This window comes from Lissotriton vulgaris, chromosome 2_1 (assembly GCF_964263255.1).
Source record: "Lissotriton vulgaris chromosome 2_1, aLisVul1.2, whole genome shotgun sequence".
NCBI lineage: Eukaryota > Metazoa > Chordata > Amphibia > Caudata > Salamandridae > Lissotriton > Lissotriton vulgaris.
This window is the reverse complement of record NC_141687.1, coordinates 427660094-427732182: the sequence shown is the minus strand read 5'-3', so window position 1 is coordinate 427732182 and position 72089 is coordinate 427660094.

The window sequence follows — 72089 nt, the reverse complement described above, 5'->3', positions numbered from 1 at the left end:
ATCTTGGAACTGGGCTCACTAGCAGCCACCAGTTCTTTTTCCATACTTTCCCAATTTTTCCCCCTTTCTGCCATCTTTTTCCTTCGTGATTTCCCTCTTTTTACCTTCTCTTTTTCACGTTACTGCCACCATGTATATCGCGAGTTGAAGCAATCAGTTATTACAACAACTATCTAAATAGGTTCTGTTACCTGGTTTTCAGAACACACACATAAAGTTTAGAGGAGGAGCTTAGTTAACTTATATCCACACACACATATATGTTTGGAATTAAATATTTCAGAGATGAGAGAAGCGTTTTACGTTTTTTCCTTGCATTTTCTTTTGTTTACTTACTAGGTTGTAATGGTTTTGGCCTTAATATAATCTTGCTCCTTCCAGATGAAAAAGTTGAAAAAGAGTATCCTCTTTTTTAATGATGACATAAAAGATCTGCACATGTGGCTCACAACTGTATTATGACACATCTGTCTTTTTCAGGATCTTGGAGTCATATGTATGAAATTTTGAATTTGCAATTTCCAAATTGCAAATCCTTAGAAATCACTATTTGGGAATTCCAAAACAGTATGTATGTAATTGCTGATGCCACTAACAGCAATTTCTACGGATTTACATTTGCAATTAGGATATCGTAATTTTGGAAATCGCAAAATTGCGATTTCCCAATAGGAAATCACAAATAAGGAAAAGTTGCATGCTTGATGTAGAATGATGATGTCAGACCTGGAAGTTTACCAATACATGGTGTTGCCACTGTAGTGTAGCTCCTATATTCCCAATAGGCTCTGCGCATTGGAATAATATATAATATAGATTTGACGTAGGACTGAGGTCTACTAGGTCTCTATCGAATATATTAGACTTAATTGTGAGTGCCAGCTAGCTCAGAGGTCACTAGAAACTTTCTCGAATTAACAAGAAGGGATTAGTTTCTGACAACCGCATAAACATGACAACTTTGTTTCTCAAGAATAAGAAATGTATCTCTAGAGTCGCAGAAACAATAGATAGTTATTTCACTCAGTCAATCGTGCATGCTTCGTTTCACCAGAGGTGCAGAGAAATAGAGAGACGGGCGTTTTCAATAAAAAGGTATTTATTGAACAGTCTTCTTTCTCATGCAGAGGAAATGAACTGCTACAATCGTAATACTGGTTGCAAAGTGCAATGCGTGCAGTACGAAGAGTATTATAAAATAATACTGTAAAAGCATAATATGGTTTCTAAGCCATAAAATATATATAATACATACATTAATAAATAAAGACTAAAAAGTACTCAACTGGAGCTTCTAAAACACGCCTACCCCAGTGTACCTAACCTAGGTCTAGTACAAGGGAAGAAGTAAGTGAGGTGTAGCTTAGTTTCAGTATTCTTTTGCCAAGAACCTATCCAAGAATTCTCTAAGGGTCTAATCAGCTCCGTACCTTGGTTTTAGAATGAAGGAGGTCTGGTAACTCTCTCTCTCAGGACTCGATTTCCCAACAACCCGCAAGGGTAGTTTGGAAACACTGGAGCTGGATCTCTCTGCAAGAGAAAAGACAGCGTCTCTCTCAGTGCCTCTGCTGGAGGGTCGGCTTCCTTCAGCACTTGCTGCAGAGAGCTGTGTCGTGTAGGTAGATAGTCGATCTGCTCCAAACCACTGGGCAAGTGTGGGCATGTTTATACCTTGAAGGTGCCTAGTTTGACGTAAGGTTGGACATAATAACGTCATCAAAGACTCAGTTCTTTGAAAACTCCATGAGTTCTTGGATAAATCAATATTCAAGCAAGGGGAAGTCCCTGACGGCTGAAGGCGGGGTTTTTCAAGAAATAGTTGTGGATTTTCGGAACTAGTGGAAGTAGCCAAGCCGTATTTGGACTGCATAGGCTAAGTCTAAATATGGTTATGATTTCTATGCCTATATAAGGATAGTGTGATGTATATGAATGAATCTGGAAAATTACTCTAGGGTCCTAAATTCATATACAACACCACAACCGAGAAGACTAGGACGGTGCTGGAAGTAAGGAGTACTCCTGCGTCCCCATTGCTAGTGTATTACACCACTCTTGGAGAACACTATGTCCTAAGAAGATGGGGACAAGAATTCGGGAAGCAAGATTTTCGGAAAAGGAGCTGGAGCTCCTTATGGAAGAATGTGTCTCCCATATGGACCAACTGTTTGGGAAGGCCTCATTCACAGTACCAGAGAGCCAAAAAAGCTCTGGTGCAGCATCCTGGGGATGTTGAACTCTCTAGGGGTTACCTAGAGGACCATTCCATAGATACGCAAACGCTGGTATGACCTATGGTCTCGTACAAAGGAGAAGGTGGCTAGCAAAAAACCCCACTTTCACTCCCATGGATACACCTATGAAGCAGAGCCCTGAACCAGAGAGTGTGGTGGAAGTGTCTGACATTGAAACCTCCGCACCAGCCAGGGTAAGTCATCCTCTCTTTACTTACCTCACATAACATAATGTTAGAACATCCATAAATCATACATCACAGCATAAAGAACTCAATTGAAAGGCTTGACCTACCCTCGCAATGCACCATGGGAGTTGTAGCACACATAAGTTGCTTGGTGTACTGTGTGCTGATGACTACATCAAACATATCTGCACATCATAAACATGTCACAGACATATGAAGCAAAGTTACAACAATATTAGGAACATACATTAACCATTTATATATACACAAATGATATACATGCATTTCCACAGATCATACCTGGGATGTGCCAGAAACAATTAATGCTGAAGGGGCTACTGACACACGTGAAAATGTAGCCCACAACATCACCATCTACTCGGCCCATCAACTGAACTCCATCTGCTAGGACAGCAACCATTTCACCACTACCAGACTCTGTGGATAGTGATAAGAGAGAAATGCAGAGCAGAGGCACCACAACATATGTGCTCAGGACACACAGACAGCACAAATGCCAACTATCAACAGTCCACAATGGTAATGTGCCAGACGACATGTCAGATTTCTCTATGGTGGCTTGGATAAGTCCCTCATCTCTATCCAGCACTTCAAACAGAACAAATAAGGACTGTCAATTGGCATCTGCCATGTATGTTTAGGTTGATCCAGAAATGGGAGAAAGGACATGACTGGTGGATTGCTGCCATGGAGAAGAAGCACCGTGTGCAGAAACAGAGGTACGTACAGGCAGTACCTGGCACGCTTTTATGCCTTTGCCTGTTCCATCAACCGATTGGCAGTAGCCACAGCAACATTAGCAGGCAAACTGTCAACATACAGACTGGTATGGGGCACTGCTGTCTGGATGTTGCACGTGGGCTAGTGCAAGTGACCACAGCCCTTGAAAATATTCAGACCCACAACCTCTGTATCCCCAACATTCTGCCTCCATCTGAGAGTGAAAAGGGCCCTGTCCTCAGTGGCACATCTATTCAGGAGGCATGAAGTTCCAGGCGTTCATGCCAAAACACTTCGGGGAGTGCCATCTCCACAGTTCCACAGCCCAGTGTTGCTGACAAGGAACCCAGCCCCAGAGGCCGGAAGAAGTGAACCACTGAACACTCAGAGGCATGAGTCTACTTTGTTTTGATTGTCATTACATGCTTTATTGCTTAGTTGAAACAATGCTACATCCACCATGGATACAGTTGATTCTTAAGAGAGACAATGTTTTCACTACCTAAATAAAAGGTGGTCTCTCAGTTATGCACCATGCATTGCCATAATGTGTAATGTATATATATTAGACATTTGAGTTACTCTTACCTCACAAATAGTTGTTGATTTTCTCTGTGCATCATGCTTGTCCCTCTGATGCACGTTTACCCTCCTGCTGCCCCTGTAGTGAGGGGAAAATCATCAACAGAGTCGGATTCCGGCTTTATAGGGATGTTGTGTAGACCCTTCCTCATAACAATTTTGTGCAGTATGGCACATGTGGCGATGATTTTGTAGAACGTCGCAGCTTTGTACAGAAGTGCTCCACCAGGCTTCTGGAGGCAGCAAAACTGGGACTTCAGGATCCCAAAGTTCCTCTCTATGATTGAACATGTTGTCCTGTGTGCCCTATTGTACCACCTTTCACTTCTTGTCCTTGGAGTCAGGTGCGGTGTAAGTATTCAGAGATGCAAGACACATGCACTGCCACCTTATGAGCATGAGAAGAAAAACCATTAGATCACACTATTAGAATTAGTAGAACATCAATTTGGTTTGTTCCAATAATTGGGGAATATTGGGTAAATATATATAACAGTTAACTTTACCAACCATGATGTTCAAGAACCTGGAAAAGGTGCTTTGTGACACCCCCTGCCACTGCTATGCCTCATTAGTAACTGCCAGATGCTAAGAGGTGTAGGGAACGCTATACCAGCACATGTGGAGAGATTGCATTACTTCTGAGTGCTGGGGTCTGTAGTTGAGGTTGCAACTCAGCAATTACATCAAGAATTACCTCTCATAAATCTCTTCCCCAGTCTGTTAAAAAGGGACCCTTACCCTAAATATCCTCTCCTGTCTCCTCCTTCTTCTACCAGCCAAAATCATCATCCACCTCACCATAAAAATCCACCATTGGGAAAGAGCCTGATGCATTCTGGATGCCTTTTTATAGTTTTAACCTGGTTATGTTGAATGTCAAGGGAATCCTGCCGCTAAGTGATTCATTCATAAGCCTGGCAAAAGAACCAGGGGGCAGATTTATGTTAACTGGCGCATCCCCAGGGATGCGCCAGTTAACATGCGCCACAGTGCGCCACAGCTCCGCCAGCCATGGTGCGCCGCATTTATAATGCGGCGCACCATGGTGCAAAAACGGCACAGATGCGTGACGCATCTGTGCCGGAAATGTGGCGCATTGCTGGAGTTGCGTCGCAAGCGCGACGCAGCTCCAGCAAGGCTCGGGGGTGCCCCATTTTAACAATGCTGAGTCAAGACCTACGCCTGCTTCAAGCAGGCGCAGGCTTTTGACGCAGCATTGGCTTAGATTTCACTCAGCCACTTTTGCGAGGCGCACCTGCCCCGGAACGCCCACCCTGCGCCGGAACGCCCACAAGCGGCGCAGGGCTTTACAACGTGACGCATCTGCCTAGATGCGTCACGTTGTAAATCGTTCTTAGGGATGCGCCACGTTTACGCCGCCTTGCGTGACGCAACAGCGGCGTATACGTGGCGCAAGGGCCTCATAAATCTGCCCTCAGGTCTTTAAGAGTTTCCTAAATTGAGGGTATGATGTCATCGATCTAATGTCGTGAGGGAGAGAATTCCAAAACTGAAGGGCCTGGACCGCAAATCTTAGTCCCCCAATTTCTTGCGTTTAAAGGGCGAAGTAGCTAGGAGTTTCAAATGGGAGGACCTAAGATCCAGAGTGGGGATATATCTCTGGACCGGAGTAGATACAAACACTGGGCAGTTGCCATGGAGCGCTTTAAAGATGAGGCATTCCAAATTGAATGCACTAAGTTCGACTAATGGGAGACAATGTAACTTTTTCATAAGAGGGGTGACATGCTGCCATCTTGGCTGACGATAGATTAATCTAGCAGCCTGGTTTTGCACCAGTTACACTGTTTTAGATTGATCTGCCAGTATGCCAAAGTAAAGAGAGAAGTGAGAAATCTGCTGATCTTCCGGAGCTGAAAGAAGCAGGAGAGATCACTGTCCCAATCTGGGATTTCATAGACAGATCGCAGTCAATTGTGATGCCAAGGCTTTTAGTTAATCTAGATTTTAGGGCTGGGTTTCCCAAATAAGTCAGACAAAAATTAGAGTTCCAGGGGTTTGAGGGCCCACCAATTAGGATTATTTAATTTTTGTCTGGATTTAATTTCAGGTGGTTACTGTTCATCCAGCTACTTATATGTTGCATGGTAGTTTAGAAGTTGGTGACTGAGGAGGCAGACTTGTCGATGTCAAAGATCACTTGAAGATCATCAGCGTAGTTGAAAGTGCATACCCTCCTTTCACCTAAGTATTGAATTAGAGGGTACAGGTACAGATTAAAAAGGTGCGGTGATAGGGAGGAGGCCTCTGGCACCCCACAAGTCAATTTGACTTTAAAGGTAGACAATTAGGCGAGATGTACAGCTTGAGTGCAATCCTCTAGAAAAGACGTAAGCTACTTGAGGGCCAGGTCCTGTAATCCCTGCATTACTGACTTGGTCCACCAAGAGTTCATGGCTGACCATGGTGAATGCAGCGGAGAGATCAAGAAGCATCTGAGCCTGCGTAGTGCCCTTATCTGCCCCTTTCCTCAGTTTGCCTAGAACCGTCAAGATAACAGCCTCTGTGAAATGAGCGGGTCGGAAGCCCACCTGATGAGGGTCAAGAAAGTAAGACTGTTCAATAAAGGAGCAGAGGCAGTTTGCAACGTGAGCCTCTATGATCTTGGCTCAGAAGGGAAGCAAGGAAATGAGACGATAGTTCGTAAGGGCCTGAGGATAAGCCCCTAATTGCTTCAAGATGGGTCCTATTTCTGCTCCTTTAAATGCTTTGGGAACTGCCTCCTGAGTGAGGGAGTTGTTCAATAGCGAGAGAGGAGGGTCAGCACATGTGAAGAAGGCTTCCCTTAAGATGTGTGGAGGGAGGCAACAGTCCAAAGGAGAGCCAGATCTGACCTTCATTAGAAGGTTCAAAAAGTCTTCACTCCTTATGGTAGGGAACTTCTCCAGGGAATAAAAGTTCCTGAGTGTAGTTGGCTAAGCTATAGGGAGGGAGTTAATGGGTTTACTGGTCATGATGGTAATGATTTTTTCAATGAAAAAAGTGTTGAGTGAGTCACATCATGCTTGGGTAGGGGCTAGTTTTGAATTACACAAGAGGTATCTAGGAGTCAGAGAAGAGAACTCTAATCACAAACAACCATTGACATGACAGAAACCAAGTATTGTGATTATTCAGTAACACCACGTGATTCAATGTAACACAGTGCACGTGATTGCTCTACTGGGAGACACATATCCACGGATAGGTGAGAATTTTCCCATCAGTTGTCGATCTGTTCCGCCACTATTACATCATATGGGTTCTCCTTACCCAGGAGCTAGTGCGATCACAGTCACAAGAGTGTAAAAGGACTATGAGAGTAAGAAGACCCTTTGTTTTTATCTAGTGGGTGGTATCAGTGTAATATGATAGCTGAAAAAAATCAGTGCAAATAAGTGATTAGTGATGGAATAAAATTGGGTAAGACTGAGTAGAAGTGGAAATTTTAATGATTTCTCTCAGCTCCCCAAACATAAAAACAATGGTGAATAAACAGATTTAACAGAATATCTGTTCAGCAAATAGTGGTCAACATGTTTCTGCATAGATGGAAAGTACCAATGCATTCATCAGGACCTAGATGTTGCAACTGCTGTTGAGTTAGTGGAAAAGATAAAATAGAATCATATCACCTGTTTTTCAGGTTCAGAAACTCCGCCACAATCTAAAGTATTGTCACGTCAAAAAAGAGAAGAAAGTGAAAAGAGACACACATTTTTATGAAAAAATACACTCAGTAGTAATTGTATTTCTTTGACGGATATTAATTAATCAGCTTGTAATCATGTCAATATGTATTTATCAACATGTTGTCACTCACCCAATTCGTGTGGGGATCGTGCCTCACCTCACCTGGCTGCAGCTCAGGTAATGAGGAGCACCGCTCTGTTTTGAAAAGACATATATATACATAAGCACTCAACTGTTTATCCCAAATAAAAGTAAAATCAGCCTTACTGATCAAATTCCAAAGAAACTGAGATCGTATACAGTGTCTTATAATACATCATGATATACATGATCTCATCATTTCTCATGGAAAGATAGAGTCTCACCACTGTCTGCCAGGCAAGTTAAACCCTACTGCTTCCACTTCAAAGATCAAACCATGGAGAAGCAGGGAGAAGTAAAGGGGCAGAAAGTGGTTCAAGCGGTATTTCAAACATATATCATTGTTGCAACTCAAAGCGCCTCCGATGCGGAACGTGTCATTGCAGAGCACCACAACCCTATGTGTATGCAAAACTTAGAAGTTAGTATCCGGCGAGTGGTTGTTTTTTAAATAAGTCATTAACCGGACGAGTGTTTTTTAAAAATTTTCTGTTAGTTAAATGTTGAAAAGACACTCATCTTGTTTTGCTCGAGTTTAACACTCAGATTTTCCGCTTGCAACACGTGTGTACGGCAAAAGTACCAAGAAGAAAGAAGAAAGACAAAACCGTTAGTCCCGCTCACCTATCCGTCGGTGTCTCCTGGCGTTCCTCTGCGCTTGAGTGGGGAGGCACAGAGCGGTTGAAAAACTGGACTAATTGTTTGTTTGTCCTTCCGTGCGCTCACGTGATCGTGCAGGGAATGCTGGCCTATGTGGTTTAAAGTTGTATACAATCAGCTACCGAGGGGTTCTGTTATTTCCCTTCCAATTTAACTGTTAGTCGGATATGTTTACAGAGGGATTAACTGGAATTTATCCACAATTCCGAATTATGACAGATACAAACGATTTCGACTATTTTGAATGAGACACAAATTAATCTTTTTTCAGTCCTCACGTGATCGCGTTGGGGATGCTGGACTGTGTAGTCGAAATGGTATAAGAAAAACTCTCGGGAGAAACATGGAAAACTGTTATTACGTTTCAAGTTTGACTGTCAACTTGGAAATCTGTTGTTACGCTTATAGTTTGACTGTCAGTCGGATACTTTTTTACAAAAAGTGAGATTAACTGTGATTAGTCCACTATTCTAGACTATGACAGATGCATACGATTACGAATGTTTTTTTATGCTGTTTTAAATGAGGCACCCATTGATCACAATTTCAGTTCTAATGTTAGATGTTATTATTAGTGGATTTGTGATTTCACTTTCCTAGTGTTATGCCTGCATTAAAGGGCTACCCATTTACAAACGCATGAGTACATACAGCTATACATTGAAATAACCTTATGTATATTGGTGTTGATATTGCCATCAGTATGTGCACGGTATTCTATTACAGCGACATCCAGGGTATTGGTTCATTTAAGCCCTCTTTGTCGTTGTTGAGCTTATAAATGCTGGTCCTCAATAAATCACCTACTTATCCCAGCTTGGTCTAGGATCATCAATGCCTCATTATCTCAAGGTCAAATACCGGCATGCTTAAAAACAGGACAAGTCATCCCACTCCTAAAAAAAACGTCTGAGAACCCCCTAGATCCGAACAACTTTAGACCGGTAACCAATATTCCAATGTTGGCTAAAATTCTGGAAAAATGTGTCCAACAGCAACTGAGCCTACACATCTCGGATTTCAAGCTCCTAAACGACTGCCAATCCGGGTTCCGCCCAGATCACAGTACAGAAACTGCCATCCTGCACATAGTAGATGACGCTTTACTGGCCCTGGACCAGAATGAAACATGCCTCCTAATCTTATTGGACCTGTCGTCAGCTTTTGACACGGTGAACCATGCCTATATACTTGATCGACTGAAAAACAGGATGGGATTGGATGGTACAGTGCTATCCTGGTTCAGCTCCTTTCTGGAGAATAGATCGCAAAAAGTAATGGTCAACCAAACACTCTCAAATGCAACTGATAATACTATAGGAGTGCCTCAAGGATCCACGCTATCTCCATCACTCTTCAATCTATACGTAGAACCCCTTACGGAAATACTCCGAAAAGCCAACATTGCTTATCATATGTATGCTGATGACACTCAGCTGTACATTAAGGTGGCGTCGACGGATGGCTTCAAGACAATGAATCTTGCTCTAACAAGAACACTTCTATGGCTTACCAAGAACCACCTAAAACTAAATCCTCAAAAAACGGAATTCCTCCTGATCACTCCAAAAAAAGCAAAACATTGATTGCTGAATGGTCCAACCTCATCACTGCACTAAAGTGCACGCCAAAGATTGTGGAATCAACTAAATCTCTGGGTATAACTCTGGACAAAAACCTTAATATGTCTGTACATATCAACACAATGGCAAAAAACGCCAGGTTCCACTTAAGCTACTTACAAAAACTAAAACCTTTCCTAAACAAAGCAGACCTCAAAACAGCAGTTCAGGCACTGGTCATCTCAAGGATTGAATACGGTTGCACAACCCTAGCTGGGCTGCCAAAAATCTCAACAGCACCATTGAAAGCATGTCTTAACACCTTCCGTGCGGCGCAGATTCTTTCCCAGTGCTGGACATTCCAGAACAGGGTGTGGTCGTGACGGAACCATTCAGTCATCAGCACAGCTCAACCGTGACTGATGACGGAATGGTTCCGTCACCAGCATCGAAGGGGTTAATGCAGCCACAAGACTCATAGCGGGATCCAGAAAATTTGATCATATCTCTCCACACTTGAAAGCCCTCAACTGGCTACCGTTTGAAGCACGTATCCAGTTCAAGCTAGCATGCATCACCCACAAAGCAATACATAACAAATCTCCAGCATACCTCGCCAAGAAACTCACGCTATCGGGAGGGTCACGTTCCTCTAGGAGCAATGCGGATCTTCTACTGAAACCGGCGCGCTTCTGTAAGAAAAGAACGTATGACCGAGCATTCTCAGGGGCTGCACCGAGAATGTGGAACGCCCTCCCCCATACTTGAGAAGAATTCCAACCATCGAAAAATTTAAAAAGGAAGCAAAATCTTTTTATATGAAGAAATTTCTCCCTTAATCCTTACAACTGTACTTCAAGTATTTCATTATAAAGGGCTGGCAGAATTTTCACACAAGCAGCCATGGTACTAAGTTTGGAATGTTATACTAGTTTTTATCTCAGTTAAGTTCTAAAGACTCTATGGAAATCTATCTGTGAACTTTCAGATGGGTTATCTTTATGTGAACTTTTAATGGTGCTGCCACTACGGAATTGCTTATATCTCATTCACCAATGGCTAGTAATATTTAAAAATGATGTTTTATGTTCTACTGTAAAGCGCTCTGATACCCTATGCAGGGTCATGTTCGCGCTATAGAAAACAATAAAAATAAAATAAATAAATAAATAAACCCATTTTTGTTATTTTTTGAACAAAAATTTGCTCACGTCGAGGCAATACTCTGGGATGGTGGGCTGTTCCAACACAGTCCCTGTGAAATCATTGGGACCTTGTCCCACCTCTAGAAAGTGTGCTGTTAAGTGCGTTGCTTGCTTCCGACACTGGACTGTGCTCTTGTGTTCACATATGCAGGTTCCTATTTTTCTTGCCGTCATGCCCACATACCTTTTTGCATGGACAAGCAATGAGATAGATGGTATTCTCACTGTTGCAATTTGTGAATTTGCGCTGCTGCCAGGGTCGGCCTGTCCCAATATCAACCACGGTGGACTTGGTTGTTTGTGGACAGACAGAACAAGTTCCACAGGGATGATGTCCTTGTACAGGTGGGAGATCCCATAGGGTCACGTGGTGTTACTGAATAATCTAGTTCACAATACTTGGTTTCTGTCATGTCAATGGTTGTTTGTGATTAGAGTTCTCTTCTCTGACTTCTAGATACCTCTTGTGTAATTCATGTCTGTGTTAGTGGCGCGTATCTAGTATTGAGTCTTTAAACTAGCCCTTGGACCCTCTTCTATGTAGTGTGTTTTATAGGGGCTAGTTTTGCCATGACATGACTCTACCTGGGTTGGATACCTCAGCAACAATTGCAAAGATTTCTTTCATTTCCTGAGGAGTAATTTCGTCTCCAGTCATGATCAGCGCGACGTAGGGCACGTTTTATGAGTTTTAGATGTTCTGAGAACCAACATTGGGCGTAGTGGTGTCTAACTGTATTGCCTTTCCTGAAGAGTGCATGACTATCACGGGCAGCCACTAACCAAGATTTAAGGCTTTCTTTGTATCTGTTGATCAAGGACTGTTCAGACGGGCCGTAGTTACTAGCAGATTGCAAAAGGCATCGATGTTGGAGTGGCTCCAAATCCTCACCATGAGACTTACCTTAGCTTGGGATTTGGCTAAAAACAGATTGGTGAGGGAAAATTTGATAAAATAGTGGTCGGACCAGGTACATGGAGAGACCCTCAAATAAGGTACTGTCAGGTTGGACGTCCAAACTCGATCAACAGTGAGGCCTTCGATATGAGTGGGAGCTGTCACATGTTGAATCAGTCAGTAGACTGATATAAGCTTGTGCCACCCATTTCATTGTTAGACCAATATTTACAAAATCCCCAATTAATAGGATTTTGGTGTAGTTGACTACTAGGTGGGATATTTTTTCACCCAGCTGTTGGGGGAAAAGCAGCATATTATAAGGGGGTCTACAGATTAGCACACAAACCACCTAATCCGAATCGAAGGTAACTGCATTTCCTAAATGGCCATTTTGTGACTAGTTGCAATTAGGAAATCCTTTGTACTTGCGGTTAGTGATTCGCAATTTAAAGATCCTTATTTGGGATTTCCTACTTTGTGATATCTAAAATGCAATTTCTAGGTAGAAATTGCGTTATGCACCACTGCAAATGCCCTTCGTTATAACCCTTATTACATTCGCACCGTTAGGAAATCCAAAATACCTTTGTACATATGGCCCAAAATTCTTTCAAAATCAGCTAGGCAGTTGGTAGGCAGGGCTGATTGGTTTTCCCAAGTTCTCCCCTATTGGTTACATTACACTGGCTTCCAGTCAAAGAGTAAATCTGATTCAAAGTAATCTGTACTACTCAGAGCTTTGTACATATCTTTTTTTGCTGTTATTTGGAAACATATTTGTCATTGGTTTCCTAACAGAGTACTTAAATACTTCTTTGTGAATTTACTTGGAGTTCCTAGATTCAGACCTAGCGGATTGTGAGGAAGGAAAGCTTTTCTGATCAAGCTGCCTGTTTTTGGAATCACCTGTCACCCAAGCTATGTGCCATCCACTACTTAGATCTTTTAAACATACCTTAATAACAAGGCTGTTCACCAAAGCTGTTTAAGGTGATAGATTTCATCATCACCCTATCATCAAGAGACCATTGAGGAACACGCTCAAAATAATAGTTATTTATCATAACCAGTGCCTTTGGAATTTAAAAAGAATGCCCATTCAATCCCCCAAGTAAACCCCACAGCCTGTTCCTGAGTTTATTTACCACCACCGCCAAAGAGGCAGCCATTTTGTAGGTAATGGAGTGCACCAGGAGTGGTAGGTCTAATCCACACCATCCTCTATGTGCTGCTGCCATCTGCCTTTTATCACTACCCAATATTGACACCATGTGCAGCTGCCATCTGCCTGATATCACTGCCCAACATTGACACCATGATAATTGACTTAATTTTGCCAGCATCTGTCTCAACAATAGCCCATTTCCAGATATCCTAGCATCCATCTTAACAGGAAATAGCACTACTGCATTTCCCATCCTCCATCTGTACAGGAAGTGGTATCACTTTTTTACTGCCAAAAATATCTTTAAAAGAAAAAACTGTCATTTTCCAGTATCCATCTGTACAGGAAGTGACCACATTGGTTTCCCACTAAGATCATTTTAGTTCAAAACGAAGTTTATTGAGAGAATTAAAAATGACAGTACAAGGGACATTGAAGTAACAAATAATCACATAAGTTGAACTAAAATTCAAGAAAACAAATAATTAGATTTATGATTCAGTTTAACAAAAGTCAAGATAAAAAAAAATTACAAGGGTATGCATGTTGATCGGTGCAGATAAAAGAAGACTATAGTTCATATAAGAAAACATAATACAGATTGCAAAGTAATTAGTTAATATAATAACTAAGACCATTTTGATAGAAGAAGCCACACAAGCAGACTTCCTTTTTCAGCTTCCCTCTAAACAGAATACATCTTCAGATTTTCCAGCACCCCATTACAAAAGGGAGTGATACCACCTTATTTTCCCACTTTCCATATCCTTTAAAGGCATGTCTCCCAGAGCCCTAGCCTATGTTTCCCAAGCAATGGGTGACCAAGGCAAGGGCATCATCTGTTTGAACCTGTTCAGATCTGACAGCCCTAGGGCTAGAACCCCTGCTGACAAGGTAAGGCACCCATCATCACATGTCTCTCAAATGTGTGCCTCTCAAACACACACCATTCTCAGTTAAACAAACATTCCAACACCTTCAACCTCACTACTACCTAGATCCATGGTCCACCCGCACCTCTGGATTTTGGATTTGGTTGCGGATGTTATGAGCTGACCCGCAGGGCTGAGGTCTGCATTCGAGGCAGGAAGTCCCATTTTGGAGCATGGCAGGTTCTTCAGGCTTCTGGGTCTCAGCGCTCTACTGGTACACGGAAGTGTCTGGATTTACTATGTGCCCATTCCTCATTGGGGCATAGTAGTGTTGGGCAGTTGGTGGCTTGCGCAGGTCTTAGTGGTGTCCCATCACTTGAGGACTGTTGACTTCTATCAGGGACCACGTTGGGAGCTAATCAACTTTCTGTCGTGATCCGGCAGCCTGGACTGCCCCCCAGGACTCGCATGAGGCTGCCTCTTGAGGTTTATAGATTTTTGGGCTCTTATTGTTAGGGACACTGTTGAGATTGTTACTGTTCTAACATTCAAGAAAGCTTGCTCTCCGCAAGGACAAGCTAATTTTAGATTTTATTTAGAGGAGAGTATAAATAATACTTGAACGTTGGGAAAGAGAAGGACAAGACGCTATGAACTGAAACAGGTTGGAACAGACGGGCATAGAACACTGGACCTGAAGTGGGTAATGCTTACAAAGACAAAGCTCTACAAATAAAGCATATACTGAACAAGTAATAAGACGGAAATGTGAAGGTACAAACAGAAGAACAATAGACAAACTATCATAAATTATAGTTCCTATGCTTCTTGGAAAACGAGAGGAAACGATCTTATGGAGGAAGAGCAGGGAATGAGCCTCTGAATTTCACTGGCACCATTGGTAATAACAATAGTGAGGATTTCAAAACAGCCACACAAGAGGTCTGCAAAAATAGGAATACTGAAATTTGACAAAGAGAAGCAACAAACAAACAAGGACAGGGCTGTAAAAATGAATACAGAGTAAGAGACAAGGATCTAAGCCTAATAATCTGCACACCAACAAGTATGAGAGAAAGAGTGTACAGGTAGAACTAGAATCACTGGTATGCAAAGGACAATTAATAAACAACATCAAGGAACAGAATCAGGAAACTTCTGTAACAAAACAGGGAGTATGGAGCAATAAATAAAGGGAAAACAAGGAAAAAAGAAACAAAGAGCAATCCTGGAAACAGAGGAGCAAAAAAGCACTCAGAGTGGAGCCTTGCAGAAAAGATAATTGTGAGTTGCTGCACACTGAGCTCCCAGGGTAGAAGTAGCAAGAAGCACAGGGGAGGATCCAAGGTGCTGGAAGGAGAGGCAGATGTGAGTCATCAACTAGGTGCACAGAATTAGGGAACCACCAATGAAGGGAAGGTAAGGCTGTGCAGGAACTTTGAGAAGGAAAGAGTATATGAGCCGCCTGGTACGCAGAAGAGAACAGGCAAGCATGGAACGGAGTGCTTACTTGAGTTGAGAGTGTTTCTAGTCGAGGAAGCAAGTTTGAATGAGTCAGTATATCATATCTATAGGAGTCAGGACCATGATGCTGAAGTGAATACCCCCACCAGGGCATGATTGGGGCACGGTTTGGTAGCAGGAGAAACGACACGGGCCACAATGTAAATGGATGGTAAAGTAGAAACCAAGACTGGTATGTAATGTAGAGTAAGGTGTGGGGCATGATGCAGAGCATTCTAACAAAGTCAGGTCTAAAGGCAGGACCTCACCAGGCCACCATGAGCACTACCTATTGCTGGATGGAAACGTCCTGACACTTCACATTCTGTGAATGTTAGTATTTAGAATTAAAATACCACTTACCTATTACTTTTTCATCATTTTTTAAAATATGTTTACTTTTATATGCAGTTGTTTAGGTCTTTTTTTTAAAGTTTGATTTATTGAGGAGTTGAAAAAAGGAAAGGGGGAGGAGGGAGAAGAGTTACAATAAGCGGATCAAAGAAATAAACAATGTAATAATAATAATAATTTCATAAAAAAGTAAGCATTAAAAGCATGAAAAGTTATGAACACATCATAAGAATGCAATATCATAAGTAAAAACATAGTACATTAAGACTTAATAATTATAGGTAATCAAGTAAAAAGATAAAACAAGTAAATTTACAACTCACGGGGGTTTGCGAACTTCGACTGTTTCAGGTGCAGGAGATGGATAAACAGGGGGAGAGGAAGAGAGGTATGTTACTAAAGGAAGCCAAATCAGGTCACGTTTTATAGCTAGGGAAATAGGGGATACATAATTGGTGTCTAAACGGTGATTGAAACAGACTGCATTCCACCAGGACTGATAAGAAATATTTGAGGCCTGTTTCCAGTTAGAAGTAACAATATGAAAGGTGATAGCAATGAAAAGGTCAAGTAAAGGGTAGTGGTTGGGAGATTGAGGAAGGTCTGAAGAGAGGGAGCCGAGAAAAACTAGTGAGGGTGAAAAGGGGACCTGAAAATGGAAAATCCTCTGAATTTGCCGCCAAACCAACTGCCAGAACTGGGAAGTAGGCGGGCATTCAAACATCATATGTTTAAGATCAGCAGAAGTGCAGGGACAAGACCAACAGGTAGACGGAGTGTCTGGTGAAAAGTGGAGTAAATAAAGTTCTATTATAAATGAAAAATAAAGTTTGGGTGGTGTTAGCAGCTCTAGAGGTCTTATGAAGTTTAGTCCAAATTTTATCCCAAAAAAGTACAGGCCAATTCTTAGAAAGATCTAGCTCCCATGCTAGTTCAATGCGAGATTTCAACCTATCAGTAATAAAACGGAAGGAGTTATATAGAGCAGATGCAGAAGGAGAAGCCTCCAGTAAAAGGGAAGTAGGTCTGCGACCCAAAGGAATATCGTTGGAGGATGAAAGAGATTGGAGATAGGAGAGCAAGACAGGGTGAAGGGAATTATATTGCAATCGGGCAGAAGCAGGTAAAGAGAAAATAGATTGAAGATCTTGGAAGGAGAGAGGCGTATCTTGAGAGAGTAATTGAGAGATCCAACATATTCCTCGAGAGTGCCAAGTTTTCCAATAAATAGTACGATTACGGATTTTAAGATGAAGTTAAGTAAGGAGAAAGAAGAGTTGTTTAATTCTTAATGATAACAAGTAGTGGTCTACTTAGGGCTTGATTACGAGCATAGGTGCTATTTATCACATATGATAAAAAAATGATACCATGGGGTACATTATTTATTGGGTGCGATAAATAGCACCTATTAAAAGTTTTTGGGGAACACAAAATCTGCATGTTACAGTAAATATCGGATGCTTTTCCCTGTTAAATTTCGGCAGGCTTAACCTGCTGCAATATATAATGAAGGTTAAGGTTTTTATCGCATACGATAATGATCAGATCCGTTAGTTAATACTGAACTCGTAAATCTGACCTCTGCACAAATAGGGGTTTACACAGGGGCTGGAAAATAATGATTCACTCATACTCAGCCCTTAGAATTGCATTGGGCTTCTTGTTTTGATGTCATTTACTTCTGTCAAGAATTCTCAAATTAAGGTAGAAAAAGCTCACTTCTGGAATTATACAGTAAGTTCTTCTATGGAATTACTCTTTAAGGCAAGGAGGATTTGCAAGGTGTGTTTCACAATGTATTTTGTAGCCGTGTTGTATTCAATACCCTCTTTCATCTCATTACCTTGTTTGTTTTCTTGTGTTTGTTCTACCTAGCATTTTTCTTTAAGGTATTGACTAACTTTCCGATAATTGTTTGTTTACTCATTTTAGTGAGTTTTTTTTAGCTTGGCTGTTTTCCTCTCAGACATAAAGCCATATGTTTAGTGACACTATTCCCACCTCTTCATCCTATATACACTCGTTGACACTGAGAGCTAGCACAATGGGGTCTAGGGTGGGACCGTCAAGACAAGTAAAGAGCTGAAATTCATTCTTCTCATATTAGTGGAGTTGTAACCCTCTGACCTACCTGGGCACACAAGTTCTTAAGTTCAGAAGGGACCAGAGGTATATGCAGAGCATAGGCATTGCTCGGGCAGATGCTTTGAGGTTGTGACGCCTATGCTACATGAAGCATGCACCAGAACTACATTTCCCAAAATGTAGTGAGACTCTTGTGAGGCTTGAGGAGACAGTGACTATCTTTAACTTTTAGATATAAGTTCTTCATGTCGAATGACACTCCTTGCTAGGCAGTTGATCTTGGAACCCTTGGTGCCAAGATATAGATTTATTTGTGTCTTCATATCAAAGTGATTTAGGAACTTGCACAAAGACTAGTATACCATATGACACTGTAGATATGAACTCTACACCAAAGTCTTCCGGTTGTGTGTTATGAATTCTATACTGGAGTAATGTGGTGTTTTTTTTATGAATTCTATACGGGAGTCATCTGGTTTGGTTTTATGTAGTTATACTGGAGCCATCTTGTTAAATTTTACAAACTCAGAACTGCAATCATTCTTTAGAATAGAAATCCCTAAACTCTATTATAGAGACTTTGTTACATTGTTGGACTCAAATGTAGTAGTGAGGTACTACTAGTTGTGGATCAGGAGTAAAACACATAATACAAAGTTTATGTTCATTATGGCACAGCTGATGGACTATATGAATTTAGCATTATTCAAACCACATATTCCAATGTGCTGAAAGTAGTTATAGAGACTAGAACACATATTGTAGTCCAGGTTATTCATCTGGTGTTTTCAAAGATTAAATCTTACTCTTAGCTCTAGAACGTCATAGAGTTATCAGCAACTATATAGAGTGGGAGATACAGAGATTATTACTAGGTATATCATGTACCACAGTAGAATCATTGAATTTTGCTAACTAAGATTGTTAAAGTAATTTTCCTGTTGTCGATATCCATACCTCCAGAGAGAAGGTTGATAATGGCGGGAAGATCAGGCAAGATGAAGATCTCTGGTGTCTCTCTCTGTTTCTCCCTTACTTATCCCATTTGCTTCTCCTGATCTACTGCTGATCGGCAAGCTCATCTTTTGCATGGTCCTGAGTGGGTCCAGGGAAATGTGGGTAGTAGCATTGCTCCTGTTGGATCCAAATGACCAGGTCAGTGCAACTGTGACAAATACGCACATCACACCATCTTCCACTTATGCTTATCAGTGCCTATTCAGCAATAAGTCACATCCCCACCACCATCTATATCATCAGTCACCACAACCAAAACCCTAACTTTAGTACTCCTAAATGCCTTTTGTGAATACCGAAAGTCGTAAAGTTAGGATTAGTACTCCTAAATGCCTTTTGTGAATACCGATAGTCGTAAAGTTAGGATTTTGTCTCAGATTACTTTTGTGAACCGGGCCCTGGCTCACATCCTCCTCCACATACATTCTCAATGTCTTCCTCGACTCTGGGCATAAATATATACACATATGTTACTTGACATGCTATAATTTTCTTTGGAGAACAACAACTTTGTATTTAATGATGAGTGGTATAAACATTTGACAAGGACTGGACATCTGCTTTGCCAGTCTCTATACAAACATCTTCATGGGCCTGTGGGAGGTCTCTGCACTACTGACAACTCAAAAATAGGACACAACCAAGCATATAGTGCTTCGGACCCATAACGCCGATGATGTGTTTCTTCATTATGGGTTGGAACCAGGGAAGTAGCCCAGTGGTTCATTGGGCATATCAAAACTAACACTCTTACTTAGAATAAGCATGAAGTAAATTGATTTCCTTGATGTTGGCTTACAATTGAAGGGCAATACCTTAAACATTACCCTGTACTTCAAACTTACATCAGACAATAGTGTTTTGCATGTGAAAATCCAGGACCTAAGTAAGCTCTAATGCAGTATCCCGTATGGCGAACTCCTCAGGGCCAAATCGATAGAAGCAGCAGGCCCCTCTAACTGAAGGAATAGAAAGTAATTGTAGATTATTCACATAAAGAGGCTGTCCATGGAAAACCTTGAATTAGGCCAACAACTAAGGAAAGACACTTAGAAGGGAAAGCCTACTATACAAACAAAACAAAGGAAGAAAACAGGCTAATACAGTAAGAGTGACTTTTAATGCTGAGACTCTATCAGTAAATCGCAAACCATCACATGTCATCAAAGCCACACAGTGATAGAGAAATTTGTAAGGCCACAACCCACTATTACGTACAGAAAATCCAAATCACAAAGGAATATGTTAGTCCATGGCCATTTATCCAAACACACAGACGCGGTGTAGTGTAGTTCCTATATTCCCAATAGGCTCTGCGCATTGGAATAATATATCCTATAGATTTGACTGGGTAGGACTAAGGTCGACTAGGTCTCTATCGAATATATTAAACTTAATAGTGAGTGCCAGCTAGCTCAGAGATCACTAGAAACTTTCTCGAATTCACAAGAAGGGATTCATTTTTGACAACCTCAAAAACATGACAACTTTGGTTCCCAAGAATAAGAAATGTATCTCTAGAGTCATGGAAGCAATAGATAAGTATTTCGCTCAGTCACTCGTGCATGCTTAGTTTCTACAGAGGTGCAGAGAAATAGAGAGACGGGGGTTTTCAATAAAATGTTTTATTGAACAGTCTTTCTTCTCATGCAAATAAAGTGAACTGCTACAATCGCAATACAGACTGCAAAGTATAATGCGTACAGCGAGGACAATATTATAAAATAATACTGTAAGAGCATTGTATGGTTTCTAAAGCATATATAAATACATACATAAATAACAATGGCTAACAATACTCAACTGGTGCTTCTAAAATATGCCTACCCCAATGTACCTAACCTAAGTCTAGTACGCGGGAAGAAGTAAGTATTGTGTAGCATAGGTTTTAGTTTTCTTTGCCAAGAATCTATCTAAGATTTCTCTAGTTTCTAATCAGCTCCATACCTTAGTTAGAATGAATGAGGTCTGGTATCTCAATCTCAGGACTCTAATTCCTAACACTCTGAAAGGGGAGCTTGGAAACACTGGAGCTGGATTATCGCTGAGAGAAATGCAGTCTCTCGATCAGTGCGTCAGCTGGAGGGTCAGCTTCCTTCAGCACTTTCTGTAGCGAGCTGCGTCGGGCAAGTAGATGGCCGAACTGCACCGAACCACCGTGTCTTGCTAGAGCTAGTGAAGGCAAATTTATACCTTGAAGGTGTCTAGTTTGACGTAAAGTCGGACATAATAACGTCAGGAAAAAACTCCTAGGGAATAGTAGTTCTTTGCAAAGTACATAAGTTCTTGGACAAATCAATATTCAAGCAAAGGAAGGTCCGTGACTGCTTATGCCGATTTTCCAAGAAATCGCTGTGACGTTTGGTACGAGTGGAAGTAGCCATGCCTGTATTTGGTCTGCATGGGCTATGTCTAAATAAGGGATTGATTTCCATGCCTATTTTAGGGCAATGTGAATTGTACCTATATAAGGGCATGAATCGGGAAAATTCACTCGGAGCCTAAAACGCCACACAACAGCCGGGTGGCTAGGGAGACATAAAGCTTTCCCCCATTGCGGGAATCTTAAAGCATGTCAGAACGGTGGTAACAAGAACATTTGCAAACTACCAATAGTTACAGAGGTGACAATAACACGATATCTAACATCTACTTCAGATCACTGCATATACATACTGAGATGCCCATGTGGATTGCAGTACATAGGTAGGATGATCTTTCCAATCCAATAGAGAGTGTTGTAGCATCTCAGTGTCATTAGAGGATGGGACCAAACGTACCCTATGGCAAGATATTGGCAGATGAAACATGAACATAATCCTGATACACTATTGTTTTTGCAGTTGACCGCATAAGACCTAATCTAAATGGGGGAAATAGAGAGAAAAAACACTGGCAACATGAATGTAAATGCATTGTTTTCCTGAACACAAAATTCCCTCATGGATTTAATACTGAAGAGGAACAGTATGAACATATCAGAACATAAAGAAGACAAGAGGCCCTAGAAAGTCAATGGAGACTGTGGGCTTGGCGTAGTCTAACCCAGGACTTCTTTACTTTGTGTACAGGGTCTTTTCGGGATCTGTGATGCACACTCAGGGGGTCTGTGACTTCTTGTGGTAGCAGAGCACATGTATCAAACAAAATATAGTATGGACAATGTGTGGCCTCAATTCAATTTTAAAAAACTCCAACCTTCAATTTTTTTTGTGTGAATTAAATAAAATATTTGATCATTTATGTATTTGTTTCATGAATGCTTGTTTCAGTTTTTTGTGTATACTGTTGCGGTTCAAAACATCAACATGGCTTTGGCCGTGGCAGGATCCCGGATTCCAATAATGACTCTATGTGGGTCCCCAGATTTCAATAATTATTCATTTGAGGTCCCTGAATTCCATTATTCCTATTTTGAAAAAGCACAGCAGGCAATTCAACACTTCATGGACACAGTATCCAACCTCCTAATTTCTGTTCTAGCATACCATACAGTGAATTCATAAGGGCAAAACAAAATTGTATCTCCCAGGAACATTACACTAAGATATGGGATAAAATAATTTAAATGTTTAAAAATGGAGGATATCACAACAAAATGTTAAAATAGTCTTTCAACCAAGTAAACAATGTAAATAAGGAAGCTCTACTCAATAAGATCAGACCTTATACAACCAATTTAATGTATACAAAGGAACCAATACGGTTTATCAGCACATATGTACCCAGGAAAACTTGTTAAGAGGAATTCCACAAAAAAACAGTGGGAATCCACGGAAACGATGAAATGCTGAATGAAATTGGAACAAACCATGCTATAACTTACAGGAAAAGTGTGTCCTTAAAGGACAGACTAATAATACATAGCTATCTGTCTCCAATTTCTACAACTTTGCTCAACTTTCCACCTCGGGTATCTACTTTTGCACCATTGAAAGGCCTGAAAGTTTAGCTTAGTTTAAAATATATCATACAAGCCACAAAACAAAAATGATCTCTCCTGAAATACAACACATATAAAATGGACTTTGTGATCTATGTCATCACTTGCCCTTGCATAAAATGGTACATTGGAAGCATTATCTTACCAGTAAAAAAGAGATTGTAGAACATATGAGGGTGATTAAAAATGGAGACAATAACTACAGCACTGCATGTTATTTTAATGAGGCACATGGTGGAGACTGAAGGTTTCTCAAATACTTTGGTATAGACTATATTCCATGCAAATTGTTGTCTTTAAAGCTGTCAATTCTGATGTCATAATGGATGTTATCAGTGCAGTCATTGTACAGGTCATCAGTGATGTAATATGTGATGGGAAAAGCAGGGCATGCTGAGGGCGCAAGCTTTGATTGCTTTATGGATCGAGTTATAGTTACTTAAGATATCCAAAACTTGTGACATTCAATGGATTTGTTAGTTGAAATGTTATTTTTAACAGCCATTGTCATACAAACTATAACGTCCCTTTAACCTTTGTTATTTTTCAGTTAATTACTATGTTTTTTTTAACATCAAATGATATGTCCATCACTGAGTGTGGCGTGTGGTTGGCCGCAGGGAGCCCAAACCTTCGCAGGCGCACAACTGCCCACATGAATGGCCTTCCACCATATACAGTGCAATGCTGGGCACCCACATAGTAGGGACACCCTCGTTTTCTTGCCCCCCCCCAATTCACAGGCAACCCTGAAACTTTCCAGGAAGGAGATGAGGATGATGAAACTTTTTTTTGGAAAGGTTTGTAAAGATTCATCAGACGGAGCCAAATTTATTAACCACATCCGCGCTAGTTGAATTCTCCTTCTATGCTGTGATTTTAAAAAACCCATGTTACATGACGAGCTGGGCTCGTCATCAGTGTGCGAGGAGGCTACACCATGACGAGCCCAGCTCGTCATGAGCCTGGAAGGGGTTAAGGTACTAAAGTAACTATAACTCGCGCCCATTACATACACAGTTTTGTCACCAATTACGTAATTTCAGATATTGCAGTGATGTTATTAACCCTTTCCATGCTGATGACGAGCTCAGCTCGTCATGATGCACGGTTGAGCTGGGCTGATGACGAGCTGAGCTCGTCATGAAAGGTGCAAAATCACTCTTTCCAGCACAGGAGGGGAAAACACCTAGCAGCGAAGGTGTTAATGATGTCATAGTAAATCATGAGTGGTGTAATATGGGAAGTAATTAGGAGTGCATAGCAGGGCGTGATTTATAGTTACTTTAGAGCTTGAGTTATAGTTGCTTGAGATAACTATAAGTGATGAATTTCAGTGGTTTTGTTAATTTAAAATGGTATGTTTTAAATGGCATTTTCACCTACCATGTCCCTTTAAATTCTGCTTTTTCCAGTTAATTTCTACGTTTTTTTCATTAATGTAAAGTAACCTATCACAATTCCTAACTATACTATCATTAAACGTTTGATTGTGTCATTTTTTTTCAAATATAGAGTAAGATGTCCATTGCTGTGCATGGCATGGTGTTGGGTGCAGAGCCTGGCATGCGACCAGAGCCTGTGCCAAACCTCCCCCACTGGTACCAAAAGACCCACTGGTGCCCGGCCCCTATTGCGTATAGCCTTTGGGCGTGAACAACATGAGGTTTGAAACAGGGCCTGGCTTGGGCCAGGCCCTGTGCTCAAGCTACAACAGGTACCCTACTTCCGCATGGGATTAGGCGTATGGCCACTCGGCCAGTCCCAGCACCCAAACCCCGTGGGCGTGTAAGGCTCACAATGTGATGTAACAATATGAAATGTGTAATTTTAAAAAAGGCAGACCTACTGACTTTGTGAAAGGGTCAGAACACCACAACATATAAAAAGTGGGCCTCTTGGCTTGGTCAAGGGATCAGCACATCAACATATAATATGACCAATAATTGTAATTAAATGTATCTTTTTCAAATTCACACATTGTAATATTCAATGAAGGTGGTTGTCATTAAACATTTGTAGTAAAGCTTTATTAAAAAACATTAACATGACTTTGAGTCTTTCTTTTAATATTGAGTCCCCGAGTCCTAAGACTGCTGCTAATACGTCTTTGTTGATGTTGTGGCAGCCAGTCAGATCATATTTCCTATGAATGGGGAAGTTTCATGAAGATTTGTCAATTGAGGACAAAGATATAAGCAAACCAAAAAATGCCTTTCTAAGGAAACATGGTCTTAACTGTAACTACCCAGTGACAATTGCCACTGGATAATAAATTATGTATGTATACATACACACACGTACATATCTATATGAATGTGTGTATATATATATATATATATATATATATATATATATATATATATATATATATATATATATATATATATATATATATATATATATATATGGAAAACTCGAATTTGTTTCTGCTATCAACCAGAAAAAACGAGCGTGGACCCAGCGATACGTGCAAATTCTTTTTACTTTATTGCCACCAACTTGCCTGTCATGAGGCGTTTCGGCCGGAAAACGGCCTTGATCACATGACATGTCCTCAGACAGTGCTGCAGCGTTTAAAGTGCTAGTGCAATTGATTAAATCTTAGACATAGAAGACATTTTGTATACAGAGATTTAAAGCATAAATGCTGATTGACACTTATACATTCATAGGACTATATTTATAATTTCTTAAGACCATATTTATAATAACATCCATTGCTTAAATCCAAATTCATATAAAAGGTCCTTAAAATCATATCATATTAGACCATGATTCTAAAATAAAAACATCCTTAATAATCATGTCTTTGAATAATGAAATTACATGGTAACTACCCATGAATATCCCTATCATGAATCACCATATTTACTGTGTGTTCCGTAAATTTCAAATTTAGTTGTCACAGATTAAAATGCTTCAACTGGATAACTGGTTTCCAAATATACACTCATTGGTCAATACATGGGTGACTATGCTACCCCTATGTTGATACCACATATCATACCATCTCATCTATGATAGTATTGTGCAAAAAACACATGTATATTTTTCCTAAAGTGACGGTGTGCTTACCAAAGTGCCTAAAGTGAAAATTAAAGTGCATATACTGAAGTGATATTGTTCTATTGGTTGCTCACTATTTTGAACATAAAAGTAAATATAGCAGCAAATTCCTTTAGAAAGTTTATAAAGTTATCTATTGTTGATAACATCATCCTCAATCATTACTTAACCCTCAAGTATCTGACTTTATAATTTACAGGATTCATCCAGGTTAAAGGAAATGAGTTGCTAAAGATTAACAAGTGCATATTGATGAAGGACATACTATACATTATTGTCTAATCCACAGTTGATCCCGTAATAGATTCATAAATAATTCATATATACAATTTTTTTTTGTTAAAGTAATTTTTATTGCAGGTTTACAGTACATCTGATATTTCAATATAACTATTGCTTCTCCAGTTCCCCTTCATCCTCTCTGCTGCTTTGTTCTATACACAGCCATTAAGCCCACAACCCGGAGGTCGGGCGGCGTCTAGCAGGAGGGTAGTTCAAATGCCTGTATTCTCAGCAATCATGTTCCTTTTACCTAAACGTGTGTACTCCTGCTTTTATAACTGTTCCCCCCCTTGTCTCCTGTCGGAGTACCTTTAACTAAACACACCCCCTTCCCTCGTCCCTCCCCCCTCTGATCCCACCACCCACATAGGAATGCTCTTGTATGACTGCTTTTATGGGTATTTCCAGGAGGTAATGCTTGTCTAGGTGTGTGATGTACCTGGTGTGCCTTGGGAGCTGTCATTGTTTGAATTCGGGGCCTCTTCGTCCTCTTGCAGTGTACTATCCCTCAGTGCCTGCACCATCATTTCCCATGCTGCCGCTGTGTCCATTGCCCTGACATCTGGTTTCCTACGAGCTACTTGGTATCGGATCGTGCTTTCGCAAGCAGCCCATTTCAGTAACTCGTTGACCCACCTTCTGTGTGTAGGGCCCACTCTCGCTTTCCATAATCTTGTAATTTCCCTCTTGGCCAGTATCAATCCCATATCTATAAATTTGCTAGTGGTTTTATTTTTAGGCGTGTGTGGGAACCAGTGCAGTATGCAGACCGCCATATCAAAGTGTACCGTTCTGTCCGTGACCTCGTTGAGCATTTCTCCAATCGTCTGCCAATAGTCCCGTAGGTCTGGGCACAAACATAACATATGGTCCAGCTCCGCTCCCTCTAGGGTGCATCGCGGGCACCCCGCCTCGGGCACCCCGCCTCGGGCACCCCAAAGTATTTCTTAATTTTGCCAGGTGTCATGTAGGCTCTATGTAGGATGTAAAAGTGAATCTGTTGGAATCGCGCATTCCTCGTACTCTTACGAGCCCGTCGCACTAATTGGGCCCAAGTTGTTTCTGGGATTTCCTTGCCTAGGTCTGCCTCCCATTTGGTTGTTAGCCCCGTGAATGGGGGCAGATTCTGGAGTATAAGCATGTTACAGCCTTATAGGTCCCGGCCGCCATCATTGTATATTGACAGGCCATGGTTGTAACCGGCTCTGCTAAGCCCCCCTCCAGTGTGCCTGTATGGCCCCCGTCACCGCTGCGTGTAAAAGGTAGCCTCCTCGCGAAAGATCATATCGCTCCTGCAGATCCTGGTAAGGTATGAGTGCCCCCTCCTCGTAGAGGTCACCAATCACTTGTAACCCCGAAACCTCCCATAGCTGTAATTGCGACCAATCTCCCCCATGGGGGAGTGCGGTCACCATCCCGAGCGGGATCTCTGGGGCATGCCCGCTCGGCGCTGGGAGCGGTTCCAGCAGAGTCGGAACGTTTGCTCTTAGAGTGTTAAGTCATTCAGGGCAATCCTCTGTTGCAAGGTTATATACGCTAGTACATGTCGCGGCGTCCCCCTGTCTCTTTCTTGTTCTGGGCCTCGGAATACTCTCGCCATTTCTTGTGTGAAGAGTTGCAGTTGAGCTGCGAGATAGTAGAACTCGAAGACCGGGACTGCTAATCCGCCCTCGTCCTTTGGGCGTCGATAGTGCTACTCTGCATCTTCCCGAGTTCCATATAAATGAGGTTAGCTGCGATCGTAATCTACGAAACACGGAGCTGGGCACCCACACAGGCAGGGTGCGAAAATAATATAGAAGTTGCAGCAGGGTGATCATTTTTAGTAAGGAAATGCGACCTGTCGCCGAAAGTGGGAGTGTGGCCAAGAAATCCATGTTTCCCCTCAACGTCCATATACATCTGCCCACGTTGCCCTCTAGCATATCTGCTGCCGTATGGTATATGTAGACACCCAGATATTTCAAACAGGTGGGTACCCACTGAAGCTGTGGTCGGTGGTCGGGCCGTGTCGTACCCCGGCGCAATGGGAATAAGCACGTCTTGGACCAATTAACTTTCAATCCTGGCAGCTCGCCAAACCGCGTGAGTAGCCTCTCCGCCCCTTCCAGTGCTTCCTTCGCGTTCTCTAAAAATAACAGTAAGTCATCCGCATATAGAGAGATGTGTTGTAAGCCCCTGCTGCTGTCCAGGCCCTTGAAATGGTTCCCAGTCCTTGCCTCTGCTGCCAGGGGTTCAATCGCCAGGGCGAACAATAGGGGGGATAGGGAGCACCCCTGTCTGGTACCCCGCTCCACCGGATATTGGTGGGATACAAGGGGGCCCACTCGTACCCTAGCCACCGCTGCGGTGTACAACACTTTTGTCCATCTGATGTATCCCTCCCCTAGTCCGAATCTTTCCATGGTTTTGTACAGGTATTCCCATTCCAGGCTGTCAAATGCTTTCTCTATATCTATTGAAAGTACCAGGGGTGTCTGGGCATCTGTATACGTGTCTTCCAACAGCCGTATAAGTCTTCTAATATTTATGGTCGTGTTGCGCGCAGGTATAAACCCGGATTGATCCGAATGGATTAGGTTAGGCATATGTTGTAAGAGTCTGGTTGCGAGTATGGCACTCAGAATTTTGTAGTCTGCGGTCAACATGGAGAGCGGCCTATAGGAAGCCGGATTGCTGCTCTCTCTCCCCGGCTTTAATAATGGGATCACTAGCGCCTCCCACATGGACTGTGGGAGGTAGCCAGCGGTTTTGGCCTCATTATACACCACTTGGAGGCGGGGTGCCAGTATGCCTAGGTATTTGCTGTAGAATTCTACGGGTAACCCATCCAGCCCTGGTGTTTTGTTGCAGGCCATGTGTTTTACCGCCACCTAGATCTCACTAATGTCTATCAGCCTGATTCATGAACGGGCCGTTTTGCGAGGCTCAAATAGCGAATCATAAGGAATCGCTATTTGAGACTCGCAAAACGGTATTCATGTAGGAATCGCAATAGTAATTGCGATTCCCACTGATTCCTTATTTGCGATTAGCTAATTGCTAATCGCAAATAAGGAATAACTCCCCATGCATTCCTATGGGCCAAAAGGCCCATAGGAATGCATGGGGAGTCATTCCTCATTTGCGATTAGCAATTAGCTAATCGCAAATGAGATTGCGAGTACAAGGGTGCCAGGGGTGTCCAAAGGACACCCTGTAGCACCCCTGCATGGAAATGAACACAGGTGTTGCACACACACATGTCCAAAGGACATGTGTGTGTGTAACGTGCAACTCAGAAAAATGCATTTAAATGCATTTTTCTGAGTTTTCGCAATTTACCGCGAGGTTTGACCTCGCGGTAAATTGCGGCCCGAAATTGCGATTTCGCAAATGTAAAATGGATGATGAATTACATTTAAGGAATCTCAAATAGAGATTCCTTAAATGTAAATCCTCGCAAATATGCGAATTAGCAAATAGCGATTTTTGCATTTGGGATGTTGAATCCCAAATGCAAAAATCACACTCGCAAAGGGCCAGATTCTCAGAATCTGGCCCTTTGCGAGCCGATTCGGCCTTGATGAATAAGGCTGTATGTCCCTGCTCAAGTCATCTGCCTGTTCTTGTTCCAGTCGTGGCAGTTGTAAGCCCTCGAGAAACGCATTGATGTCATTTCCACGCCCCACTAGTGTACTCTTATAGAGGACCCCATAAAACTTCTGAAAGATATCTAGTATCTCGGTCTGGGTGTTTCTCATTTGTCTCCCCTCTCCTTCTTCGGCCAGTATCGGGGAGCTTCTTTTAGCGGGGTTAGCTAGCCATGCTAGCAGCGTCCCTGATTTGTCCCCCTCCACATGTGCTCTCAGCATGTATGCTTTGTGATCTAAACTGCGGAGGCGCTCCACCTCTACCGCCACTGCCTCACTAGCTAGGTTGACCTCCTCCTGTAGTTCAGGGTGCCCCGGCCGTGCCATTTCCGCCTTTCGCAGGATGTCATCAGCCTTGGTCAAAACATCCTGTAATACCTTACGCAAGCCCGCGTGTTGTCCTTTACATTGGCCCCTTATTACCACCTGAAAGGCGTTCCATTCCAGTGCTCTAGAGGCAGTAGACCCCTCATTTTCTACAAAGTATTGTGTCATCCCTTCCTTCAATGTCTCGTGAAACAGCGGGTCGTCCAGTGTCTATGGTCGTAACTTCCATGTGGGGACGCATGGTGTCTCTGTCATCCAATTTAGGGAGAGCAACAGAGGGTTGTGGTCTGAAATCGTCCTGGTAAGGTACTCAGTCCTTGCTACAGTCGGCATCACGAGCAGAGAGCATAATATTGCATCAATCCGAACGTGTAGGTCATGCAATCCCGAGAAATGTGAGTAATCTCTTTCAGTCGGGTGCTGCGTACGCCAGGCATCTAACAGTCCCCATCTCTTCTGCCAGTCCAATCTACCTTTCGTGAGACGGTGCACAGGGGAATCCCTAAGGGGTGGGTGTGATCTATCTAACGTTACATCTGTTATCGAGTTAAAATCCCCTCCAAGTATAACTGGGCCCGCCAAATAATGCGCCAGTGTACCGGAGAGGCTCGTCAGGAAGGGTAGCTGCTCAATGTTCGGTGCATATACGCTACATAGCATTATGTCCCTACCCCTGAGTTTACCCTCTACTGCCACATACCTGCCCTCAGTGTCGACAACGTGTTTCGTGACCTGAAAAGGGATACCCGCTCTTATCCAGATTAAGGCACCTCTAGCATATGCAGTGTAAGTAGTATTAAATACCTGTCCCCTCCATCTCCTCTGTAGTGCAATACCCTCCTGTTTTGTGAGGTGTGTTTCCTGCAGGAAAGCGATATGTACCCCCCTACGAACCAAATAGGCATGTACTTTGTGTCTTCTTGTCATTGTGTGTAACCCCCGCACATTCCAGGTTATACATCTTAACATACCCACATTAGCCATTGTCCCATAGTAAGTGCATTAACATTTCACATTGTCCTGTTCCTACATGAGTGGTGGATTTCCCCCAATAGTTCTTCAAAACTTTGCAACTCTCGTTTCTCCTGTGCTAAAAATTAACCATTTGCCAACTAAAGAATTCCCCAACAGTTCCCATACCCTCCCTCCCCAGAACAGGCCCCAATATCAAGCTATCAGTTCCCATCCAAACTCAGGTGTTTCTCTAAACTCCCCAATTATATCACAGTTGCGACCGTGATTGCCTTAAGGGCTAGTGGAGTGTGGCTCAGGTCGGAAAGCAGCTATGCTCGCCCACCGCGCCCTCCGATCCCCCATTCTTAGGGACTGTTTGACAACCCAGTGAAACCCCCCCCCCCTGCATTACCTTTGATCTCTCAGGTACCCCTACCTCAGATAGTGTTCACCGCCTGTCTGCTCCATGTCATAAGCTCAGGATCTCTTCAGAGGTCTGTGGCATTACCAGCGGGCCTTTGGCGTTGAGTATGTCCGATTGGTCTGTCTCCGTGCCCGAGACGTGGCCCTCCGATTCCGTGTCCTGCTTAGTGGGGGAGGCTTCGCCTCTCGGCAGTGTTTCCACCGCTTTCAGCGCTGCTCTCCTCTCTTCATCCGTTTGGGACGCAGTGGGTTTTCGAGAGCCTTGCCGTCTTCTGCGTATCCTCTGCGATTTCCATACCTGTGTCGTCGCCAGTTCTCTTTCTTCCCAGATTCTAGCACCGTCCGTGCCCGCTTTATATGTGTCCCACCATGTCCACGCATCTGCCGATGTAAGGAAGAAGAGCGCCTTATCATCTATTACCACTCGAAGTTTCGCCAGGAAGAGCAAGGAGTATGGGATGCCCTCTGTTCTTAGTTCTCGTTTAATGGACAGGAAGGAGGCTCGCATCCTCTGCGTCTCAAATGTGTAGTCGGGGAATAATGTCACCTTGCTGTTCGCTATCTGGAACGGACCTGCATCACGAGCTCGCTGGAGCAGCACGTCCCTGTCCTTATAGTGTAATAGTTTGGCTATAACCGGTCTTGGCGGTTGTCCCAGCCTAGGTGGTCTTGCCGGGACGCGATGGGCTCGTTCCAATGTGAAGAAAGGGGAGAGGCCTTCTGGCGCCACCTCTGATTTAAGCCAGTTGTCCAGGTATTCGATCATATCTCCCCCTTTTGTTTTTTTCGGAATACCCACTATTCGGACGTTACTGCGTCTACTCCTATTTTCTGAGTCCTCAGCTCTCTTCTCTAGCGTTTGTATACGGTCTAGGACTTCCGCCAGTTTCCCCTCCACAGATTTGTGGGCTGGGACCAATTCTTGCAGGGTGGTCTCCGTGTCCTTCACTCTATCTTTGAGTTTGTCGTGTTCAGCACGGAGAAGGCCTAAGCCTGTGGCTACTTGCGCAATGTCTTGTTGTAATATGTCTCTGGTCGCCGCGATGGCTTCCAGTATCTGATCTTGCAGCTGCTGCAAATCTGCAGGCCCCCGCCGAGCTCCCCTCCGGCATCTCGGTTGATGCTGCTCCCTCCGTTTTCCCTTTGGTCTCCCCCATGTTCGCAGTTAGTTTGTGCGCCGGCTCTCCTGGTGCGTTTTATGGCTCTCCTGGTGTCCCCGTCGGCTCCTTCCAGCAGTGGGTCAATATCAGGCTCCCCGTCTGTTCCACAGCTGCCAGAGTTAGTGCTCGCCGGCCAGTGCTAGCACCAGTCAATCCTCAAGGGCGTAGGCCCTTCCCTGGTACGTTCAGTTCTCCGTTCCCGAGATATGTCTTCTGTTTTCTTTCACCCGGGGCACCGCCACTTAGTATTTTGGTTCTTAATGCTAGCTCTCTGAAGTCTGTACTCCCGCGTCGACATTAAAGTACTCCTTGCGGTTCTCTGGGGTCAGGGCCGTGGTGCGTGAAATGCCTTGGGTGTCGTTCGTCCTGGTCCCTCCCTCCGGCCCGCTCTCCAAGTCTGGCTACTTACAGTGCACAATTTTCCTCTCGTTTGATCACCCCTGGCGGTGTATATCCATGTCATTTACCAACCATCTGTTTGCAAATTTACTCTTCCTTTGCTTTATACCAGTAGTGGCTTAGTGTCTTCGGTCTTCCCAGCCCTCTGGTGGTCTTTGCCTAAGATAGGTGCACCGTTTACGACCCACGGGACTCTAGCGCAGTCCTCGGTCTTGAAGACAAAGGGCCACAGGCCCCCCCATTCCTGTCCAGTCTTTCGTATCGCCGGAGTACCTTTGCTTTTGGCAGGTTGATCTGTGGTGTTGCTCGCTAGCTCCTTCTGCCCCCACTCCGATATCTCGTTGGAGTTTTAGGCATGTCCCGTGGATTCCCTGGGCTCTAGGCTTCCCTTGAGTGTTCGGCCTGCACTCAGGCCTCTTTTCCAGCTCGCCGTTCCGGTGCCTTTCCCCGGCACGCCGCCGCCGGTGCTCCTCGTCTCCGCATCGCTGCCCGCCAGCCGCTGCCGGGGAAAGATCTGGGGGGGACAAAGTCAGTCTCTCTGCCGCTGCCCCCGCCGGCCCCAGTGTTATTCCTTCTCCACTGCCCCTCGTCTTCCCGCTTCAGGGGCCTGAAGTGTCGGCTGCTTAGGGCTCCTCTCTATTGCCGTTTGCGGTGCATTTCCTCCTCTGCCGCCGCCGGGCGCCCACACATCGGTCGCCGTCCCCTTCCGGAGATATAGGGGCCCCCTCCTTCTCCGCCGTCAAGCCGGGGCGACTTCCCAGCTCCCATCGGGCTTCCAGACGCCGTCTCAGCCACTCCCACTCTCCTCAGCAGCTTATGGCGCCCGGCAACCCGTTTGCGCTGCCTCTGAGTCCGATCTTCCTCGCGGCTCCGATTCCAACAGAGATCAAGGTATGGCGATCTTCGTCCACCTTTCACGCCACCATTTTGTGAATGCTCGTCCCGATGAGTTATACCCGCATCCCGGTCAGGGCTTCAGATCCGGGTTTCAGGGTTCGCCGCTCTTGCGCTCATTTTCCCCTCTCAGGGCCATCGCTCATTCCAGGGCGGTCGCCCCTCAGCGGCATATCCCTCTCGCCCAGCTCGGCCTTTATTCCTCTGCGGCCTCGGCCGCGTCCACCATATTGGGGTCCTGTGCTCGCCAGCCGTCGGTCGGCGTCCGCGGGTGTCTCCCGCTCGGCTGGCACCTTACTTAGACTCGAGGGGGGACCTCTGCACTTCCACTTGCCTGTAGTGTGCCAGGGAGGGTAATCGCCTGGTTTCAGGATAATCTCGGGGGATCGGGCGCGGAGCTCCCAGCTCATGCAGCCATTCCCTCCAGTGTCCAAGCCACGCCCCATAATTCATATATATTATAAAATACAAAATATTACAACAATTAAATATGATCCATAAAAACAACTGTCAAATAGCAATAAATCTCAATAAAATATCCTAAAATCAATAAAACTGATACAAGCAATAAATTAACATGAGGAACATTTAAGATATTTTACAAACTGTGCTCCATAGATGCCATATACAATATTGGTTTAGACCTTATTGGTGATTGATGAGAACATACTTAAAACTAATATATATTACATTGTACATTTTTCATTCTCACTATAACAGTGCATTATTTGTGACATCCTACCCTTATATGTCTTAACCTTGATTATGCTCTATCAAATACTTTGTGCAGTACTGAATGAGGATAGTATAACTCTATCTCATAAAAAGGTATATAGGTCCACGCTCGTATTGAAACCTCCCGGATATTTGCAATAGAACTGAAATATATAATTAGTTTATAAGCGTCTCAACTTCGACGCACTATCCCCTCCTGTTTTCTGTGGTGGTATTGAATCTATAACATAATATTTCAAATGTTTTAGATTACTATTGTGGCAGGATTTGAAATGTCTTGCAACAGGATAGTTAGCATCATTGTTAGAGATGGTCCTGATATGCTGGAGAATTATCTTATGTACAGGTAACTTAGTGTTTCCTATATACAAATGGCAACTGCAATCTAAAATATATACTGCATACTCAGTTTTGCAGTTCAGATAATTTCCTGTACTTTATTATTAAAAGCAGTTATGTATGTAGAAGTATTCATGCCATACTGGCAAGCCTGGCATGTCGAGCACTTAAAAAATCCTTTCTCCAAATGTATTTTCCATTTCCATCGGTTCTGAACAATTACGTTTCATGCGTAAAAATTCCCCATATGGTACATTTTGCTTCAGTGACACTGGGTGGAACCTAGTTCAGTGGAGGATGCTATTGGTGGAGGTCTTTTTTCGGAAAAGAACAAAACTTGGCACAATGTAAAATACTCAGGAATTGCAATGGTGCCGGAAAACGAGAGGGGAGGAAATCGCCTACAAAAATTAAGACGCTTGGAGTCGAAGCTTATTATCAGATTTAAAACAAAGGTCCCGATTGGTCTGAACAGGGACGAGGAACTGTATGTACATTTATAAAGAGACTATCATATGCCTAATATCAAAAGTATAAACTGTGAATCTTATATTGCCTTCCACTTATGTTTCCATTTTCAATTTCTTTGTTGCTATATTCCATTATTTTGCCAAGCAGATCAGTTAAAATAAAAAAAAGTTTATAAGTACATGCATTATGAAAGCCTCGAAAATAGGCAATTGAACAATTCTATAAAAATCAAAAATGACAATGAATTGTACAAAAAATGCTAAAAATAGGAGAAGAACACTCTTTGCTTGAACAATGTAGATTTGCACACAACTCGTAATACATTTTGGACTGAATTCATTAATATTGTACTGTCAGAGTAAAAAATAGAATTGAAGATAAATGTCTGTTGCACAAGCTGCATAAATTTTGAATCATGAATGTCAACATCGACTTCCCACATAAACGTATAAGCCATACAACTGAGCATTATTGACTAGCACTCAGCTATTAAATTACTAGCACAGGAGACTTCATATCCCTGTTCTATAACACGAAAAAAAGGGGGCACTTAGCCCGCAAAATTGTAAAGCCTAACTGGCTTTCAAACGTAATCACCAGAAACACATAAAACTTGGCTCAACGCTTATGATGGGAATTCGTTAATGGCTTTAATTAAGCCAAGAGTGAACTACCCTTCCCACAATGCCTCCTAATTGTCTGCGTGGTGATGAGGGTATAAATAACAGAAACTAAAAACGGACTTGTAACTACCGTGATCAGGAACATTTACTGTTCGAAACGCGTAGGTGAAGGAAGTTTTTTCTGAGCTGGAATAAATCGCTTGAAAACAGATCCGAGAAGAGTGCGGCGTATTTATTTTTTTGCTTAAGTAATAAATCACGAGTCCAGTCCTTGACTCGTCGCCTGCACCAGCTGACTGGTCGCTCCTCCTAAACAAGGGACGTTTGCTGTTCATATATATATATATATATATATATATACATATATATATATATATATATATATATGTGTATATATATATATATGTATGTATGTATGTATATATATAGGGAATTAAGCCAATTCCAGGGTGACCAATAATTTTGGCTATTGCCAGTGTTGGAGAGAACCTAGGTCAATATGTTGATTATTTTTTACAAGGTTTGGTTAGATCTCTCCCTAGCTTCATCAAAGATACAGGCGATTTCCTAAAGAAAATTAATGAGGTAATTTGGACAGATGATCTATACCTAATTACGCTTGATATAGAAGCACTACACACAAGCATAGATCACACACAAGGACTTAAGGCCATCGAACACTATTTGGCCAACAGATCAATTGAATATTATGGCCACAGCAAATTGATTGTTGAGCTTATCAGATGGTGTCTTAACAACAATTTTTTCCTGTGTAAAAATGTACTCCACAAACAACAGAGAGGAGTAGCCTTGGGGGCCTGTTATGTTATGTTATGTTAAACAGGGTTTTGTAGAGCGCTCAGCTACTCAAACAGAGTGTCCCGGCGCTATCAGACCCAACCAGACACAGAACGAGAAAACAGATGAAATTATTGGCAGAACAGCCAGGTTTTGAGCTCTTTTCTAAATGACAGCAAGTTGTCGATCTTCCTTAGCGATAATGGCAATGCATTCCAATCCTTGGGCGCAAGATATTTAAAGGAGCGGCCTCCGATGCAGGCACGCCTGATAGCCGGGATCGTGTCCAGCGACAATGATGCTGAGCATAAGGCTCTGGCCGGAAGGTGAAAGCTGATCCTGTTCCTGAGGTAATGGGCGCCCTTGCCATGCAAGGCCTTGAATGCGATTGTCAGGGTCTTAAAAGCAATGCTTTTTCGAATTAGCAGCCAATGAAGAGATTTCAGAAGCCCCGCGGCGTGGGATCTCCGGCTAAGATCAAAAATTGTTTCTCCCCCAGTTATGCATGCTTGCATGTAGGCTGGTGGGAGGTAAAGGTCCTTAGGCACACACATAAGGCAGCCTTTGACAAACACGTCGCGACTTACTTCAGATATATTGATGATGTGTTTCTATTATGGCGGGGTACTCAATCAGAAGCTGAATAATTCATAGAGGAGATCAATATCAACTCTATGAATTTGAAGTTTACCTCACACATTCATAAAACAGAGATTGAATTTCTTGACGTGAGGATTCACGTCAGGAATGGTAGACTCGAAAGCACATTATTCAGGAAACTCACGGCGGGGAACATCACGCTACATGCTGCGAGTTCTCACCCGCAGCATTTACTGATGAGTATTAAGGTTGAAGCGAATTTGTAGTAATTAGGTAGACTTTTTAAGGTGCAAAAAAAAGATGTGTGCACGTTTGAGATCGAGAGGTTACAGTGATAAGATTGTTCAGGATGCCATCAAAAAATCCAATGACCGCCCTAGAGACACTCTGTTTCATGACAAAATCATTGAGAAAGTTAGTGATGATAAAGTGCATGACAATCCCAGGTTCATCACTACTTTCTCAAGACAAGAAAGAAAAATTAGATCTATTGTACGAAAACATTGGCCTATATTGTTGTAGGACAGTATTTTGCAGGGAAGTTTGGCCATGTCGCCCACAATCACCTTCAGAAAGGGTAGATCGATGGGGACAGATTTAGACAAAAATAGTCCTGAAACTAGAAAACCAACTTCATGGTTACAAACTAGCAATGGTTTTAGAAGATATACATCATGCCGGGCATGTGAATTTGGCTGTAGTAAAACATCGTACTACATCCCTTTTCAATCATCTCCTGTCCTTATCAAAGGGTATTACACCTGTAAAACGGAGTATGCTGTTTATGTTCTGATGTGCACCTGTGGTCTTAGTTACGTTGGGAGTACTAAGCTGCAGGTGCACGTCAGAATATTGCAGCATATTAGAGCTATTTTACATAATGACCCAGCGTACCCTGTGGCGCGTCACTTTTCTAGATGTCATGATAAAGACATCAACTGCCTTTCATATTATGTAATTAGTGCCAGACCCAAATCTACAAGGGGAGGCAATAGGGAAAGGCAGTAAAGACAGTTAGAAACAAAATGTATCCTTGACTTAGACAGTAAATGGCCACAGGGATTGAACAACACTGAGGATATGCACACTTTTTTATGAATAGGCTGTAATCATTGAAATTGCAGCATAAATGTAAATAGTTGGTTGCTTGCTGATATAGTGATGAAATGTGGATATATTGTATTTGTAATAATTGCTCATTATTTATTCTCTCTATGACTTAATGTTAATATTGACTGATGATTTTTAGCGAACTGTTTTTTTAAAATCAGTTTTTTAACATATTTTTACAGTGGTATTCTTCCCGGCTGGAGAATTTTACCTTTAAGAAGATGGATTGCATGTTTGCTAGAGTATATAATGATATTAACTTGTGGTCTTAATATATTTATTACTGCACCTTACATTTTTTTTCTATTTTATATAAAAGGGATTTTTGCTGAAATTTGCACATGATTATATTGCACTTTAGAATAGTATTTGCACTTTAAAAATTGTTTACACTTTGGCACTTTAGTTTTAATAAGCATTCAGGATTTATCCAGGAATAATTGTACTATTATAATACATATCGTGTAATAACATCGATAGGCATAATCAAAAAATCATGCAATTTTATTAATGGATTTATCCAGTTAATATTAAATAATTGAAAAATATTTTTCTTTTTTAAACAAAAAAATGTATTTATACATGGAAATGTGTTTTTTTTGTTAAAAATGCACTGTGATTTTTATAAAAATGTAAACATGCATTATATAAGACAAACTACTTTTGTCTTTTAATATACAGCAATGCCCTCGCACACAACAATCAAGGTGTAGATATGTCATGAATAACATTCTATGCATAGAGCCACTCTACTGTTCTCCATACTGCCATTCGCAGTGATTTGTTTCCCACGCAACAAAACATGTTTCGGCTGGTTGTGGAACTAATAAACTGTTATCTATCTTCCAAGAAACGGAACTGAATTGCAATTGTCTGAATGAGTGGCTCTATGCATAGAATGTTATTCATGACATAACTACTGTTTTCTACACCTTGATTGTTGTGTGCGAGGGCATTGCTGTATATAATTGTCTCGAAGGTCTGGTGACAGATCTACTTTTGAACGGTTAAGGGGTCTTATCCTTTCGCCTGTCCGCACCACGCCATACCATAGTTACTTCACATACATTAACGTTCACACTAGGTAGTGCGCTCACTCTTATCGTAAATACTAAAAACCCCATCTGTTGTACTGTACTTTTGTCTTTTAAATAGAAATAGTAATGAAGTTTTTCTTTTATGCCTATGATCACGTGATTGTAACAAAAGCAATGGGGGTGTACACTCATTATGCATATAAAAGTAAAAATGGCGCAGTAAATAGCTGTATGTGATCAAGGGCTTGGTTTTCCTGAAACGCGTCGTCGCAGGCTGTGATTTATTGATTAAAAGAAAACTCGCCTGAAAAGCTGTGTGGTTCGAGTCTCCTTCTTCGCCAGCGTATGTTGGAAGTGGTCGGAGTTTCTGTATGCTATATATATTACCTACGCCAGTAGGTAGTTATAGTTAGGATTGGCTACCATAGGAAATTCCGAACATTCTATTGGGAATAACTTTGGCGCCAATTGAGGGCTCTACCTGTAATTTTCCTTAAAATTGTCTCGCTGCGCTCCGCTCCTTCCCTGAAAGTTTCGGGGGGATTCGTGAAGTGGGGGCTGAGAAAAAAGGGGGGTCCCAAAACGTGTTTTTTCCATGTAATTTCCATAGGACGGTTTGACAAGTCTACTGCCTGAACCGCTGAATGGAATTACGCCAAACTTGGCAAAATTGTAGGGACTGGTACGTAGATGTGCCTTTGCTATGTTTGGTGAAAATTGCTCCAGTGGTTTTTATGAAAATTTACTTCAAAAACACATATATATCTATAGGCGCGCTCCGAGCGCTCACTGGTGCGCGTACCGGGGAGCACACCCGGCGCGCTACGGGTGAGCGGAAGGCTGATTGGCTGTCGGGTGTCTGTCAACATTCTATACAGTCCGGAGAGTCCGCCATCTTGTGTCTCGGTAGAATCGAGACACAAGAGGTGAAAAAAGAAAGGGGGATATAATTAAAAGGGGGCAGAGTAGACCCCCCTGACCCCCTAGGTTTCCTGAGAGGGGCCTAGAAGGACCCTGAAGGGCAAAAAAACTTGTTGTTTCTTAAAAAACAATTCGCAGGGTAAGCGCTGGGTGCGTTCCCAGGTGCACGCTCCGGTACGCGCACCTTGAGCGCACCACGGGGAAAACAGAATTGTAAAATATGTAAAGAATACAGCTCTTTTTTGAGAATTTGAGGTAGTTCTGAAAAGAAATTTTGTTTTCTTCTTTTTTCCTTTTTTAGAACATAAACAAAAACAGGGAATGGAAACTGCTCAACAGGAGCAAAAAACCAAAAACAAATTTAGGGCTGGGAACGGCAGCGATGGTTCTCCAATGCACGCACCATGAGCCGAACACTTTGTTCCCCATAGCAAAGTAGCTGATCATAGTCTCTGCTTTTAAGAACGCCTTTATTAAAAGCAGGCTGAATGTTAGGAATCAGCTCTTGCGAACGCCCCCTCACTGAAGTAGTTGCTCCTCCGGTTGAAGTAGGGGCTCCATCACTGGGAACCTCTTGTGCCAGAGCCCTGACACTCTCCTGGGCAAAATTCTGGGGGTGCCTCCTCTCCACATGGCGAATTCTTGGTGGGGTCACCCCGTGACAGGACAGTGTGACAAATCCTGCACTCCACTTTTGGAGCATTTACTTTTTTCTGGTCATTAGGAATTGAAAAAAACTTCAATATGAAGTGTTCTTTTACTTTCGGCTGAGGAACCTCTTCATCAAGAAATTAATTGGAGTCATCTTCACTGCTGGATGGTCTGGCAGCCATGGCAATCCAAGATATTATTCCAACAAAGATCCGACAGCAAAAAGGCAGGTCTTGCAGTCACAAAAGTGAAAGAAGAATTGAAGAAAATGGGTGGGGATTTCATTCTTTGTAATAAAAAATTTTAGCAACCAATGAAAAGAGTTATTTTAAGGTCACATGACTTGACGCGCTTACGCTGCGCGCACCGAAGCGCTTCCGGGGCGCTTACGCGGCACGAACGTAGGCGCTTCCGGGGGTGCTTACGTGGCGCGAACATAGGCGATTCCGGGGGCGCCTACGCGGCGTGCCTAAGTGACGTTTCACATCTTAGCCTGCAGCTTGGGTACAATTTTCCAGATTTAGTCGCCGGCTGGTGACTATTGTAATTTTTGAGTAATGTAGAAAGAATATTACAATACATTGATTTGTCTTGTCATTTCTACATTCTATTTTGAAAGCATCGATTAAGGCTGTCATTAACGTGTCATCATGTTTTGCTGTGCACTTTTTAAAATGTTCTCATTATTTTTTGTGTTTTGGGTCAGAGCCTTAATTTCTTTGTCCTTCTTTATGTATGATTTATCATTGCACTTTTTTCTAGGTTATTGTTTGTGTAGACAGCATATTTCTTTATTTAACGCAATCACATATGAATTTTGAAATCATTGATCCATTTGGGGAATTTTTTTTCCAACTTTATCTGGTGGCTTTTATTACAGAGGTAGTCTATTAATTATGCGGTACATATTTCATGAATTTGATTTCAACAATAATCTGGAATTTTAGCCTATGATATGTGTTTTTTACTTATATACTATCTACTGATTATTTAGGCACTATGTCGCAACATTCGGAATGTGTTTTTCAATTAATTATTATGAAAACCCTTCTATTATCTGGCACTATGTTGTTACTCTTTGAAAGTTTCTTTTGTTTTTTAATCATTTAAAAATGTATTTGAAAAACTATGTCTTAATTTGATTGCCACATTTATTGATTAATTGCAAGCCTACTTTGTAAATATCAGTCTGTTTGCGTTTTTATGCACTTGCATGTGAGTTAGTCTGTCTACTACTTCTATTACTAATGCAGAGAGGGCGTGCACTTTATTGTATTGTCCCACTTTTATTTTTACTATAATTGTTCCTAAGTTTCAGAGCGCGTTATGTGAACAAGCTCTCAAGGGGAGTGAAATGCGTCGTCTTTCCATTGAATAAATCGTCATCCTGCAACTCACTGGAGGAGTGATTCTTTTCTGGTCTATGCTCGCTACATTGAAAGAGACTTTTGGAGGTCCATACCTGTTTGGTTCCGCCGATTATTGTCGGAACAGGAGTGTTTCTTCATATATATATATATATATATATATATATATATATATATATTCACTGAAAAAACCATAGGTTTCACACCAGTTATAGTTAGGAATTAGCATTTAAAAAACCTATTAAATTCACTGACAAAACCAGTTATAGTTAGCTGGAAATTTTACTGATATAAAACCAATGAAATTCCACGTTATAGTTAGTTGGACTCACTATAACTTGCGCGTGCAATGCACTGCTGATGACGTCACATATTACATCACTCATGACATGGTCAGTGACATCACTCATGACATCACTGATGACACCATCCAGTGAATATGTGTCTTTCTGAAAAATAAATATTAGTGAGTAATGTTTAAATATTTAAATATATATATTATTGTTTCACTTTGTGTATAAGTGGCTACATGTGTTGGTAAGTAGCTACATGCGTATGTATATGGGTTATTAGATGTTTCTCTTAGTATCAGTATGAGTGTCTATATGGTTTGGTGGGGGTATTACTTAGCACATAGATGCATGAGTGACTGACTCGCTGTTTGTATGTGTTTTGAAGACAGCATATGTGCAGGACTGTATGGATGGATGAGTGTGTATATGTGTTTGTTAGTGAGTGAATGACTGTCTCACTAGTGTCTTTATCAGTAACTACATATGTTTTAATCTAGTATATGTGAATATTGATGTATATAAGTGAGTATATGTGAGAGTAAGAGATTGTAAGAGTTCCTGTTTAAATAAGTATGTGTTTCTATAAGTGATTGTTTAAGAGAATAAATATGTGTAATTTTCAATACAAGTAAGGTGGAAGTGTGTGTATAACTCTATATTCAAATAAATGGATGTTCAATAGTTTATTTGCACGTGTGAGTATGTGTGTGAGTAACTTTTGGATGACTGTCGGTGTGTAACAGGATGTATAGGTGTATCACTTCATATGATAAGTGAGTATATGTATGAGTGACTATATAGAACTGTTGGTGAATGACTGGATGTGCATATAGATGGTGGAATTACTGAATTGCTTGTTGTAACTGATATGGGTATCTCCATTTTTTTTAAAATTTCAGTTTCTATTTTTGAATATGTGTTTCAAGGGTTACATTACAGTGAAAGGAGGTCTGTCACTATGTCACAAGGATGGTGTCATCAGTGATGTCATGAGTGATGTCACTGACCATGTCATGAGTGATGTAATATGTGACGTCATCAGCAGTGCATTGCACGCGCAAGTTATAGTGAGTCCAACTAACTATAACGTGGAATTTCATTGGTTTTATATCAGTAAAATTTCCAGCTAACTATAACTGGTTTTGTCAGTGAATTTAATAGGTTTTTTAAATGCTAATTCCTAACTATAACTGGTGTGAAACCTATGGTTTTTTCAGTGAATTTCAAAGGTTTTTTAAATGCTAATTCCTAACTATAACTGGTGTGAAACCTGTGGTTTTTTCAGTGAATTTCAAAGGTTTTTTTAATGCTAATTCCTAACTATATAAGACCTGAAAGCCCACCAGGAATCTCCAGTATGCGCCAGGGGACTGCATTGCAGAGAGGTGTAATGAAGCCACAACCCTTTTTACACCTCTCTGCAACGCAGCCCCCGTGCATGTTTGAAGAGGGGAAACTAATTCCCCTTGCATACTGGGGGCCCCTGGGGGCCTATTAGCCCACCTGGAACCTCCAGTATGCGCCTGGGGCTGCATTGCAGAGGTGTAATGAGACTATGCCCCTTGTTACACCTCTCTGCAACGCAGCCCACTGCCGCGTTTGCAGAGGGGGAACTAATTCCCCTTGCATACTGGGGGTCCCTGGGGTCAACTAGTCCACCAGGAGCCTCCAGTATGCACGAGGGAGCTGCATTGCAGAGAAGTGTAATGAGGCCACACCCTTGTTACACCTCTCTGCAATGCAGGCCACTGGCGCCTTTGCAGAGGGGGGACTAATTCCCCTTGCATACTGGGGGTCCCTGGATCATATCTGCCCAAACACCGATATTCCGAACGATTGTAAATGACTTTTCTTGAGAAACATTTGGATTTGGATTATCATGTCCTATACTTTGGAATTTTTGAAAGACTGACTTTGAGGATGCTATAAATTACTCAAGTCTGCCCGAATTGTGTGGGTAAAATTGATACCTAGTCACTTTGAATAGGAATATACTTATGTCTCGTCTAACATTTGGAAGAAATATCTAGTTATATGACAACGGGATACCGACATAACTTGAAGGAAATAAGAACGCCCTGAAGAAGTTCTGTTGTACAGAACGAAACGTTTCGGCTGGCTGTGGTACATAAACTTAAGGAAAATAAAAGCATTTGAATATACACCAAGATTCAGCGCTTCAATAAGTACTCTAAGTGATATGATTTGATTGGACTCATTGTGAAAGTGGTGCTGTGCCAAACTTTGGAATATTCTCCACTACTCTCTACTACTTACTCTCTCCCACTCTCTACTACTCACTCTCTACTGCTCTCTACTACTCACTCTACTACTTACTCTCTACTACTCTCTACTACTCAGTCTCTACTACTCACTCTCTACTACTCTCTACTACTCACTCTACTATTCACTCTACTACTCTCTACTACTCACTCTGCTACTCTCTCTACTGCTCTCTACTACTCTCTACTACTCACTCTCTACTCTCTATTACTCACTCTCTACTCTCTACCTCTCTACCTCTCTACCTCTACACCTCTACCTCTCTACCTCTCTCTACACGCACACATATAGACATATATGCATATATATATGTGCATATGCATTTATATATATGTATGTGTATATATAAAAAAAACAACTAAACATTTTTTTTTCTAATCAGCTACTTTTAAAACTGTCATTCTTTTTCCCCATGGTACACTCCCCGGTACGCTTACCGGTGCGCGTACCGGGCGCTCACCCCGCGAAAATCAAAAAATTTTTTTATTTTTTTTTTGCCCCGTGGGGCCCTTTTATGGCCCCCACATCAAACCTAGGGGGTCAAGGGGGGTCTACTCTGCCCCCTTATGGTCATTTCCCCCTTTGTTTTGGCCACCTCTTGTGTCTCGATCCTACCGAGACACAAGATGGCGGCCGCTCCGGACTGTTTAGAATGTTTACAGACCCCCCAGAGCCAATCAGCTTTCTCCGCGCAAGTCGCGGTAAGCGCCCGGTGCGCGTACCGGTGCGCGTACCGGAGCGCGGCTATAGATATATATATTTTTTTGAACCTTAATTACTCAAAATCCACTGGAGCACATATCTTGAGACATAGCAAAGGCACATCGGGCTACCAGTCCCTACAATTTTGCCAAGTTTGGTGGAAATCCATTCAGCCGTTCGGGCTAAAAGTGAAATCGACCGCCCTATGGAAATTAACATGGGGAAAACGCGTTTTGGGACCCCCCTTTTATCTCGGCCCCCGCTTGATGAATCCCCCCCAAACTTTCAGGGAAGGACCGGACCGCCATGAGACCATTTTCCTGAAAATTTCAGGCAGATTCGTCAACCGGCGCCAAAGTTATTCAAAATAGAATGTTGAGATTTAACATTGAAAATTATCCTAACTATAACTACCTACTGGCGACCGCCAGTAGGTAATATATATATATATATATATATATATATATATATATATATATATATATATATATATATATATATATATATATACATTGTCCCTTCGACCCCTGTCCGGTGAACTTTTGGTTTTTGGGGGCTGAAACGTTAGGGGACTGGAGGAAGCACTGAGATTTTAATTCACAGGATATTGACTTTCAATTACACCGATTTTGCCTGCACTTTACCGATCCACATGGTAACACCCCATGCAGCACTTACCTGGACTAAGGGTGGGCGTAAAATCCGTTTCACGGGCGAATTTGCAGATTTTCCGCGATTTCGCGATCCGCGAATCTCGCGAAATCGCTGTAAAATTCGCGAATCAGCGGGGACAAATTTTCAGCCAAGCAAGGGTTACAGCAGCAGGTGCAAAAGTTGAACCTAATTTCTTTGTAACCTTTTACAAAAGAGTTACAAACAAATTAACTTCAACTTGGACACCTGCTGCTAATTGCTTCCTGGCGCCTCGTTGCCTACTTGCAACTATTCTCTGACCCTGCTCTGACCCTTGAAGCAGGGTCAGAGAATAGTTACAAGTAGGCAACGAGGCACCTGTCCAAGGAATTAAACCTCATCAGGAAGCACTTACAGATATAAAAAACAGGAAGAAGGGAGAGGATGGCAAATACACCCATTTTGAGTTGTCATGAGGGGTTAAACTAAAAGAGACCTTTACAGCACAATTTTCATATGCATTTTGCTAAAAATAAAAAGCTGTATGTTCTGTAGGGGCAACTCAGGAATCTGGCCCTTCAGAGATCTGGCCTCTCTTTCTTTCTCTCGTTCTCTCCCTCCCTCTCTCTTTCCCTCTCTTTCTCTCTCTTTCTATCTATCTATCTATCTATCTATCTATCTATCTATCTATCTATCTATCTATCTATCTATCTATCTATCTATCTCTCTCTCCCTCTCCCATAAACGACTGCAAGGGTAACTTCGCTATGCAAGCGGCTCGCGAAGACGCAAAAAGCCCAGCGAACATGCAAAAAACCCTGCGAACACGCAAAAAATCCAGCGAACACGCAAAAAAACAAAAATCCGCAAATTCGCCAATTGTGCAGATCGCAAATTCGCAAATCCGCAAATTGGCAGATCGCGAATTTGCTAAATTCGCCCATGCTTAACCTGGACACTGAATTCTGGGATTTGCAGTTCCTACGAGCAGCAAATAATGAGCAGACATCTAAGGAGGGGGTGTGGTAGTCTTCATCCAATGGGACAGTGGCAGGTCTATTAAAAAACGGGTGAATTGGTCTCCTGAAACACCTGATGGCATCTGAAGAAGGCTAATCTCTGGCCGAAATGCATTATGCCTTACATCATTAAGGGGCTTCCAACAGTTTCCCCGTGTGTGGCTTCTGCTTCTTCGTGGGTGGAGGAGTTGCTGTGGATATATACATATATATATATAATTTTTTTTTGGGCCTCACCGTCATTCCCCACTCCAAAAAAGAAGTCACACCCATGGAATCTTGCCTTAAAAGAATCAAGCTCTTTAATCAATGACTGTACATTTGACCCTTTACTTGTGCCCACTTCTAAATGTATTAACCTCTGAGCTGGGAAAGCTGTCTTGTTCTCTAGCCACTTCTTCTCCTGTTCTGTTCTTCTTGGATAGCTTTTGTCTACTTTCCTGGTCGGCTTCTTGATTAATGGCAGTTTGGAGATTCTCTATTTCTTCCTCAAAAAGTTTCCTATCAGTGTCAGCGTATTTAATTAGTGTTCACAGCATCCGTCTTGACCAGGAAAGGCATTTGGTCTGCTAAGGGTCCTCCGACTCACTGGCTACCATTATCCCTAATCCAGTGCTGTGCTGATTTTGTCCGTATACGTGGGGGTTCAACGGCAAAATATTTTATCCTGCATCTTGATGTCTTCCGTCATGCACCAAACTGAAAGGTTTGCTGGCTGATGACGGAGTTGCTATATTTCACATAACTTTTTTTGGCTTCACTTTTCACCATTTCAGAAAGGAAGTAGACGCTCATGTCAAAGAACAACATTCATGAGATATTGATAAAAATTGAAATATTAATTGCATGCCACCGAAGACATGACACATTTTGGCAGTCTCACAGCCTTGCTCACTAATTGTGAGGCACCATACAAAACACGTATTTACAAAAGATGGCATAGGACATCATCATGATAGACAGAGTGAAAAGACTTTCTGACCATTTCAGTTTAACTAATTCATGCATAAATAATACTTCTTTTTCAATTGTAAATTCATCACACATAATAAACTTTGAAGGAAATACAATGTAACGTTAATTGACTGGTCCACAATCGCTATCCTTTATTCGTGTTAGTACACTGGTATGGGTCATGCTGTTTTATAGCATGAAGTGTAAGTACTGCTTTTACATTAACGGCAATGAGCTTCCTATGGTGGGACCACTTTATCCTTCACCAGTGGCGCTGTGTGAGTTATCATTTTTGTAAGACATTGCATTATTCACTCACAAGTGGGTAATTCATTGGAATAAAAAAAGGCACTACTTTGAACAATGTCAAGCATCACTATATGTGTTATCATTTTCGCCATATATATCATTCTTCACTCCTAAGTGGGTAATTCATTGGAATGAAAAGCCACTACATTGCTCAATTAAAATAATTGTGTCTTTATAACCCTTCATGCATCAAGACTATATTGTTGCCCATGTGGGCTTGAGGCACAAAAAACGTAATGCTTACAAGTTTTTCAACCACTTGAATTGCTAGATTACAGTTGATTTCAATTAAATTGTGTATATTACTGTGCATTTCCTCCCTGAATTTAACCTACCTAAATGCCATTTAAACATCCCCGTGCAATTAAAATTCTATACTGAACTTTAAGGTCATTAGTGGAGACTGAGCACTAAAAGTGTGTATGGAGATCCTCTTCCATATTATCCAGAGTTTTAGAATTTATTTTGATTATATATCGAAACTCCAGACTTCTCAAAGCTTACTCACGGTCATCTCCTCTGAAACTGATTGGAATTGAATCTACCACAAAGCCTCTGGGGTCACTCTGATGTTGCTCACTATAATGCCTTGCAACAGGATATGCCTTGTCGTTATGTTTGATTGCCCTCAAATGTTGTAGGATCTTTCTGTGGACTGATAGTATTTTTCTTCTTATGTTGAATTGGCACCCTAAGAATATTCTATTTTGCAGTGATAGCTTCCCTGAATGTTCTTTTCTCAATTTGGAAAAGTTTGTCCTGTACGCTTTAGTTTTTAGGCCATATTGGCAGACCTTGCAGTGCCCACATTTTATAAAAACCTGTCCCATGGCTTAACCAGGTGGGTGCAGAAGGGGTGGGTTCATTTTAGGACTGATTTGAACTACTTCCTGTCTCATTGCTTTGGCTTATACGCCTGATCTATGTGGCGCAACCTTCCATAGAACAGGGTCATTTTGATAAGATACCAATGTTTTTGCAAGATTGATCTTATTGCCCCCTCTTGTTTATTGAATGTGGTGATCAGTCTAAGATGAGTGTCTATATGAGTATATGTTTTCATTTTAGCTCTAGACTTGTCAAATAGGAGCTGTTCTCTGGGTTTGGACTTTGCTTTTTCTTTAGCTTGTTCTATGATTCACTTGGCTTACCCTCTCTCAGTGAACCTACTACTTGCAAGGTCATTCAATGCCTTCTCCTCTTCACTTGTCTTACTGCAGTTCCACTTTATCCTTATGCTTTCACCATTTTGTATGCTGTTAACTAAACAGTGAGGGTAAACGCTAGAGGCATGGAGCAGCATGTTGCCAGCAGTGTGCTTTTGAAATAACTTTGTCTTGAGATTGCTGTTTTTAATATAGACAGTTAAGTTGAGAAAGTTGTCCTCTGAGTTGCTGATGATGTGTGATTTGAAAATAGTGGTTGTTCTTCTCAATTTTACTAGGGAATTCTATGGCACTGGGGTCTGAACCTTTCCAAACCAGGAGCAGGTAATCTATATACCTGCTCCACTGTGTTACATGGTTGTCCCAGTCATTTTGGTATTCGGTATGCTTCACCTGCTCCTTCCACCAGCCCACATTCAGATTTGCATAGCTGGGAGTGAAGCAGATGCCCATGGCCATGCCGCGAACTTGATGAAATAACTTTGTTAAAGTGAAAGAGCTCACATTCCAGGCACGTCTGGATCATACACAGTTGCATTTCTGTATGTTTCCTAAGGGAAATGGGCCTAACTCCCAGGAGTATCTTACTACCTTCAACCCATCTGTACACTGTATAATAGTATATAATGTGGTTACATCAATAGTAATGAGGAGGTTATCTTCCTCCCATGGTAAGTCATGGTTTATGTGGAGAAAATCACCTGTATATGAAGGTAGGTTCTTTCCAAAGTAATTCAAAAAGGAATAAACATTTTTTAGGTGTTTTCCCAGGCACTGCCCAGCACAGAAATTATTGGATGTCCTTGGGGGTTGTTCTTGTCTTTATGAACTTTGGGGATCAATTGTAAGATAGGTGTTCTTAGATGATCAACCATCATAAATTGATGTCCTGCCAGTTCATCCGTTCTATGTTGTTATCACTTTAGGTCTGTTTAATTCCTGCAGTTGATCTGCTTATATAGGATTGGCTGTTGTTCAACTGTTTATATGCCTCAGTCATTTATTTCTCTATGCACGAAAGGACTGACTTTCCTGATAATACAATCAGCACTTGATTCACTAAAAAAAACTAAGTTGACTGGGACGTTATTGTTAGAAAATAGCATTAAAAAATTGTAGAAATTCCCTGAACAAACTAAAGGTTACAGGAACTTTATAGACAGGAAATATAATTTTTTTTAAAACCTTAGAAATTCACTGAAAAAAGCCAAGGTCACAGGGACGTTATAACTAGGTTCAGATTTTACACACACTAAACCATAGAAATTCAGCAGTCATAGTTACAGTATATTGCAAGTAACTATAATTCATGCCCTAAGGTAACTATACCACGCGCCGCTGCCATACACACTTCTCTCATCAATAATTTGACAGCAAATGTTACAGTGATATTATCAATGATGTCATAGACGATGTCATGACTGATGTAATCTATGGGGTAATCAGCAGTGCACGGCAAGGGTGCAAATTATAGTACCTTAGGACAGGAGTTATAGTTGCTTGTGATAATTGTAACTGCTGAATTTCTATGTTTTTGATTGTGGAAAATCCGAACCTAACTATTACTTTTTGTTCAGTTAATTTTTACATTTATTAATGCTATATCCTTACTATAATGTCCCTGCAACCTTTGGTTTCATAGTAAATTTCACAGTTTAAAAAAATATATAAATTGTAGTACGATTTACTCATAAGTTCAATTTACATTTTCACAAGTTCATAAATACATTTTATTCACACATTCATTATTATATATATTTTAAAAGTAAAAATTAACTTAAGGAAATGTGTAATCTTTCTAAAAATGCAATGCACCAAATCTTTCCGACAAATAAGGGGTCTGCCGGCTATATTGCACACATTCAATACTAAAACAACAACACATTTAATACAAACATATGCTATTGCAATTTCTATAAGTATATCAGTGCAAGTGTGTGGGTGTGTGAGTGTGAGTGGCTGTGTGAGTCTGTGATTGATTTTGTGGGTCTGTGAGTAGGTGTGTGACTGCTCTATGGGTGTGTGAGTGGCTGTGTGGGTCTGTGAGTGGGTCTGAGTGGTTGTGTGGGTCTGTGACTGGGCGCATCAGTGGCTGTGTGAGTGGGTGTATGAGTGGTTGTGTGGGTTTGTATGTAGTTGCCTGAGTGTGTGAGTGAGTAGGTGTGTGGATTGTAAGTGGGTGTATGTGTTTTATTAATTGGGGGTCTGGAACCACCTGAATCAGCCTGAATCCATGAGGATGGATCCATGAATCCTCAGTATTTTTTCGACAATTCCCTGCTCATAAGGAGTCTCTCAAAGACCCCTCTATCAGTCACATGGGGTCAGTGTACCTCTACCCTAACACCTTCTATCACTTTTACATTATATTTTCTACTGTGCGAACCATGTCTCGATGCTCAAAATGGAGTCTGCATCTCTCCTCTCAGGTGGCAGCCAGACAATCACGGCATTGCAATTGGCATGTGGTCCACGTATATGCCTGGATCCGAGGAGAATCCACAGTGGATCCAAGTCTCTAGAAATACATACATATTTTTGCTTTAATAACTCCAAAACTCCTGAACAGATTTACACCAAAGTACAAATATCGCTCTTTCCGGGCCAAGATCAAGCTTTTTACCAAATTTGGTTGAATTCCATTCAGTGGTTTGGGCTGTAGTCATGTCTAAAATACCTATGGGACATTGCATGGGTAAAATATGTTTTGAGGCCCCCTTTTTCTTAACTCCAGCTTGACGGATCACCCCAAAACTTTCCAGACATTAGCTTAAGTGTCAGGCTCACTAGTTTTGAAATGTTCGTGAAGATTCATCAGACGGCGCCCACGCTATTACCAAAACAAAAAACCCTCTTCCTATGCAACCTAGGTCTGAACTATATCTACCTACTGGTGACCACCAGTAGGCAATATACACGCACACACACACACACACACACATATGAATATATATATATATATATATATATATACTTGCTGCCCGTCCCGACGTCGTCCGGGTAGGCTTTGCGACGCAACTTGAGGGGAATCAGCAGAGCAGTGCGGAACAGCATCGCGCACCCCGGACAAGGGCACTCCACGCCGCCTAAGGTCCGGTAACTTTTCCAGCACAAAGTAGTATCCGTTGCGCGTCTGGCTTTTGTTGGGCATGGCAGACTCCCCAGGGTGTAAAGCTTTTCGAGGAGGACAGAGGAGGCACCTTCGGGAAATGGGTGCAGCACCAGCTATATCGGAAGCGAATCTGACACAGCGCACGTGAAGTGCAGCCAATCACAGCAGAAAAACCACGCAGACGGTTCCGCGCTCCTGGCCGGCCAAGCGCGCTGGACATTTTACTCATACAAAACCATTGAAATTCCCACGTTATAGTTAGTTGGACTCACTATAACTCGCGCGCCCGCAATCCACTGCTGATGATGTCACATATTACATCATTCATGACATGGTCAGTGACATCACTGAAGACATCACTGATGGCTTCTCAATTGACACCTTTAATTTCAATACATATATATATACATGTCAATTGACATCACTGATCTCATCACTGATTACATCATCCATGTGATAATATGATGCATCTCCTCACACTCTAATATAACCTTTGATACACCCAGTGTTAAATACAGACTACCATTCTTGAAACCATGGACACACCATTACCAGTTACTACATATGCACTCACTGATTCCTAGGTCTACACACACATCCACTCATTCACCCATACAATCACTCATACATACAGTGACTCATCAATACAACACTATCATATGCACTCATACACCTATACTGAGACTCACACACTGCCACTCATCCATGGAGTTACTTATACACCTAGTCAGTCATGCAAACAATCAATCACACTCCCATTTCCTCATCTATACAGTTATACAAACAACACCTTACTTATTCAAACACTGGCTCTTATGTATAGTTATTTATATATGCCAACTCTCACATGCACTGTGTTTTACATATGTACTTACTTGGACATGTAGCACTGAGATATCCATTCACTCACCAACACACCCATGCACACAGTCAACAGCTAATACAGCTGTTTCCACATGCACTCTTAAACCCATACACCTAGTGAATCAACTGCTCATAGATCTATGCACAGAGTCACACACCTCTCAGCCATCCACACATACAATCAGTCTCCCATACAAATACTTGGTCAACCAATAAATAACCTATATTGCCACTTATGTAGCTACTGATCAACACATGCAGCAGCTTACACAATAACAGACATACTTATGCACACATTCAGACAGTTTAGTCACTAACCCATGCATTCAGTAAGACACATTTAATCACTCACTCATACAATCAGTCACGTACCTACTAAATCCTTCATCCAGATACTTATACATCCACTCATTCTTCAATATGTAACACAAATTTAAACTTTACAGAAACACACAGTCACTGGATGATGTCATCAGTGATAAGATCAGTGATGTCATTTGAGATGTCATCAGTGATGTCATCAGTGATGTCACTGACCATGTCATGAATGATGTAATATGTGACATCATCAGCAGTGGATTGCGGGCGCGCGAGTTATAGTGAGTCCAACTAACTATAACGTGGGAATTTCAATGGTTTTGTATGAGTGAAATGTCCAGCTAACTATATCTGGTGTTAAACCTATGGTTTTTTCAGTGAATTTCAAAGGTTTTTTAAATGCTAATTCCTAACTATAACGATTGTGAAACCTCTGGTTTTTCACTGAATTTCAAAGGTTTTTTAAAAGCTAATTCCTTTCTATATCGAGTTTGTAACCTACGATTTTTTATTTTTTTATTTGCTGTTTTGTGTAAGTATTAATTATTAATAATTTTTTTTAAAAGAATATTTTTTAAATGTTTTTTTTTTTTAATCATTTTTTCCTGGGGCGCTTTGGGTGCGCGCACCGGTAAGCTCTCCGGAGAGCGCACCCAGAGCGCTATTTCTGCGTTCGTGTAAAAAAATATGTATGAAAAGTAAATAATAACGCAAGACATTTAGTACCATACTTATAAAAGCAGTATTTTTGATTTACGAAATTAAAATGATTTTGCATTTCCGTGAAACTATCGAAACGTCACTTAGGTGCGCCGCGTAAGCGCCCCCGGAAGTGCCTATGTTCGCGCCGCGTATGCGCCCCCGGAAGCGCCTACGTTCGCGCCGCACACTCTAGCAATGCATCACTTTTGCACTTACAGATACGCCTGAAATACTGACGTATCTGTAAGTACTTGCAACATAATGCTTCATAAATTAAATATGACTCATGATGAGAAGACTGAAGGCCTCATTTATGAGGCCATGTGTCACTTTTACGCACTTTTTGTGACGCACCAGTGCTGTAAAAAATGCACCTTATTCAGTCATATTTACAAAGTGACGCATCTAGGTAGATGCGTCACTTTGTAAACCCCTGCGCCACATTATACCTACGTCAGGTGTAATATATGCAAAAGGGGCGTATTGATGCAAGAAAGGGTCGTAGAGGTGACGCAGTGAAATCTATGAGATTTCACTGCGTCACTTTTAGGACGCCGTTGTGTCAAAATCTTGCGCCTGTATCACAACAGGCGTAAGACTGATGCAGGCCCTTTCACATGTGCCTGGCCTCATGTGAAAGGATGCATTGCTGGAGTTGTGTCACTTTTGTGACACACTCCAGCAATGCATCACTTTTGCGCTTACAGATACATCAGAAATACTGACGTATCTGTAAGTACTTGCGACATACTGCGTCATATATTTAATATGACGCATGAGTAGAAGACTGAAGGCCTCATTTATGAGGCCATGCGTCACTTTTACTCCACCGGTACGTCACTTTTTGTGACGCACCAGTGCTGTAAAAAATGCACCTTCTTGAGTCATATTTACAAAGTGACGCATCTAGGTAGATGCGTCACTTTGTAAACCCCTGCGCCACATTATACCTACGTCAGGTGTAATGTATGCAAAAGGGGTGTATTGACGCAAGAAAGGGTCGTAGAGGTGACGCAGTGAAATCTATGAGATTTCACTGCGTCACTTTTAGGACGCCATTGTGTCAAAATCTTGCGCCTGTATCACAACAGGCGTAAGACTGATGCAGGCCCTTTCACATGGGCCTGGCCCCATGTGAAAGGATGCATTGCTGGAGTTGTGTCACTTTTGTGTCACACTCCAGCAATGCATCACTTTTGCGCTTACAGATACATCTGAAATACTGACGTATCAGTAAGTACTTGCGACATAATGCGTCATATATTTAATATGACGCATGAGTAGAAGACTGAAGGCCTTATTTATGAGGCCATGTGTCACTTTTACGCCACCGGTACGTCACTCTTTGTGACGCACCAGTGCTGTAAAAAATGCACCTTGTTGAGTCATATTTACAAAGTGACGCATCTAGGTAGATGCGTCACTTTGTAAACCCCTGCGCCACATTATACCTACGTCAGGTGTAATGTATGCAAAAGGGGTGTATTGTCGCAAGAAAGGGTCGTAGAGGTGACGCAGTGAAATCTATGAGATTTCACTGCGTCACTTTTAGGACGCCGTTGTGTCAAAATCTTGCGCCTGTATCACAGCAGGCGTAAGACTGATGCAGGCCCTTTCACATGGGCCTGCCCCATGTGAAATGATGCATTGCTGGAGTTGTGTCACTTATGTGACACACTCCAGCAGTGCATCACTTTTGCGCTTACAGATACGTCAGAAATACTGACGTATCTGTAAGTACTTGCGACGTAATGCGTCATAAATGAAATATGATGCATGAGTAGAACACTGAGTCCTCATTTATGAGGCCATGCTTCACTTTTACGCCACCAGAGCGTCACTTTATGTGACGCACTTGTGCTGTATAAAATGCACCTTGTTGAGTCATATTTACAATGAGACACATCTAGATAGATGCGTCATTTTGTAAACCCCTGCGCCACATTATACCTACCTCAGCTGTAATGTATGCAAAAGGGGTGTATTGACGCAAGAAAGGGTTGTAGAGGTGACGCAGTGAAATCTAAAAGATATCACTGGGTCACTTTCATGACGCTGTTGCGTCCAAATCTTGCGCCTGCTTAACAGCAGAAGTAAGATTGACGCAGGCCCTTTCACATGGGACTTTCCCCCATGTGAAAGGATGCATTGCTGGAGTTGCGTCACTTTTGTGACACACTCCAGCAATGCATCACTTTCCTCTAAACACTCAACATTATTTTTTTACTCTATTTTTTTACACTGTTTTTCCCCGTGGTGCACTCAGGGTGCGCGTACCGGAGAGCGTACCGAGGAGCGCCGCCAGCGCTTACCCCGCAAAATTTTTTGTTAAAAAAAAAATGTTTTTTCGCCCTTCAAGATCCTTCTAGGCCCCCCTCAGAAAACATAGGGGGTCCGGGGTGTCTTCTCTGCCCCCTTTTAATTATATCCCCCTTTCTTTTTTCACCTCTTGTGTCTCGATTCTACATAGACACAAGATGGCGGACTCTCCGGACTGTTTAGAATGTTGACAGACACCCGACAGCCAATCAGCTTTCCGCACGCGCACTCCCGTAGCGCGCCGGATGCGCTCCCCGGTACGCGCACCTGTGAACGCTCGGAGAGCGCCTATAGATATACATGTGTTTTTGAAGTTAATTTTCATAAAAACCACTGGAGCAATTTTCACCAAACATAGCAACGGCACATCTGCGTACCAGTCCCTACAATTTTGCCAAGTTTGGCGTTATTCCGTTCAGCGGTTCGGGCTGTAGACTTGTCAGACCGTCCTATAGAAATTAACATGGAGAAAACACGTTTTGGGACCCCCCTTTTTTCTCAGCCCCCACTTCACGAATCCCCGTGAAACTTTCAGGGAAGGAGCGGAGCACAGTGAGACCATTTTAAGGAAAATTACAGGCAGATCCCTCAATCGGCGTCAAAGTTATTCCCAATAGAATGTTCAGAATTTCCTATGGTAGCCAATATATATATATATATTACCTACTGGCGGTCGCCAGTAGGTAGTTATAGTTAGGACCTATTTTCCTTTTTTAAATTTTTTTTATTTTATTTAATTTTTTAATTTTTTTTATTGTTAACAGGCTGACAAGGAAGAAATAAATTAAAGCATGATACATACATACATTTTTTTCATATAAAGCATATACCAAAGCTAGTAGATCATGAGGTATTGTTAAAAAGAAAAAAAGAAAAGAAAATAAAAGCAAAAGGGTAGAGGCAGTTTCTTTTTGGCAGTCATATAAGTTTTAGTATCCAACAGATAACAAATATCGATATCCTTTCCTTCTCTAAATCCAAAAGAAAATAGGGTATGGCATCATTCATTCTACAAACGTTCCCCAATTTTTTTCATGCTTTTTCAATGCTCGTATACCCCTGATGTTTGCCAAAGCTAATTCCATAGAATGTATTTCGGTTACCTTCTACAAGACCTGGCTGCTCTTAACATCACTCTACATAATTCTGGCCCTACGCATAAAGCAGGAAACCTTCTGGACCCTATTCTCTCTAATTTAGAATTCATCGAATGTGAGGCCTCCTTACCTATTGTGTGGTCTGACCACTTTTTGGTGACGTTCACTATTACCATTGGTCGTCAATCTAACACCCCCTCTAACCCTATTGAATCTAGACCATCCAGAAACTGGAATAAACTCGACATTAATGAACTCACCTCCCACCTTGAGAATACTAGACCTCTCATAGAAGTCACCAGTACCGAAGCAACTGAGGCTATAAATGTTTGGCTAACACAGGCTGCCGATACATGTCTACCCCAACGCATGCAAAGGCACAATCCCCACCACCCGCCTGCACCGTGGTTCACAGATGCCTTAAAAACAGAAAAAACTACCTGCAAAAACCTTGAACGCAAATGGCGCATCAAATACGACCTATGCTCCAAGCAAATTTACAAAGCGGCTTTAATTAAATACCATTCCTTATGTAAAATTGCCAAAGCCGAACATGTCAACACAACTATTCTGGAAGCTCAAAACCGCCCCAAAGCACTTTTTAAGGTTGTACAGAAGCTGTCAGGTGCACTGTGTCAGCCCAAACCACCATGTCTCGATTCTGCTCAATGTAATTCATTGGGTATATTTTTTATCGCCAAAATCGACACCATTTACTCTAATTTTGAGAAATCTTCTTCCCCTCCACCACATCCTCCTGCCCTAATCCCCCCTTCAGACTGCATGATTCCAGTGGATACTTCTGCCCTGCCGACCCCCCCTACATCTTCCAAATTTACGATCTCATGTGAGTCCTCGTTCCCACGGGAAACCTATTCTACTTCTTCACAGTTGATCGACACATGGGTTCCGTTTAACATCACGACTCTTTCTGATATTATCAGCAAAATTAAATCCGGTTCCCCGTTGGACCCTCTCCCCCCCCAAATACTAAAAAGGCTTGACAACTCTTCCCTTGCACTCATTATGGATCTTCTCAATGCCTCCTTAAGAGACGCTACAGTACCCTCTGCATGGAAACATGCTATGATAGTGCCTCTGCTAAAAAAGGCTAACGCCGACCCTAACATCCCATCTAATTTTCGCCCTATTTCTCTTCTCCCTGTTTTCTCTAAAATCTTGGAAAGGCACATCAATTCTCAACTGTCTACCCATATTGAAGCAAGTGGAATTCTTCACCCTTCTCAATCCGGTTTTAGATCTGGTTTCTCTACAGAAACCACTCTATTAGGGGTCTCTGAAAACATCAGATCCCGAGTAGACAGGGGGGAAACCGTGGCACTCATTTTGCTTGATTTGAGTGCCGCATTTGATACGGTTTCCCACCCTATTCTCATCAACGCCCTTAGATCCTCTGGCATTACCGGCACAGCTCTCAACTGGTTTATTAGTTTTCTTTCAAATCGCACCTTTCAGGTCTTCTCTTTCTCTTCTACCTCTCAAACCTTCACATCGGCGTACGGTGTTCCGCAGGGTTCCATCCTGAGCCCCTTGCTCTTCAATTTGTATGTCAGACCTTTGGCGTCTATTGCGGAGCAAGCTGGGCTCACTATTTACTCGTACGCCGATGACACCCAGATCATCTATTCTCTTTCCTCTGACTCTCATTCTTCTTCCTCTTCCCTCTGTACTGGACTGAGCAACATCGCAGCTTGGATGTTGGACAATAAATTGCAACTCAACGGGGGCAAAACAGAACTTCTTCTGTTCGGTCATAACACCACCCTTTGGGGACCCCAACATTGGCCCTCTCAAATGGGCATTTTACCCACCCCGTCAAAAACAGCACGCAATCTAGGCGTCAATTTTGACGACCAACTATCCATGAAGAACCATGTGATCAAAACTTCCTCCACTTGTATCACTATCATCAAGTGGTTGCGTAAAATCATATGGATGCTTCCCCTTGACACTCAGAAAACCGTGGTCCAGGCCTTAATCACATCTAGACTGGACTACGGGAACATTCTTCTCCTGGGAGCCTCTAAAGAGGTGATACGTAAGCTTCAGACTGTCCAGAATATGGCAGCGCGACTACTGTGTAAATCACCTGCTTCATCCTCTACTTCCAACTCCCTACGTACTTTGCACTGGCTTCGCATTGAAAACCGGTCAAAATTCAAGGCCCTATGCATTATGTACAGAATAAATTCCGGCCTAGCTCCACCCTATCTTAACTCCTTGATTCAACAATACTGTCCCCCTCGCAATCTGCGATCTTCTAGCCAACACCTACTCTCAGTCCCTAGGATTAAAAAAGCCAGAATGGGTGGCCGCTCTTTCATCCGGCTAGGCCCTGCTCTCTGGAATTCACTTCCCCTTCAGTTGCGAACCGAACCCAACTATCTTAGGTTTCGCAGACAGGTGAAAACTTGGTTATTTAATATCTAAACAGTCTCCTCAGCCTCCCCTCATCCTTTTGGTTTTAGCGCCGGGAAACCTACGGGTAGCTGAGCGCTCTACAAATTTAATTATAATAATAATAATAATGCCCACCAGTCCCAAACCTTAGGTGTTTCTGAGCAGGTCCAGGCTCTAGCCAAAATTAGCTTGGCACAAGACATAAGTACCGTGGCCAGATCAGCCTGTTCTATTGAAGCAGCCGATTTGGTACACATGTTGTTCTCGTGTCCTAGTCTTAAGACTTTCTGGTGCGACATTGAAAATGTTTTGAAAATGAAACAGATTCAGCTACCTACGCTCACGGCTACCTCTGTCCTGTTAGACACTTATCCAGTTTCATTTTCACAGGACCTATTTTCCATAGGAAATCCGCAACATTCTATTCAAATTAACTTTGGCACCAATTGACGAATCTTTGCAAAATGTTCAAAACTTATGGCCACCTTGGGTCCGCTCCTATCCTGAAAGTTTCATGGTGGTCCGTCAAGCGGGGGCCGAGAAAAAAAGGGGGTCCCAAAACATGTTTTCTCCATGCAATTTCCCATAGGAACCTTTAATCGCAGCTACAGCCCGAACTGCTGAACGGAATTACACCTAATTTGGCAAAAAGTTAGCCCTTGGTTCAGAGTCGTGCCTTTTTGTTAAATGGTGTAAATTCATTTGGTAGTTCCTGAGAAAATCAAAAGTTAAATCATATATATATCTAGGGCTGCAGATCCTCGCGAGCACGAACTGTATGCTAATTGGCTGTCAACACTTCAGACCAGGAAGTGTTGGTAGCCATCTTGTGCCGCAGTAGACCCGAGGCACAAGAAAGCAGTGAAACAAATGCTCAAAACGCAAAAAGGGGGTAGGGTAGAAACACCCTGACCTCCTTGGCCTGCTTAGGGGGTCCCACAAGGACCTCCAGGGCCCAAACAATTCTTTAAAAATAAATAAATCATGGAATGTGCTGGATCCGCTCATCCCACCACGAAAAAAACTAAACAGAATGGCCTGGCATTAACCATGCATGCGATCATAGGGTGAGGTCGCAGCACTACAATTGTAGTTCAGGCTAAACCTGTATAAGCAGAAATATGACCCCTCACCTTGCACAGGTCGGAGACTGAAGCATCAGTGATAGCCCAGGCTCAGTCTAAATTAAAAGTAATATCTGAACCTGAGCCAACTATTTGTACCCCGGACAGAGGCAGTTATTGCCCTCACACTGCACATGGCGCCCGAGCCTGTACCAACTATGAGCTCATATTGAACCTATTATGCTGAGCCACAGTCTGAGCCTGCCCCGGGCCTGGAAGCTCAGTCTGCGGCTGTTCCGGCATAGCTGCAGTTCAGTTCAGTCCCAACTGTGAGATGTCACGCTGAGTTTGTTTCATAATAACTTCACATGAAATAGGGCAGGCTGTGAATTTCACCATAAGGTTAGAGCCCAGCCCGTACAGCGGTGACAGGACGGGCAGTAAGCAGGGCACAAGCCGAGCCTGTAAGAACAGTAATAGGGCAGACTGAGAGCATTTCAGGGTAACTCTGGATAGACAGAGCACGTGCAGCGGTGACAGGTTGGGCAGGAAGCAGGGCTATAGGCCGAGCCTGCAAGAACAGTAATAGGGCAGACTGAGAGCATTTCAGGATAACGTTGGAAAGAGCACGTGCAACGGTGACAGACAGGTCAGGCAGGAAGCAGGGCTACAGGCTGAGCCTGTAAGAACAGTAATAGGGCAGACCGAGAGCATTTCAGGGTAACGTTGTTTGAAGCCTCCTGAACATTGGGTGTTTTTCGTTGAAAATTAGTTTAGGAGAGGGTTTCGTTTTTCCTCATATCTATCTTTAAGAGGGGTTTTTTGTAGGTTTTTTTCCATAGTGTTTTTCCCCATGCTATCCATATAGATCTGCTATCATCTTCGTTAGTTTGGAAGTTATCAAGTGCTTCCTATTACATGAGAATTACAGTCTCCAAGAGTTCCCATGATTGGTAAGAAGACCTATTAATTTGCGCATTGATACTCTGTTTCATGCTGGTCCAGGGGTTTTCTATCAGGGAGGGATATTTCTCACTTTCCTGTTCTTTTTTCTGTTTGCATTAGGAATTGAAGCCCTCTGGTTGACAATAGAAGCCTTCCAGAGAAGTACACATAGAGCTGGTCTAGACGTGGAATTCTTCTCTTCGTTCCCACCCTCTCCCTTTGCTTTTGGTGGTTGTTTTCTGTATTACCTATTTCAGGAATAGCTGCCAATCCGAAGGGAGAAGATTAGGCTTATCTTCACTTCTGCAGTCTGGGTTATTCCTTGGTGGTACCTGGACAAATATAAGTATACAGTTATCCATACATTCACTCATTCAATCACTGATTTATATACAACAACTGTCACATACATTGCCTTTTATTTTTCTAGTTTGTTGGACACGTACCATTGAGAGATTTATTTGCTCATCACCACACCCATAAAGATATTCAATCACCCAAACAACTTTTATAGCATGTAGTCTTAACATTATGTACCTACTGAATCAACTATTCACATATCTTTGGGCAGTACACCCCCCCACCGAACCACACACACATTCAATCTCCCATACAAATACTCAGTTAACTAATCAAAACCTAATATAGACTTTCACATAGCTAGAAACCAACTGGTGCAGCAGTTTACACAACAACTGACAAAGTGATACAGATATTCACACAGTTTAGTCACTATCCAATATATTTAGTAAGACACTATAAATTAGTCAAGTAAAAAGTCAATCACACTGCTACTAAATCCTCCATCCAGATATTTATATTTATATATCCACTCATTCTTCAATGCAATATTTAAATAACGAACCAAACCACATTGACTGGATGTTGTCATCAGTGATGTCATCAGTGATGTTATTTGAGATGTCATCAGTGATGTCACTGACCATGTCATGAATGATGTAATATGTGACATCATCAGCAGTGGATAGCGGGCGCGCGAGTTATAGTTAGCAGAACTAACTATAACGGAGGAATTTTAATGGTTTTGTACGAGTGAAATGTCCAGTTAACTATAACAGTCCTGAAACCTATGGTTTTTTCAGTGAATATATATATCATTATTACAGTCCACTTGTGACGCATCAACCTATCCACCTGTGATAAGAAAAGGATGTGGCCACTCAATTGTAGTAATTTATTACAGTTGAATTCTGACATTACAGTGACTGTTGCCAGCTGAGAGGAAAGGCAGGTCACATAGCATAAAGCTGTAGTTTTAAAAATTAAAATGAAAAGTGGCTTTTTTCTTTTCTGCTATGCTGACGATGAACAGTGATAATTAAAAAAGAGATATTTTGTCCATCTCTTGTATCCTTATTACAGGTGACTTTAGACATACCTAGCCTCCTGTAATAAAGAAATAATGTGGCATTCAACTATAATAACTTATTAAAGTTGAATTCTCACTTCATAGTTCCAGCTGCCAGTCATTATGTTATCCAATCCTTACCATTTAGTCTTAAGTTTTGATGTCTTGTTTTGAATTGGTGCACAGTGACCCACTCATGGGATGAGTCCAGCTTTCATCTGATGAACACCCTCGAGAAGATCAGCATGTGAACCATATCTAAAACCCAGGTAGACCTGAGTTTCCACCATATGAATGCAATGCAGACTACAATAGTCAAAACACTGGCAACAGTCCATTCAAGAATCGTCTAGTTCGAGAACCTTCCAGGCCACTGGGACAAGAAACAAACAGCTGCGTTGTAGAGGACTGCACTGCCAAGACAAGTCACAAAAAGTGGTACGATATTGCTAGCGTGAGATGGCCAGCTGCCATATGAGCATAAATCACAATAACATTCACAGGGGTATGAGGCAATATTTTTTGCATTTTATCTACAGTATATACATCAAGTACGTAGAAATTAATGAGTCCAAGTCGTTGCTTGTATTTCTTTGTTTTTATTCGGGATATGCTCAATGTGCAATACAGCCAACGCGTTTCACCCAGACATGGGCTTCTTCGGGGCAAGATAGGTAAATGTAGCAACGCCTTAGGCGGAATTTGCGTCAATGAAAAGTCTGGTCCGAGTTGTGATTCAAAAGTCTGTGTTATAGAAACCTCTTTGTGGTAAGACTGAGGTGATCCTGGAAAGATGAGGAGACTGAAATCTGCCTCCAATGGGCTGATCAGTAGTAGTGATTTCAAAATTTGATTAGGTTCCGTGTGCGGTGAGCCATCAGCGCTGGTTCGTCCTCGTGGGTCAAAGGTGTGCCATATGCTGTACTTTTCCATGCATCACGTACAGGGGTGCCTCCTCCGCTAAGCGGAGGCACATTGCCACTCTGCCATTTTTCATTACAGCAAAAGAATAAAAATAAAATGATTATAACAAGATGTTATTATCATTTTATTTTTCTATGCTGGGGCAGTTTTGTGGGGTGGGTCTAGGCATTGCAGGGCCGAGGAGTGGCGGCACCCTCCTATGTGTGCATGAATGTTTGGCCAGTCCTCTGGGGCCTGCTAAACATTCATGCTCACTTTGCATGTTCTCTACCCAGCTTGCTTTACAGCCTGGGTGGAGAACATGCCCAGGCTTCCATTTCCCATCTGAGCGTCGAACCATGGTGCTCAGATCAATCACAACGCTGCATTGAATCATTGTGATTGGCTTCGGGTAGCCTATCCTGCTCCAACACAAGCCAGTATGAGGACGCAATGAAGACATTGGCTGGTCAGCCGGTGGGCGGGTGGGCAGGTAAGTGAATTTATTTATTTTAATGTTCTCCTTCTCCTTACCCCCCCCCCCCCCCCTTCCCGCCCCACTGCTGATTCACGGGAGCAGCCGCGACTGATCATGTGCCCAAGCAGGGACATTTTTCATGTTGCATACTATCTGCCTTCTCTTTCCATCTGGAAGGCTGGTTCCCAAAACTATTTAGCCAAAATAACACATCAAAATGCACCTGTGCTATCACATTCTGTTAAACTTTGCCATTGAATACCTAAATGCTCTGTTTATGGTCTTAAACGGGCTTCTGCTGCTGTGAGTGTACATCCTATTTAATTAATGCTGATTCACAATACAGATACATTACAGTACCATCACAGCTTTGCTTCACTGCAGAATCATGCCATGACTTTGTGTTTAGTGCGCTTTATTAATAATAATTTGCCTCACAAAGAGCCAGCAATAAACAAAGCATATAAAAGCAAGAAAAGGAAAAAAACTAGAATAAGCAAGCATTAAAAAACAGAGAAGAAAGCTATTTAAAGGGAGGGGGTAATACTCTTACCGCTGAAGAACAAGCAATATTGCTTAATAGTGCATATTCTTAAAAAAGTACTGTAACAATTGAAGAAATCATGTTATTGATAAAAAGTTAGATAAGTAAAGAACAGATAAATTTGAACATTCACAGAGGTTTAAAATTCGCAGAACATATACAAGAAATGTTTGTTTTTTCAATCTTATGTAGATATAATGTTAGTGGTAACCAGTATAATTCTCTATTGACAAATGGCTTACAGGAGGAGGCAAAAGCAATATCCAATCAATGGTAATGACACAAATTATTCCACCAATGCTGAATCGAAAGGTTAGTTGAATTTTTCCAATTCAGTGCAATTTGTTAGAAGGCTAAAATCAGCATAAGGTCAAATAAACAATGATCATATTTAATCAAACTTATGTCTAATAAACTCCCTGTGAAAAGAGTAACATTAGAGAGGGAAGTACGCATATTAAATGTAAGAGAGATGTAGGACCAAACCTTTTCTCAAAAAGAGGCAACAGGAGGGCAAAGAAAGAAAAGATGCATTAAATCAGCTGCAGGAGAGCCGCAAGTACAACAGCTCATGTTAGTTGTGTGAGAGAAGGTAGCTATAGACATAGGTGTGAAATATAATGTATGATATAGAAAGAACACAGATTTAGCAACAGATGCAGATCTAGAGAGTTTAAGTGATCGGCTCAAAGTCTTGTCCCAGAAACTGGTGCTCCAAACACAACCCAAATCTGCTTCCAGGCAAGTACCACCTTACTATTAACACAGGCAGGATTGGGAGATAAGGCGTGTTTGTAAATTAAGGACGTGAGGTTCCGTGACGATTTGAACCCGTGTTTTCAATATTGTCGGAAATACATAATTTTGGTATCAATGAACCGCAAATGATCCATTTAGCATATCCTGGTGTTTTCGCTATGCTACGAGCAAGAGTACTCCTGTTACAAACACATTTCCGATCTACCCATGGCATCCATCTTAGATCATGGCAGCCATTTTGTGTTTCTTGCCCTCACATACGCAATAACCTCTGATTACTTCATCTCGATTAAGGACACGTAGGCTTAGCCGGCGATTCACCTTTCCAGTGACACGTGCACCTTAGAACAGAACACGCTGTAGCTGCATGACTCGACAAAGGCTACCTCCTCTGCCCGAGGCCAGTCCTGCTATACTGGTTCTTGTGTTCGTTGGCCTGATCATGATTAGGCGGCCGAAGCTGGTAGCCTTGCCCATTTACAACCCACAAACATCTCTTATCCTGCTTTTCTATCTTCTGCACCTGGCTCTGCTCCTTTCCTTCTGGGCCTTTATTAGGGGGAGGTAACGAAATTTACGATGAGGCGGTCCGGGTCTTGAATGAAAAGTTGACATGAGATTATGATGGAAAAGTGGGAACCCCTCGTTCGTAATGTTTTGACATCAGATATTGTCAACGATTCCTGTGCAACGCCAAATATTTATTGTTTAGGACACAAAGGTTTGGGAATGTATTACATGTAAAGAATTTGCCTCAAGCTCAAATTTTAGTATATAAGGAGCAAACCTTTTTGTACAAATCGAACAGGCTCCTAGATTCTGCTCTGTGTAGTTTCTGTGACTTCTGTGTCCCTGCAGTAATAAACCTTTGGTCTTTGACGCCACCATCGAGAAGCCCGTGTTTCTGTTTATTTGTGCACCGAGACAGGTGGAACTCCGGGGTCTTCGGGTGTTATCCCTGACACCTCTGGACGGAACCAAAAAGTCCAGAACTCCAATTGGCGCCCAACGTGGGGCGACGTCATTCGGTACCGGTCCAAAAGCCTGAAGAGTTCGAGAAGCTTCGTGTGAAGATTCCTGAGGGAGGCGCCCCACTTCATCGATCCCGGCATATCGCAAAAGTGGCCCGACGTTCTCTTCCACGAGGGTTCCCGTTCAGGACGGCTGCAGTGGTCCGTTGCCTTGACCGTCGCCCTGTCTTGGACCCGAGGTGCAGTCCTTAGTACGGCGAAACGTGACGGGTTTCTCCTTGGTGACGTCTTCAGTGCCTCAGTTAAGTATTTAGTGATTGACTTCGTAAGGGTTGTTAAAATCCTTTTAGTTCTTGGTTTGGTTTGGTTTCGTAAGATTATCACTGGTTGTTCTGATTACGATAATCTATTGGTTTAGTTTGGGTATCGATACATTTGTTCGCTTTTGGTAGGCCTAAGTTCTTGGTTCGAGTGCACATTCCTGTTTGTGTTTGTTTGTTCTGTGTTCCGGATTATAAAATGGTAAGTCGGAAAAATTGTATGTTGTCGTGCTTTGGTTGCAACAGTGATTCCCGGTTGGAGGACTCATGTCTGGTTCCTCCGATCGGAACTCCCCTATATGATCTTTATTGTAAGTTTGGAGTGGGTCCTATATCTTATAATGAGGTGTGGGTCCGATACACTGAAAAAGATGGTGTCCTTAGTTGGCCACTACATGGTAGTTTTGAACCTGAAGTTCTTGACAATTTAGAAGTAAAATTGTTTAAGAAGAAAGCCCGGCCGGCAATGTTTGATTCTTTCCGTTACTGGCGAAAAGAATCTAAACAGAGAGAAATTAAAAGGTTGAAAAAAGAACAGAAAGAGCAAGAGTTAACTTTAGAACAAGCGGCTAAGCAGCTGCAAGACAACGAGTCTGAGAAAGCAATGGAGATAGCTACTAGAGAACGTAACTTAGCGATAGATAAGTGCTATCCTGCCTTGCCATCGAGTACAACTAAGATAGTAGAGGACCCCGAAAATGATCCTCTGTTGTCTTACTTGTTACGGTCACCCCCACCGTATGCACAGGGTGCTACGGCTCCACCTGTACCGAATGTTCAATTGCCGGTTGCTGGACAACCTGGTATTCCTGCTCCTGTCCCTCAGAATCAAGCTCCTGTACCTCCTGTGGTTAATGTAAATGTTCCTACGGCACCTCCTCTTCCTGGGTTGCCGACTTCCTTGCCTATACCTATATTGCTTACACCTACTGCTTCACAAGCTACCTTACTTGATACCCCTACTGTCCCTGTACTATCTGTTCCAACTGCTACTGTGTTTTCTACATCTGCTAGTATTATGACTCCGCTTTCTGTTCGTCGAAGAATCACTGATTCTGTCTCTAACATTCTGTCTCCTTTCTATAAATCTTTAATTAAGACTCCTACTTCTGAGTCTGTGCAGAGACGTATTGTGTTTGTGTAACATTGTTGAATAATTATTTTTATCCTTCCAAGGTACTTAATCTTGGATTTTAAAATTGTTTTGTGTTTGTGTAACATTGTTGAATAATTATTTTTATCCTTCCAAGGTACTTAATCTTGGATTTTAAAATTGTTTTGTAAGAATTGTATGAATTTACTCTGTTTTTATTGTTTAATTGAATGTAATTTTAATAAATCTAGATTGTAAACGAGACTATTTCTTTGTGGAAACCTAATTTTACGTTTGTCCAAACACCCATGGCATATTGTGACCTTTCCTTCTCCAACAGGAAAGGCCAATAGTGATTAGTGGATTAGTCGACTCCAGGGATTTCCCCTTTGACTAACTGTCTTCCTACCCTGTTCCCTGGTGAAAGTGGGGTACCCTCTCCTTTTTGAAACCTGTGCAGAGACGTAGTCAGCTCCCAAGTACTGAGGAACGGGGAATATTAGATTCCACGGCTCTCCGATGGATTTCGAAGAGTAGGAGATATAGTACGAGAGATGTACTAGATACATTTATGCAGTGGAACGAACCAACACAACGATATGTATTCGACGAGATGTGCTCTCTTTTACGTGAGGAACTAGAAGAAGATGACTTTGACTCAAATTTAGAAGACTTAATTAAGGTTCAGAAAGAGTTTGCTGCAGGTATGATAGTAGGTCAAAATATAAAAGAAGCGATGGAACTGATTTTAAGTTATAGGAATGATCCATCACTTCGCTCACCGAGGGACTTAGAGAAAAGTAGTACGAAGCAGAATCGCCAATATCCAATGAGAGAGGTTCCTCCAATTTGGCGTGAAGCTGTGCAAGCTAATGTAAACCTTGGTATTGCAGCTGCTCCGGCACAATTCCAGAGAGTGTGGATACACATTCCGTGGAAGCGAGCTGAGGTATTGGCAGTGAAACAGGCCTTGCCAGATCCGCGTAAAAACTCTGCCGGATATTATAAGGAGTTAGCACAAACAGTTGAGGCTTGTGTAATGAATCTAGCGGACATTGACATGTTATTTGGGAATGTAGTTCCGCAACCAATTTGGGCCGAAATTCGTAAAGAGAATCACCCAGTTGCTCTAGGTGGTGATTGGGCGGCTATCATTGCAGCAGATGGTCAGCAAATAGGTGGTTCCAAACCCGAACCTCTAATTGCTAATCTTCCAGGTAGGATAATCGACTTAATGAAGACTCTGATGCCAGCATTGCGTGTTAACTGGGACAAGTTGTCCGCATGCAGGCAAAAGAAAGACGAAAGTGTCTCCGACTTTTTCACGAGGTTCGAAGAGACTTTTGTAGATCACAGTGGTCAGGATATGAGCACAGAAGGAGGACAGAGATTGTTTGTCGATAAATTTGTACACAATTTGCTACCCGAGCTATGCAATAAATTAAAAGATTCCGAGAGTGCGTGGGCTGTCTCTACAACTGCGCAAATACTTGCAACTGCACAGTATTATGAAAATAGGGATAAAGAGGAAAAAGAGAAATCAGATAAGAAAACGAAAGACTTAAAAACTAAAGTTCTTCTGCAACAAGCATATCCGCCTCGCATGAATCAGACCAATACACAGCAAGGGTCGTATCAAAGGACAGATTATGGTTCTCAGAGACCACAATACCAGTGGAATCAGTGTGCGTATTGTAAGAAAGAGGGTCATTATAAGAATGAGTGTCCAGTCTTAGCGCAAAATAACGCAGCAGCAGCTCAGAGAGGTCGTGGTGGTTTTGTGCAAAATTCTAGAGGTCGAGGACGAGGTGCTATGCCCCCACAAACAAATGATCGCCCTTCAAATCACTTTGATCAGCGAAATGGACAGTCTGCTCAACAGAATAGGTCGCAACAGTATCATGTCGAAGACTATTGTGAAAATGATGAGGGATTTCAACAAACTGAGTACTAGGACAGCCATGGACAGAGAGAGGGAGTAGTATCAGTTCCAGTGGATCAGAGTGGGCCTTATGTCGCAGTAGCAACATCAGGTGTAGTCGAACCGTTTCTGTTGGATACTGGTGCCGCAAAAAGTTCTATCATTCATGCGAAACTCCCTGGCGCACCTTTGTCCGGCTTAACAAATGTTTCTGTAGGTTTTTCAGGCGCCCCTGTTTACAACCCTGTATCTGGTCCTTTGTCTATTTCTGTTGGACTGTGTCAATTGAAAGCACCCCTGATTTTGACGACAGGTTGTAATGAAAATCTGCTTGGTTTAGACTTGTTAAAACGCCTACATGCGACATTGTACTGTTCTCCGGAAGGAGTACAGCTAACGTTGGGTAAAAGAATCACCTCTCCGATGTACTTGTCAATGGATGCACTCCCACCAGAGCTGCGTTCTCTCCCTGATACTCTTTGGGCGACTGGTCCTAACGATGTAGGCCTTTTGGAAATACCACCATATGTAGTCACTTTGAAAGCAAATGTCAAATTTCCACGAATTCCTCAATACAAGATTTCTAGTGAAGGTGAACGTGCACTTTTACTAATTGTACAAGATTTGATTAAGAAAGGTGTGGTAGAAGAGACTAGAGGAAATGTCTGTAACAGTCCTGTATTACCGATTTTGAAACGTACTGATCCTTCAAAACCTCCAGTATATAGATTTGTTATCGATCTCAGAGAGGTTAATAAGATTGTGGTTCCGCAGTTTCCTGTGGTTCCAGACATTACTGCCTTGTTAACATTGATTCCTGCTACAGCTACATGGTTTTCAGTCATCGGCTTGAAGAATGCCTTTTTCAGCATTCCGATAGCCGAGG